We start from the raw sequence: 65,792 nt of genomic DNA, 5'->3' as shown, positions 1-65,792 counted from the left end.
TACACAATACATTAAATACGGAAATCACCTTATTTTTACTATTTAATATTGCTATGAAATGCATTGTTTGTTTTACACAGAAGAGGGTATTGGTCTTAAAAACTTATTTGATAGAATCAAATGTAATCTTTACGTTAGTTGTGTATAATCATATCATTAAAATGAAATTTTGTAAACAAATTAGCTTATTGTACGAAGATAATGCTAATGGTCCCACATATAACATACATGTATAGAAGTGCATTTTCGGTTATCTAATAAAGTTTCGATTGTCATATTAGGATAGGAACAAATACTGATATTAATATTATAAACAGTTCTTATGTCATTATTATATATTGAAAGACAACCAGCAACGAAATCAAAATACTATCCTAGCTACGATTTTCAAAATTAATTAAAAAAAACAACAACAACAAAAAAAAAAACAAAAAAAAAACCACTTGTTATTTTATACATTACCATTTAATACTATGATTGATTTTGAAAGAAACCACTGAAAGACTCAATAAGATCTGCAGTACTTGACTGTGGATGGTTAAAGGTTGTTTCAAAAATGACTACGTTAAACCACGAGGGATCTAAAGAAATAAAACATCCTGATAGAATTTGTGTCATTATGTCATACTATCGCCGACTTTGGCTGAGTTTTATTTTTTGTTGTGCAAAATTATAGACTCTAAGTTATAATGCATCATGCATGAAAAGCCAAACTATCTTTTATAAGGAAATGAGCCTCGTTGTTGCATTCATGGTAAAATAAAATATGAAGTAACCGAAGAAAGTATGTTGTACTTGCATTACGTTTTCTCGTTGTTTTGAACAGTTATGGATTCTGATGGTTACGGGGATCATGCTATTTCTTATTTAAAATAAAGTTCAAAACAATTATGACAAAATGTTAAATTACGTTTTATTTTTGCCTGACCTGAGCCAGGTTGCATCGTTCTGATACATTGTCTGTGTGCTCGCTCTAGCGGTACATGTAGAAGCTGGTTTTCTGTAACGCCGCTCCATAACTCACACCCATATAGGGTTTTTAGGAGGACAACAAGTTGGTACACCTTCCTTTATGTTAATGGATTTAGGCTGTTTGTCAAAGATACCATAAAATGTCTTTTTTTATTTATTGCATTTTTCTTTGATATTACCTTGTAGCGTGATGCCTTCGCACATTTTACACCAAGATGCTTTCCTACCCACCAATTGACCATTTTCTTATATATGAACTGTATTCAAAAAAAAACCGTCTTTTTTTTAATTCTCATGACAGAGTTTATCTAAATCATTTTATAACTGGGGTATATAGTGTCAACGCGTTCCGTCATTCCTTCATTCTCTCATTCCATCATCGTCAGTTTCCGTTCATTCTCTTGACAACAGTTGCACACATTCAAATAAAATTTGCCATGGATTATTCATAGAAAAGATAAGGTCAAGTTTGAATTTAGTCAAGGATTAATGATCTTTGACAGAGTTATTGTCCTTTGAAGTAATTTTCAGTTTCCGTTCATAATATCCACATCAGTTGTAGTTCAGAGACAATGAACACTCTGGAGATGACTTGATTTTAACCAATAATAATGGTGATATTTATACTGATTATATGCTTATAAATAAAACATTGAGAAATATTGACGACATAAATTGCGTATTTTAATTTTCCGTATGTTTCTCTCTAAAATATAATTTTTACTGCAGTGATGCATATTTTCCGTACTTTCATTGGTGCCTTGCCGGATTACTTTCATATAAATTCAGCCAATACACAAAATTTAAAATCAATTCTTTCTACTCATGAGGTAAAAAAAAAGAGAAAAAATAATATAGTTTTTTATTACATGTAATAAACAGAAAATAAAACATACAAGATTACTACTGCCACTCGTGAAATTTTTATTTTCATACCACTCGATGAAAATAAATCCTGTATTGATAGAAAATACTTGAATATCCTCTAATTATTTTACGACGTCAACAACGTTTATTCTGCAATGAAAGCTTGCAGCGGATTAAATACGCCTTGCTGTTTGTAATTTACACGACATTGTAGCTTGTAAACATAAGATATTAAATTTTCTTCACTTCCTTTTTTAATCGGTCGCTTTAAGAAGTGGGAAACGTATACATGAGTCAACAAACGTTAAAACATACCTAAACTAAAAGGCATAGTTTTTTAAAAACTAGGGCAGGTAAATCGTCCCCCAGTTTAACTGAGGGGTTTTAAAATTAATGATGAAAGTTAGTGTAAATATTGATCTAGAAATTATTAAATCGGTCATGTTTCAGGAAAACACGAGAATGCAATTTTGCAAACATTAACTGAAGTTCGGCAACCTAACCGAAATTCGGCAACCTTAAAAGTTATTCATACAGGGGTAATTTCAAAATAGCATAATCAAAATTTGCTCAAAATTAAATTTCCCTAATTTGGGCAGTATAAGCGATTTTAGAGTCATCTTTTTCACTAAATTAAGGAGGACTGTTTTCGAAATAATCAAAATTGCAACAAAATTTTAAAATAAGGACTTGGATTGTTGATGTTATAAAAAGGAAAACACATAAGATCAAGTTTAAATTTTATTACAAATAATTCCAAACTAGTAAAAGGTGGATTAATCCACCCTAAGTTGCAAAACATGTATTTTATCAAAGATCTTATAGCAAAATAAAACAGAGGACGACTTATCCGCCTTTTTCAATGTATTTTAAACCAAAGACTATGTATTTTTTAAGGAGTCTTTAGAAAAAAGTAATTCAAATGACGGACTAATCCACCTTTATACAATAGTCAAAACTAAAATGTTCAATTATAACACATGAAGGAGAACAAGTCTGCCTTATTCAATGTAACCTCAACCAAAGACGTAATATTTTTCAAATAATCTTTAGAAAATGTTAACGCATTTATATATATACAATTATCAAAACTAAAAACTATAAAAACAAAAAGGAGGACTAGTCCGCCTTTTTCAATCTCAGTAAAATCAAATACTTTGCATTTTTCTAGACGTTTTTACAAAACGTAAACTGAAATGACGGAGTAAAATAACCAATAACCAAAACTTAACAACTCAATTATAAAACATGAAGGAGAATAAGTCCGCCTTTTTCGGTGAAACTCAAAATAAAGATCAAGAGTCTTAAGAAATCATTAATTGAAAGGACGGACAAATTCAACTTTATACAATAATCAAACTAAAAAAGTCTAGGAGGATTAGTCCGCCTTCTTCAATTAAACTCAATAACCAAAACTAAACAACTCAATTATAAAACATGAAGGAGGATTAGTCCGCTTTTTTTTCAATTAAACTCAAAATAAAATCAAGGAGTCTTTAGAAATCATTAACTGAAATGGCGGACTAATCCAACCTAATACAATAATCAAACTAAACAAACTCAATTATAAAATTGAAGGAGGATTAGTCCGCCCCATTCAATGTAACTTAAACCAAAGAAATGATATTTATAAAATAATCTTAAGAAAACGTTCACTGAAATGACGGACTAATCCACCTTTATACCATGATCAAAACAAAAAACTCAATAAGGAAACATGAAGGAGGATTAGTCCGCCTTTATCAGTGAAACTCAAAATAAAGATCAAGTGTCTTTAGAAATCAGTGACTGAAATGACGGACTAATCGACTTTAAAAAATAATCAAAGTAAAAAACTCAATTATAAAACACGAAAGAAGATTAGTCCGCCTTCTCCAATTAAACTCAAAATAAAGATCAAGAAGTCATTAGAAATAATTAACTGAAATGACGGACTAATTCACTTTTATACAATAATAATAATAAAAAAACTCAAATGTAAAATATTAAGGAGGATAAGTCCACCTTTTTCAGTGAAACTCAAACTAAAGATCAAAGAGTCTTAAGAAATCATGAACTGAAATGACGGACTAATCCAACTTGAAACAATAATCAAACTAAAACTCTCAAGGAGAACTAGTCCGCCTTCTCCAATTAAACTCAAAATAAAGATCAAGGAGTCTTTAGAAACCATAAACTGAAATGACAGACTAATCCAACTTTATAAAATAATCAACAAAAAAAACTCAATTATAAAACGTGAAGAAGGATTAGTCCGCCTTTTTTCAGTGAAACTCAAAATAAAGATCAAGGAGTCTTTACAAATCATTAACTGAAATGACGGACTAGTTGACTTTTATACAATAATCAAAAGAAACAGAAACTCAATTGTAAAAGACGAAGGAGGATTAGTCCGCCTTTTTCACTGAAACTCAAAATAAAGATTAGAGTCTTTAGAAATCATTAACTGAAATAATGGACTAATCCAACTTTAAACAATAATAAAATTAAAACCATGAAGGGGGATTAGTCCGCCTTTTTCAGTGAAACTCGAAATAAAGATCAAGGAGTCTTTTAAATCATTAACTGAAATGACGGACTAATCCACCTGTATACAACAATAAAAAAAACTCAAGTATAAAACGTGAAGGAGGACTAGTCCGCCTTTTTCAGTGAGCTCAAACTAGAGATTAAGGAGACTTTAGAAAATGTTCAGTGAAATGACGGACTTATCCACCTTTACACAATTATCAAAAATAAACAGTTAAATTATGAAACGAATGGGAGGACTAGTAAGTGAAAAATCTAAAGCAAAACATAAATTGTCATGAACCACATCTTTACATGACGTAACAAACAACAAATCTCTTCAATGCTACCACTAGCATTCTATTATCTTTTATAAAAAAACATTATCCCATAAAAGTGTCACATGTGTACCAACGAATAGCACTTTTTTCAGGTCACATAGCCACGGAAATATATTTCATGCGCATGTTTCTATCCCGCCAACAACGTGTGTCTTTTTCAAGATTAGTTCAACTGTAAAAAATACGTTTGAATTTTTATTGACAAAATATGTTTCATTTTTCCCTCAAAAAGTTTTACTTTTTGGAGGAGTCTTTTCAAATAGATAAAAACATATATACATACGTTTAAAATTAATATTTATAAAAGCACCGTGTTCCGGACGCTTTGATGGCGACGTTTCCGACTACACGAAGCACTATTGTAATATTATCCAGCGGTATGTGACCAGCATTAACCAACTTGTTTCGGTCTGTACTCTTTTACTTCCGTCCCGAAAAACGTTTGTGGAATGAGTTGTAATTTTATTGTTCTCCTTATCTGAAAAACATTACTTGACTTTAATTTGATTATAAAAGGAAAAGACTGGCTATGTTAAGATATGTTGGCAACAATGTGTGCAATGAAGCATGTAATATTTACCTAATAATGTATTTGTACAGAGAAAGAAACATGTAGAACGTCGACACTTATGAGTTAATGTTTATGGATAGCATTTAAGTTGTATAGCCAAAAGCATCTGTCATTCTGGTAAAAACCATATTTTCATACCTTTTAGTTTAAATCTACGATCTGTTTTAATATATAACTCTGCTGCATCAGTCTGATTGACCAAAACTTAAAACTGATAATATTCTCCATCGGAATCTTCGTCAATAGTCAATCTACTGGTAACCTTGACAACCCCTTTTCCTCCACAATGTCCATTTATACAGCCATATTCGTCAGTTGATTCTAATGGTATCATTTCCTCAAATAAAACTGGTATCTGTCCTTCCTAAGCATATGTGAAATGAAAATATAAAAAAAATAATCTAAGTGTTCATATTTATTTTAAAAAATATACGTTGACAGAAATTTGCTGATTCTTTTGAGACAATCCTCTTTAGTTCTGATGTTTCTTGAAAAAAAAGAAGAAAAACATCTGAACATGTTTCAAACAAGACCTATACCTTATTGAGTTGCATCTATAATTAACTGTAAAGGGGTATAGTTCTAAACAATATTTGGAAACAATACAAGAAAACTAACGACTTGTTTATCTAATACCTTATTTAATATCGAAAACATATTTACTTGTATTTACCTTAAAATAGTACCATGTAAAAGAGACACTTGTACTAGGCGAAAGGCAACCTGTCGTTACTTTAATAGAAGTAGTTGACGATGAATCACTTGACGACGTAATTGTTGTAGCGCTAGCTTCTGGTATCACTACCAAATTAGAAATTATAATTAATTAAATAAAATGATACCAATCGTTGTGTTATATCAAATGCTACATACTACATCTGTCAACTTATTTTATAAGTGGAAGTACTGCAGGGTATAATTACACAAGAAATGGTGTATTTGTGGATCGACTCAAGGCAGTAAATACGATACTCTTCAAAATTGTTATCTTAAGATGAGTATTCAGTCCTCTGATGTAGGTTTACCCTTGGTTTTTCTTTTGAAATTGTCCCTCCCTGGCTCGACTGTTTCTTTAATTTCGTTTTTACTTGTATCGACGTCGCGCCCTTACTGTTTCAGTTTGCCCTTTACTTTGTCCTATGTTTTTCTCTGTTCAAAATGGTTTCGATTTTGCTGCATGTCAGGGGCTGCGTTCATGAATTCTGCCGTGATCTTTGTAATCAAGATTCAAAAATTAAAACATTTCTGATTTTTCCTTTTATTAAATTTTCAAGAAATTACAATGAAGAAGAGTTTTATCTACTTTTCATCAACTTATAATGATTACACATGTACAACAAGCAAGAAATTATTAAAATTACTTGTACTTTACCTTTAATTCTTGCAGTAAAAGATGCTGACTCATAGCCATCATCACACTTAAACTGCTTCAAATTGTCAGCATATACTATCTTGTCCATTGATATGTTAAATATGCCATGAGTACTATCAAATGAAAATTTGTAATTTGTCCCAAGTGTGTTGCATATATTGTTGATACATTCAAAAACAATTTGTTTGTTTATTTCCCATGTAAAAGCAAGTGAGTTTGGTTTGATTTTACAGCCGAAAACACATTGCCCGGAACATTTAAGAAGTCCATCTAAAGCAATGTCGCCATATGCTGTTAACGAAACATTCGCTTCTAAAACACCTAAAATAGGAATGTGTGAATAAGCTGAATTTAATAAAAATATCAGTTTAATAATATTTTACAAACCAAAGCGTTTAAAAAGAAATGTATAATTTAAAATACTGAAAAAAAGAAAAGGCACTTTCAAATGGGCTATCCAGATATATAAAATGTTTCAGATGGAGTGTCTATTATTATCTAAATTGTATGCATTATTGCAGCATTTGATTTGTGAATATATTCATTTATCTATGTAAGAGTATATTAACAGGTTTTTGATATCCGTCATTGCTTTTAAGATAAGACACTTATCACATATCTGCCTACGGAAATTAAAGGAATACAAATTCTATACTGAAATTAAGTAACATATTTTGTAAATGATTTAATGTTTTCGATATAGCATAGTTAAGAAACTAAACTTACCTATTAAGTGACACAAACATGGTATTAGAAAAAAGTATATATTTTTCCGCTTTTGTTCACCCCCATCTTGAATCATCTGATTGACTTAACATTTTAATGGTTTAATTTGTTGTCACTTTTATTTAACAATTCATTCACTGTAATCCACCTTTCTCGAAACGTGTTAAAGAAAAACAAAATAATATGCGTTTCTTAATAATCTGTAGCATGTGAATGTTAATTTTTATTTATATAACACATCGTTCGACGGATAATTATGACGCATTTAAATATTTATAGTATAAAAATAGTTGTAAATAATCTATAAGTCATGCCTAATATCGATCTGGAAAAGAAAAACATGCCTTCTATGTTTGTCAAGCAGTGTCAAAACAAAATTTGTGTTAAGGTTTGTTTCTACTAAAACAAATATATTCATTTCATTCAGGCTTTTTAAAACACGTGGATGATTTTTTTATATTTCAGGTAAGGATTTATCCCAACACAAAATGTATTCTACCAGTTGTTTTCATAATGCAGTCTTAAAGCTAGATGCAAATGATATCTGTTACACAACTGTAGTTATTGAAGTTATTTATAATTCAGACCTAAAGGCTTGTTTACTTATTATACTTATTATGTCAAAAAACTTTCATTATCAGAGTATCTCAGAAGACCTATTTTAATCGCCCAGCACATACAACGTTTGAAAGTGATTTATTATCCATATATTGATCTTCTTTTTCGTTTAATCTTTTAAGTATGGATGGTAAAAACATTGTAGTTGATAAAAAATGAATCAATAAATAACACAAATAAACCTGCAAAAGATAAACATTTGCAATATCGGATTGATTTAGCCTGTTTATATGCCTCCGTTGTACCAAAAACGTAATAACTAGGTGTTCATGTCGTGAGTGATTTATTCAGGAAACAATCCGGTCAAAGATAGAGAAACACACACATACACGCACGCACCATCCATATTTATAAGCAACACCTTTTTTTACTCAAAGATATCGTACATTTTCAGAGAATGTAATGTTGATAACTCACTTTCTGAATCACAATATTATTCAATAAAGTACATTTTCATAATAAAGTAATATTGTAAGCTAAATCCCATGCTTTGCTACCTTCATCAAACCATTTTAACAAATAGGGTCATAGTTCATGAGAGTCACAATTCATATTTTACCGACGGTATGAATCATGAATACATTAACCGACACGGATAGGGTTTATAATGTGTATGCGTTTGTATGTAATGCCAATAGCAAATTATCTACACTCTTAATGAAACGTTTATCAATATGAAAGCGTTCATCGTTCCTCCATAAATGAGAACTCGTAAAACGATATCCAAGGCAAGCATTAAACCTTTGTCCATAAAAAAATGAAAATGCAAAGTTTTAATTTATCATCTGCATAGTTAAAGTTTTGTTAAATGGATATGGCATATATTGGTCAACTTGACTGTTATAATATAATTGAACAAACGGTTGCGTATCTGATGTCAAACCTTTTCTTTTTCAAAAAGTTATCAAATTTAAGTTATACTTCTTATCATTACTGTAAGTCTTTCTTGAAACAGAAGAAATTATGATTAGATCCTTATTAATGCATCATTGTTGCCTCGGTTATCAGCTCATAAAATACCAATTAGCAAGAAGACTGTGTTATAAATGAATAAAACTGTAAGTTTAAAAGAATGTGTGTTATAATAATGCAATTATTGATTGGTAAGCCATTGCATATTTAATTTCATATTGACCTCGGCGAAAGCCTCGGTCAATACGACATTTTGCCGGTGAATATCACATCATATTCAATGGATAGCCTCGGTCAATATGACATTTTGTAGGAGAAAAGCACATCTTATTTAATCGGTCATTTGTCTTTGAAATATAATCTGCCTAATACTTAAAAAATAAATCTTAATTATATTAAAAAAAACAAACAAAAACAACAACAACAACAACAACAAAAAAACAACAACAAACAAACAAGCTATCAATGTTCGTATCATTGTGTTAATGATGTTTATTTTACCGTAAATAGATTTTGAACCGATTAATATTCCATAAAAAAACAAAATGCACCAGTTTTAAATAGTTTAAGCTGTATTGTCATTCAATATGAATCTGATTATATTTTAAATAGGTACAATTCAGCCTGTGAGTATGATACTAAATCTTGTCATAACTGAGCATGCGTAAATCATGGCATATTGAGTAGAAATACTTTTTTTGAATCTACAACACGTGTTCGTTAACTTATCTTTATTTTTGTTTTCAATTTAGACGTAAAAATGTTTCATAGTGACTTTAAATAACAAATGATAATTGATTTTACACTATGTTTTATCTTGATTAAATGCATTAAATGCTTAAAATAGACTCTGCTTTTCACAGTCTAAAATATGATAATCTTTTCCAGTAACAAAAACCTGACTTCATATATAGGAAGTCTAGTAAGACTAAAATCATAAACATCCTCATAATTATATTACTCGTCTATACAAGTTTTAAAAAACATAAAAAAACATTTATCAACTAAACTTTTGCTATAACAGTTTGGGTTTTAAACATACGGAATTTCACTTGGCAAGAGAGTTTTTACTTGTTATTACATCAAAATGTATCATTAGATCGAGCTTGATTTCGCAAATGAAGCTAAATCAATATATTAAATTTCCTGTATGTCTTGATCAAAGTGGTAAACCACACTAAGTGAAATTATATATATGTACATAATTATGCAAAATAAAACAATTTTAAAACATCGAAGAAAGTAAAATATGTACTGCAAATATGTGTGCATATTATATGTAATCATTAAAATATGTGAATTCATTTCTTATTGTAAAATTTGACTTAAACTTTATATTAAATAAATTTGTATTATCTCCCTTTATTTACATAAAATGTTAAATTCGGTAATATCTTTATCAAGAATGCTTTTTGGAACATACAATATTTATAAATCCTAATTTGAGCATCATATTTATGATTTAAAACCATAAAAAATTGTGTTACAGGGTCTTTAACGTTTCTGCATTTTAAAACAGTTACTGCATCAAAACCAGTACAATTTTTAAAATAGTGGTCAAATATTAAAAACAAAATTATACAGAGGTGTAAATTATCAATGAAAACAATTCAACACATGTGTCTTTTCAAGTATTTAATATGCCTTCAAAATTAAACGATTCTAACTTTGATAGTATAAATAATGACACAATACATTAAATCCGGAAATCACCTTATTTTTACTATTTAATATACAATTCCATGAAATGCATTGCTTGTTTACTGAGAAGAGCTACATGTCTTATAAAATATTTTTAATAATTAAATTTAATTTTTTATTTTGGTCATATAATCATATCATTGACAAACAAATTAGCAAATTTTAAGAAGATAATGACAATGATCCCACATGTAACATACATGTATAGAATCACATATACATTCTCGGTTATCTTATAAATTCTCGATTGTCCTATACTTAACAAAACAAATACTGATATAAATATTAGAACAGTTCTTATATCATTAATATATCATGAAAATACAACCTAAAACGAAATCAAACTACTTTCTTACCTACGATTTACAAAATTAATGAAAAAAACACTTTTATCACATTACCATTTAATACTATGATTGATTTTGAAAGAAACCACTAAAAGACTCAATAAGATCTTCATGACATGAATGTGAATAGATAAAGGTTGGTTCAAAAATGACTTTACGTTACACCACGAGGGATTTAAAGAAATAAAACATCCTGATAGAATTTGTGTCATTATGTCATACTATCGCCGACTTTGGCTAAGTTCTGATATTTTTTTTTGCAAAATTATAGGCTCCCAATTACAGTACTTATCATAAACTGGTATGTCATTCACCAACCTCGATAATGTAATTACATTTGTTAACTACTGTATAATGTGTAATTATCAAGTGCCGGTAGAACGGTTTTTTAACTCTAGTTTTGATACGCCAGTTGATGACTTTTTGCTACAAATGAGATTAATTTTGTCTATCGTATGTTATCATCTACATATGTTTTTAGCTGGCAATGACATGTTTCATACGTTTACCTCACTGGAATAAAACAAACACCATACACGTATATGTAAATGGATACATAGTTACACATTCACTTTGCTTATCTCGTGTCACCTTGCTACGTGTTTCTTTAATGTCATGCAATGGTAACAATTCAGATATTGATCCAAACACGTATCCGCTATAAATATATGAAAAGAGCTATTAACGTTTACAAAAGTTCGGCAACATTCCTTATGTTGGGGTGCTTTCAAGATATGTAAAACAAGTAAGCAGCTATAGTTTCCAAAGCAAGTAATTTTCTTAGTAATAATAATTTCATTAATTAGAAAAAAGGTAAATCAACAATGTTCTATAAGAAATGGTTAAAAATGATATTGAGAAGTTTTTTTATAAATACTCAGTAATCTTGACAAACCCTATGCGCACTGTGTCGTTAGATAATGTACTCAAGTTAGGTTTTGGCTTTATTGGTAAAGAAATATTTTATATTATTATCACGCTTTCAGTAGTATATAATTTAGGTGGATTAGTTTCACATTCCAAACATTTAATGTATATGAAGGCATGAATTATTTTCATTACTGTTTGCTTTGTAAGTGTTCTTTAAGTACTTAAAAACCGCCTTGAGCAATCAGAAGTGAAGATCACTTTACTGATAAAGGGCTTTAAACTAAAATATCTAAAAACATCTAATATCGGCCATGTCATTAAAAGATGAAAAAAAGCATTTATAACAACTAAAATAGAATGTAAAGCATTTATGTTAAAATAGCGGTCGTTCAATATCGTGGTAAAATAGAGCAAGGAAGTTAAACCTTTATTTTTTTAAATATGGATTGTAAAACACACACCTGCGGAGGTCATCGTGAAACTAATATTTCTGTTCTGTAATAATAAAGCGGCATGATAATGTGACACACGGGTAAAAGAATTTCCTACAAAACACTCCAAACTAGCAAAACTGAAGATGTTGCAGGCTCAGTTTGATAGAGCCTGTTCATAGACAGTACTAGAAAGTACAAACTGATGTCTACGTCCCCTTTTTAGAATTCAACATTTAACATGTTAATGCTGAGATTTTATTTTTTTAAAAATCCCCAGATGTGTCCATACGACGGTTATCATGGAACCTTTAGTGTGACTGGAGATTGAAAGCTATTATATATGCCTAAGCAGACATTTGAACAAGCAAAAATGCTTGTGACCTAAATGAGAAAACATTTGGCGGAACTAAACAAAATGGAGTTTGAAAAGATGTCACTTTAAACAAGAGCCATGTGAACATGGCCATCCCCCGCCGAATGTGTATGCTCATTGGAAGAATATATATGTAGTAGAGCAGAATAATAACAGATTTGAAACCTATGTGAATACTGATGGCTGAAAATAACACTGAAAAATTATGCAGGGTAGGTTATTGTTCTTGTGTGCTGCACTCCTTCTAAATGAGATATATCCACCTATGAAGTTTCAAGTTGATTCCTATAACACTTTTTGAGATAAACTCCGGACAAAAAGTATGAAAAATAACAAAGGACAATAACTCAATAAAGGGCAGAGTTATCTTTATTGTGTACTGCCCACCCCAGATCTATCAACCTATGAAGTTCCATGTTGATATCTCAAAGGCTTTTTGAGTTATGCTCTGAACAAAAATTATGTTTGAAAAATAACAAAGGGCAATAACTGAACCGTTATGCAGTGTAGAGTTTTTCATTCTTGTGCATTGCACTTCTCCTGAATATGATCTATCCACTTATAAAGTTTCAAGTTGATACCTCAAATACTTTTTGAGATAAGCTCCGGACAAAAAGTATGAAAAATAACAAAGGTCAATATCTCAAAAAATATGCAGGGTAGAGTTATCAATATTTTGGACAGCATTCCTCCTCAATAATATCTATCCACCTATGAAGTTTCATGTTGACATCTCAAAGACTTTTTGAGTTATGCTCCACTCAGGTGAAATATTAAGTACGGAAAATAACAAAGGGCAATAACAAAAAATTTATGAAGGATAGAGTTATTATTCTTGTGCACACCTCCTGAGTGAGATCTATCCACCTATGAAGTTTCATGTTGATATCTCAAAGGCTTTTTGAGTTATGCTCTGAACAAAAATTAAGTTTGAAAAATAACAAAGGGCAATTACTGAAAAATTATGCAGGGTAGAGTTATCATTTTTGTGCACTGCACTCTTCAATATGATCTATCCACCTATGAAGTTTCAAGTTGATACCTCAAATACTTTTTGAGATATGCTCCAGACAAAAATGTCTGACGGAAGGACGGACGCACGGATGGACGGACGGACGGAGACTATTTGTATATCCCCCGCCGAAAAAAATCAAGGGGGTCATACGATGCGAGCACATCCTTGAAATTCTGATACCGCGAACACTTTATCAACCGGTTATTTGAACAAGTGCGAGTCATGTAAAATAATCAGAATAGATTTGAATTTTGTTTGCGAAGAAGATTCCCTTACTTCTAGTTTTAGTATTCAAAATGACTTGACACAACTCTTCCCTTTCTCGTCAGTATTTCGCATTGAATGCGTTTTTGATTCTGAATTCTGCGTACATCTGGCGCTAAAATGTTACAGAAATTGAGAAATTGTCGATTAAACTGAAAGTTTCAGACAACTGAAAGTAAGTTGATGGCAGAATCTATTCCAAAAGTATATTTTCAATCTTGTTTCTTTTTCCTTCGTGAGACAACTGTCTTAAAACACACTTTTAACAGAAAATAGAGTTTCTGATACTGCGTACACTCTAAAAAATCAAGATACTGCGTACACAGTAATGTGTTATTTATTTGGTCCTATCAAATGTGACTTTTGTAAACATGTGGCTTTTTCCGAGTAATTTTATTTACCATAAACGAAACGTCTAACATCTGAACGGACATTTGAGCGTTATTGTGGAAAATGAAAATAGAAAGTGAATTTTGCTCATAACTTTCGTTTTCAGGACCTCTAATTTAGGAGTTCAGTGCTTATAAATTGCACTAACGGACATTCGTGCACCAATAATAATTATTTATCAAAGTAAACTATCTTCAAATTATGATTAATCTTTTACATCACATAAAGTTGTATATGAAGTTGTTCAATACTGATATAATTATTTCCTTTTGCCCTGCGCAGAATGCACATGCATGTTATACAACATCCGTTTCTATGGAAAATTCTTATCGCAAAAAGGCCTTTATAGTCTTAGGCAAACAAGTTGTTAAAACTCGTATTTAATGTAAGGTGGGAAAACACATTTCAGGGTGGATAATGAGGAAAAAGATTATAATTTTGAGTAATCTGAACTATAACATGGCACGGTATGGCTTTAGATGCACCGTTATATAATCACGAAAGCCGTAAACCTACAAACATCTGAACGACACACGGAACACCCACAATCAAGATGTATTTCCATTCTAAAACGTTCAGAACAAAACTAAAGTTAGACTATAATGTTGGTGGTTAAATGTGTTCTTTCCTCAGAGTTTCTAATATACATTTGCGGTTTAATAAGAGGAACAGGGACTGAGGACCGAGTACAAGTTATATATGAGGAGAATCTCGAAATCATCTAACATTTTATAATGAATGGAGATGTGTGGTATTCAGTTTATTAACCAGTCTACTATATACTCGTTTATTGAAATTCATGTCAATAGCATTCAAATTTTTAATCCTTTAACCTTTCTTCGACATACTAGACCACCACAAATTTGCACAACAGAAGGTAAAACATTACGCTTGTGTCTCCACACACCATCCACTAACTTATATATTTTAAGCTCAGCTATCGAATGTTGTACAATAACCCTGTATTTTGTGATGTACCTGTTAAGTTTTCGGGACTTAAACTTAGTTTGCATGTCCATCCTGTATAGTTGTACACTGGTGTAGGGAGTCATTACAGGGTATCCGTTTCGAAAGCACACAGTTTTCTGGAAATTCTAAATCTACACCCACTTGTCGCATCATTCGAAATTGTTGCGCGTCATTTTTGTGTCCTAATAACCCCAGTTTCTAATTCACGGATGATACCAGTACTGTCAACGATAATTTGAGTATGTATTGAATTATATTGTCTATGTCCTTAATAATATTGTTCCTGTGGCTCTCCTGTAGGTCGGTTTATTCTGTGAGATGTACCATCAATAGCCCCTACCACCATAAGTATTTTGTTCCATAAGAACATCATATCAGACCACTCTTGGACTGAAGGCCATTTTATATATATTTTTAGTTTCAAATAGAAACATGAAAGTTGAGCCCGGATCTCAACTTTCTCTGTCGATACACTTATATCAAATAATGTTGATAATACCATAAAAGTCGGATAAGATAGTGGGCTTAAAAGAGTCAATAAAACACGGTTTCTGAACGAGTATTCTGGGCCTTTAGAATGTTATATTCAAAGTATTTAGTAATCTTAGAAATGTTTCAGGTGTCTCATCAACTGTTTGTTTGCGGGTTTGTTACTTAAACTGTTAAAGCAGTTTATTGATAATTATAATTACTGTTCTTAAATGTGTTGATGTAAAAACAATTTTTAGGTGCAATTTTGTTACAGAAACGTAAAAAGCAGATAAAAATATAGAAAGAAGCAACTTTATTGATACTGCGGGCCTATTTGTCACACCGCACTTACTGGTTAGACATTCTTGAAAGCATTAGACACAATATTGATCAGTCGTCAGAAGATGCTAGAGAACGCTACAGAACTGCAGGAGAGAAACAGCTCAGAACCACAATGTCCAGCAAACTTGTTGTGATTATAAAAAAATCCTGCCGATATAGATAATCCTACCGATATAGATGATCCAGATATTTGGTCAGTATAATAAATAAAATCGTTTAAAATTACATTAGAATTTACAGCGTGCAATAAACTAGCATTTAAAGCATAAATATAACCTTAATGTCTATCTAACCGACGAATTATGCTGTAGCATGTTAATTTTGATGTTTACTTATCATTTCTTTTAATATGTTTAGCTGCTCGATAATGTGTTTGGTCGAGTGCGGCAGGTTACGAGCTCACTGCGTACCAAAGACGTGAAAAATTTCAATTTAAAAGGTAGAAGAAAATATCCAGTTCAGACACGGACAACCACGATCTGGCAAAAAAAATAAAACAAGAATAAAGATCAACAAGGTAAAGGCAACGTTCACAGGATGCCCCCGACACACCCAAGTAGGGCACCCATGAGGCACAAAACAAAAACCAGGAGTGGACATAACGGCAGCGAAAGAAGAGGGGCATGTAATGTGTGAAACTTGAGTTACACTTCCAAATCAGTCACTAACTCCATATTAATTTGACTATTCAAATCATATATTAAAATCATTCCAGAGAGTGGCTGTAGGCCGTAAAGCGTCTTAAAGTCCTAATTGACGTCTTTTTACAGTTGACGATATTGCAGAATCACAGTTGGGTGCAGCTTCGAGTGACAGGACCAGGCGCCTTAACCAAGGGCAAGCTGCAGCTGCTAACACTAAGCAGCCAATGCTAGGGCTTCCTCTGAGATACCTGAACAGAGGTATAAATCCAGGTCAACATGACCAAGCTGACCAACATCTTCGAACCGCCCTGTGTCTAGAATGCCCGAACCTGGTTCAGCCCCTAGGCAACTTCACAATCTAGGAGCTGAACTAGTCAAGACGTCCGTGCTCAAGCAGCAAGAGCTTTATCATCCGAGGACAACATTACAGATGCACCTCAGCGCACTAGCCGAAACAACATACAATGTAAGCGACCACAGGTTTCTAAGTGCCAAATTTTATTAGGGAACTTGGCATCAATACGTCTGATAGTGACTGATAGTGAAAATATAATTATGATGTAGGTAAGGAAACAAAAATACAAAGTTTTCATATTATGTGTTGAGATTATCCTTCAATATTAGCGTAACTGTTCTTCGATAATCGTTCCCCACTTTGTCGCAAATGTCTAATATTCACGCTCTTCTAATGCCTTTCAGGTCGGTCGAAAAGAAAAAAATCTACCGTTTACACAAACATTTTGAAAACAACAAATATTGAAAATGTTGATAAAGTTGTTTGTGTTAGTTATTTTTTCTACAGAGAAATACAGAGAATTTATAGTGAAATAAAAGCAACGTTGAAAGTTAAGATAACTTTCGTTTTGACGGTTTTTGCACGCTCCGTTTGGGGTTGAATTTTTACATCACGTAAACAACACTCCAAACGTCTGTACACCGTTTATGACTGAATAATAGATGTCTATCTGCTTTATGTATGAGAACAGCACGCTTACCAAAAATGAGTAATCTATCACATGCAGGGTTGTTTTCACAATGAGAATAACTTCATACATCTATAGTTTCTAAAGCATGTAAATACCATTGTTTTAATGATATTATTCTAAAAAGTAAATCAACGGATGGAGTTCTTTTCTAAAAGGTCGAAAAGATTGACATGAATCAAATGTGTAAATTCTTGACGATTTTGGACAAAAGACTGGTTAACTGTTAAATTATATACTCCAAGTAAAAACTTGCAAACAAATAATTTGCTACTTCTGTGATGTGTCATGTAGCTGTGTAAGTTTCACATTCCAAATATTAAATGTCTATGATGACATGATTATTTTTCCCAGTTGCTTTGCTTTGTAAGTTTGCTAGACTTAAAATCAGCTGTATAAGAATGTGTGATTATGTCATTACTGGTACAAAAAACCTCGCAAGATCTATAAACCAAAATATTTATAACAGTCTAGTGTCCGTTGAGCCATAAAAGTCTTCCAAAAATAAAAGTCATGCTATTTAATTAATGTGCTGGTTTTATTTTTAAGATTTTAAAATCTGTTCAAGCTTTCTTTTTAACGTATTTTACAACTTAATTTTCTATAATCACACCACTTTTAACATGGCAAGTATCATAACGAAATGGTGAAATAATTATTTTTATTCAGTTTAACATCTTAATCAATCCGAATTATATTGAAAATAGCACTTATGTTGGTTGACTAAGCGCTGTATACGAGTTTAAAAATGATGAATTAATTTTTCCTTTAATATAAACAGTCACACAAAAGGATATTATTGCCAGGAGTCCTCTGTTGGTTCCTTTCAATATAATATAAGTTTCAGGATATATAGCCTTATGTATAATACCCGGTTGTTATTGCATGCGGTCATGGTCAAAGTCACTGTTTAGTTTATTAAAAACATAAATAGGTTTCTAGAGAATAACAAGAGTTAAAAATGAAGTATTGTTATCAAACTTTGTGTATAAAACAATTTAATGTGGACATCGTTGTTGGGATTGTTTTTTGGGTCAAGGTCACCGTTACTAAAATAGAAAAAAAAGGTTTTCGAATGATAACTAGAGTAAGCAATGATATATTATTTTTACATTGGTATTTAGTGAAAAATTGGAGACATTGTTTGAACTACTTTTAAATTAAGGTTGCTAGGGGGAGGGGTATTGATACAATTTAAAAAAGAGTTCTAGTAATAAGTGGTAACTATTATGTAAAAAAGAAAAACAAAAAACGAAGCAATCTTAGTGCAGTATATTTCAACCCGTTTTGACATTTATTCTTTGAGTTATATTGGTCAGGTAAGGATATGTTAAGCAAACTGTGAGAAGTAAGGCAACAATTTCCTAAACTGGGGATAGTATCGATTAATTATTTCCTTTACGGCGATTGAAGTATATTTTTGATACATTTTTAAAAGGAACGACGTGTTCTGATTTCATGTTTTTGATGGTGTTTTTATTGTTTCGTCCAGATTTACTATGCTACGTAAATCCTATACCCCAGACTTAAAAGACAAATCGTTTTACAGTATTATTGTTTCAGTAAAATTTGTCATATTTGTAATTTTTTCTTGCCGACCTGTAATTCAAGTTTTGTTGGAATGAAGTGAAATAGATATAAATTTTAAGTATTATTACGACCGCTCATATAGAATTTGAAAATATGTTGCATTATGTCAATGTTGATTTGTATAGTAAAAAGTAATTCTGAACCAAAAATAGCTGGGCAATATATGTTATATAAGACATCTTTAAAAGTAATGAGCCATTTAAATAAGTCATTGCAAACATGATCTTCCTTATTATTCTTTACGTTTAAAAATTAAGTTCAATTTCATTATATATCTATTAATGAGCAATTGTCCTTCTTAAAGCTTTCAGTTGTTTAAAGCAGCTGACCTCCAGAAGATAGCAGAAAAATGGCTAATATTTCAAAATCCCCCACTCAAAATCACTATATAGTTGAAAGAAATCGAAATGACACTTCAAAAAGTTAATAAATGTTTTTTTGTATTTTAACATTATTGCTCTGGAAAAAAACTGTTCGCTTTTCCACCAACGGGAAATACCTTCTTTTATTTTACCACGGAATCCTTTCATCCGGGTTTTTTTCTAGTATCACGTGATCGTACAGGACAATATCGCGACCTGTGCTCCGGAAGGCACGGAATCCGGGATTTTATCAAACATATAGGGATACGAATAACTGCTTTTGTATTTATATTTTTTGTAATTCATGGCACTAAAAATGTAATTGATTAATTATTTCATATATTTGACAACAAATTCACCGATTTTACAGTTAGCTTGAAATATGATACGGGCCTACTCAATGACGAACATTGATAAACGATCCCGGGCATACCGGAAACCGGGATTTTTCCGCACCACTGTTGTGACACATGACCGTGTTAAATGAATTATCTTTTCCTATTTATATATTGGCTACTGTGTTAGTAACGTAGTAGAGTATGGAAAATAAAAACCCGATATATTAACGCTTTTGTTAACATTCGTTCTTGAATTAAGGTGACAATAATGATGTAATTATACAATAAACCTAACTAGATCAGTATTTACTGTTTATTTGAAATTTTATTTCATTTTTTTTTTCATTTTACCATCTGTAGGTCAGTGGCTTTAACATATCTATCGCTTGCATAGACACAAAAGTATTATTGCGCATTTTTCCTGCAATTGTATCTGCTCATTTACATTCCAAGCCCGCAGATTTCTTATCTATTTCTCGTACATTTTATCATGGTCTTCTTCTTTACTGAGTACACCGTTTTGTATAAGAGAATGTATGTTGTAAGTTATATGAAATAACTATAAAAAATAAAAATTTACATTTTTCTCTCGATACCTTGTTTTAGCGGCCCATTCGTTTAATACGGAGAAATGTTAACCTATGACATGTTTACTGGACGGCTGTATGCTTTAACCTATGACATGTTTACTTGACGGTTGTGTGCTTTAACCTATGACATGTTTACTTGACGGTTGTATGTTTTAGCCTATGGCATGTTTATTTGACGGTCGTATGCTTTAACCTATGGTATGTTTACTTGACGGTTGTATGCTTTAACCTATGACATGTTTACTTGACGGTTTTATGTTTTAACCTATGACATGTTTACTTGACGGTTGTATGTTTTAACATATGGCATGTTTACTTGACGGATGTATGATCTTGGTTCAATGATCAAGGAAGTTAAACCTAATTCTTATGTGTCTCAATACCAATAAATGACGAAATGTTTAACATGCTGAAGATAAAAAATAAACATACTTAAAACGAAAAAAATTCACTTTGTTTTTTTTGTCTTCATCACCGCTACTTTATTCGGTACTACGTATACGAGATATGTCCGAAAAAAAAATGCGTAGACTTTTCTCAAAGAATTGAGAATTAAAAAAAATTATCTTCTGTTTTTAATGTATACCTCATCGATATATACCATAAAGATATTAATAGGATTGAAGATCGCCGTGTCACACGGCTTAGTTTTGCCATGATAGTAAAAGCAAACCGGGGCAATCCAAAACATATCCATGTCTATTCATCAATAAATGCTTCAGATTATATTTTTGGTTGGCAGATTCTTTTAATTTTTGCCAAAATATGAATCGACATTCTATTGACGTCACTGTTAATAACACAAATGATATTACTGAATGTTATATAACTGAATGTAAGTTGATGAAATTCCATTAGTCTTTTAAATTTGTGAATTTTTTAACATTTAAAAAATAGCAATACTGGACCAATGCTAACATAAAATCCATTTCTGTTTAACAAACCAGTTAGCTTTTGAGCGAAAACGATATTTATATGCACAAACATTGTCAAATAAAAAAGAGGCCATTTAAATATATATATATTGTACATCAATAATAATATGTATATAATGGAGTTGATTTAATTGCACAACATTATGAGGGTAATATTTCTTGTAAAAAGGGAGTCTGTGGCCGAAATGTTAAGGTGTTGTCTGCGAACCACCTGCCCGTCTGCGTTGTTGACTCGAATACCAACAAAGACAGTGGATTATTCCATATGATAAAGCTATCAAGCTACCTGACGGGACGCCGGCGATTTTACTCTGGTGCGTGTCCGCATATCACGTAAGTTCACTCGCAGTTTGAAATAGGTCAAATATAGCTGAGAAGTCGCTCTAGGTCTTTCACACTTACGTAGTTAAATAATTTTGCAATAAATAATTGTCGTGCATCTTATGCTTATCGCTGTATACAATTATGTATTATTCCAGTCGAACCAGTCAAACTAGTAACAGACGTTCTGTTTATACAAAGGCCAACATAGCAAAATATATTTCTTTCTAAATAAATACCGCAAAACTATATATAACACGTTTTAAACACAAGTAAATAAAGGTTTAAAAAAACAGATTTAAAAGATAAAGGATTACATGAATTATTTGTGTAGCGTTTAATTGTTAGTAAGAACTTGTCAATCATGTTATCGGGTTTAAGTGATACAACTTTTCCTTAACTATTTATTCAAAAATTGGATGCACTCTCATCTGTTTTATTTTCATTTTTTTTCAGGATTACGATTTTTGATAACATCTTGACTTACGTGATATTATCGAAAAATATAATAAAGATCGAACATGTCAACTACAATAAAATCATGAGAAATATATAAGGCACTCTCAGAATTTACTTTTAACTATTTTCTTGTTATCTTTAAACGTTTTATTAGACGCCGCGTGGACGCGGCGGCTGGTAAATACGCATTCGGTCATTCAGAAATGGGGGACATTTTAGTTTTGCTTTTTATCATAAAAAAAAATGATTAATGTATTTATTTTACATTGTTTTCGAATTCTCTAATAAAAGAAGCTTTTCTGATGTTCAACATGGCTTCGAGCTTTAATAAGGAATCAAAATATCAAAATAAACTTTGAACTTAAGTGATATTGTCATGTTTGAATGTAATATTTTCTTTTATTTTCATATTTTTTATGAACCCTACAAATAAGGTGTCAAAGGGCTAGTCTACATTCTAATGACAGGAACCAAAGTTGGACAGAGAACCCGAGATCAATATATAATTCATCGAAGTTCCTATACTAACCGTAATGCGATTTCCAATCAATTGTAACCTCCTTTATATTTAAGAGTAATTTTAGATGGAACATCTGCAATTCACAACAAACACGAATAAGTTTAAACTTACATTTTAATGTAAAAAAGGACTGATTTAAAGATTTTAAATTCAGTGTACAAACGTCTTATAATGCCTCAGTCGGAGAACGTTTCTGTACTAGGCTAGGTGGAATTTGGTTTGTTTACGCGATTAATACAAATATTAATTTTGCTTCGAGCAGACCTTTTAATCCTTGTAGCAACAGACAAACATTGGTTTATTCAGAATTTCAGACATGGCATAACAGAGAATTTATGCACTAGGCTCTCTTTTTTCACAAAAAAAAATGCAACTTAATTATTAAACAACCAGCATATACCAAGAACATGAAGAAAAAATGATTAGTGCTTCGGATATTCAACTGCAAATAGAACAATAATCAAGGTTAATTTTGTACATTGCTTGTGACTCTTCACATCATTATACTTGTTTGTCCTGATAGATTAGGAGAACTTCATGCTCATTCCGTTTATCTAACCCTCACCCGCACCCACCCCCCCCCCCAAAAAAAAAAAAAAAAAAAAAAAAAGAAAGAAAGGAAAATATAAAAAACACAACAACAACAACAAAAATGTATAATTTTTAATGCAAATAAAACTTCCATAAAACTTGAAGTCCGCATAAAAATAAAATATCTTGCAAATATAATAGCTAGATCATAAAGAAATGTATTTGTCACACATATATGTTGATTTAAATGTCTTATGTTTTACTGTTTTGTAATCCATCAGGAAATAAAAGTGACAGACACATTTATAATTATATCTGCTTGTTTTACTATATTCCGATATTCTCTCTTTTCATAGCCTTGTTGTCGTCTATTATTCCCTATTTGAACGTGTCTTTATTGTCTCATTGCATCATAGATATAGTATGATATATTTCACTCAAAACACTTTCCTTAAACAACATGAACAATTAAATTGTTTGAAACGCCAATTAAGTATTCGTATTTAGACCTTTTTACAATACATTTTTTCCATAATAACGAATGTTGCATTTCGTGCATGCGCATTCTGCGTAGGGCAAAAACGCAATAATGATGACTACCGTACGTAACTTTAAGGCATTAATAGACGTGATTCCATATTATGTCGACCAAAGAAAAGTAATTTTGGGGTAAGTACTCTTAAAACGTGAATTGATATTTATAACAGATTTAAGACAATATTCGGGATTAATAAGTTAATGGTCAAAAAGCGCATACGAAAGTCGTACTGGTTACGGTATCATTAGACGACTTTTTAATCAGTAATTCAAATTGCTAAAATTTTATTTCCCCTGTATTACATAATATTTCACAATTTGTATTGTACACTTCCTTGGCCAGGCGGTATATGTCAAACAGAATGACACGCAACCGTGTGTTTGTTTCCAACTTGTTAACCGGGACATTTTAGTGCCATGACATAGTTGGGCACGTACAATTATGAAAATCATTATTTAAGTAATGTTTACATATACCAATCTCATCAATGTCTATTGATTTTGTGAAGTGACAAATAGTGTGATGTGCATTAAAAAGTAGCATGTATTACGAGGAACCGGATAAAATGTATGTTATTTCAATTCCCACTATCCATCTTAACTTCTCAAGATTTTGAAGAAAACTATATTTATGATAATTATATTAATGTGACTTAAATAAATTGAACCCCAAAAATGTATTATCACCTGTTCTGACTTTTTTCAGAATGATAATCGAATTCGATATTATAATATGTATTGAAATTTCTTAGTTTTTGTATTAATTATTTCAGCAACAATAAGTTGACTTTTATTTGCTAATAGATATATTTCCACACTTTCTTAAAATAATTATCTCAATTTCAGGTCCGTGATCGTAAGGGGAAAATCTTAAACACTTATCTTGTTCATGCCTTTTTTATGGCAATCTTGGCCACAAAGCCATAAAGGTATCTTTTCTTTTTTTATTAAAAGCTTTTTATATAATTTTCTACCCTTTACCTTAAACTTAGCCGATATTGTCTTTGAACTTCTACTATATTTTTATGTAGTGTGATGCTCTTTTTTCCCTACCCAGATTGCGAGTGCGCGAGAAAGTACAACGTCCGATCGATTTTTCATGGCACCGGACAGCGTCGTAAAAAGGTCTATGATATGATTTATCAAAAGGTGTATAGGAGGATAGTGTGTTTTGTTTCATTTTGTAAACCAAGTAAATGTACGTATATTTTATTATTATTTGGAATCATTCATGACAAGATGAAAAAAATACAATATTCCTATCGAAATATTTGTATTTTGATTAATTGAGTTACATTAATTGACATGTGATATGTTTGTCTCTTTGATACTATTATTTATTTACTATTTTTAAGTGTGTGTCTTTGGAGTATCTTTTGTGGTCGTACCTAAATCTCTGCATTCAGGATTTAGACTATCGTCATTCTTTTCTGATATGTTGATCACGCTGAAATAATATCAACATTTATATGTTAAACAACATGGTTATTTAAATTTAACATGCTTGAATTATTATAACGGGTCAATGCTGTATGGTCATATCATCATTTTTCTAAATCACGTGTCTAAAATAATGTGCAGAAATAAAATGACAGACGAGTGATTGTTTTGATAGGCGTTGTTGATTGCTTTTAATTTACCAGAAGGATTGGAGTTTCGGTGGCACAAAAATCAATAATCGGCACCAACTTTTCCTTCCTCTTCCATTATGAATAACGGTTATTCATTACAAAACGGGACAATTCTAGACGAACTCTTATAATAATGATGATGGTTGAATGTCAAAACTATTTCCCCGATGTATCACCACTCATCATTTGGAACTATTGCAGAAGGCAGATTAGCTATATTATACATTTCATAACAAGACAATTTTAAACTCTTTCATAAAATCACCATTAGACATGTGTTTTATAGAGATAAAGCTAGTTATGGTTATATTTATAAAGAAAGGTCTTATAATGTTTAGTTTGTTTTTGTCTAATAGTTTCCATTCATAGAGAATATAAAATTGTAAGAAAGAAGAAAGAGATAAATTGTATACTACCTTTTTAACTAAAGGTTCTTTTACGTTGTCTTGTGTTTTGTCCTCTCCTGCTACCGCTTGATTGTCTATGAATAAACAAAAATAAGTAAACCAGTATGCAAATCTAATAATTTTCCATATGATCCATAAGATATATGTCTACAAATTTTATTGTAACGCTTCTTGTATTGTCAATCGTATTAGATTGGTACTTTTATGTTTAGAGTAATAACGTTTACTTTGAGCTTCAACTATATTTTCCTTTTAAAATTCAGATATAAGTGACCAGACGATTCATTTGATGCCCCCTTTAATTAATTGCTGTAAGAAACTTGATCATGTATTGCATTGTCTTATCATGTGTGTTTTCTACATATATGACATTATGTTGTAACCAATATTTGCATGTACACTGATATTTTATGAAATAAATTGATTTACAAATTATCTTCATAGCATTGTTTCGTTTGGTGTCTTTTATCTTGAATTTCTTACCTTTTGTATTTAACGTGTCTGATGTGGTAGAACCTGCATTAATGACTTCAGGATTTTGATTATCGCCCGTCTGCTCTAACGGATTTGAATTGCTTAAATTACACAAACAAAAATATGTGAGATATACTGTTTTAATGAGTTGGCTTGCTGTAAAAATGAGGTTGATCACCTCCGAATCAAATATTTCGACCTCAAGCCTTTGATAAAACACATACCTTGAATGATAGCCTTAAGTTAATGTATAAATTATGTTTGTTATATTACTTTCTGTCATGCGAGAGCGGTGGATTTTGGTTGCTTTATAATTATTGCAGGTTCGTCGAAACAGAATTTTATTTTTTGCAATATCAATTTGTTGGAATACATTCTGCAACATTAGCTACCTTATACATTTCATAACATGATAATTTTTAACGTTTTCATGAAATCACCATTAGACTTGTGTTTATAGAGATAAGGATAGTGATGGTTTTATTGATTAAGAAAGGTCTTATAATGTTTAGTTTGTTTTTGTCTAATGATTTCCATTCAAAGAGCATAGAAAAAAGTAAAACAGAAGAAAGAGTTTAATTGTATACTACCTATAAACTAAAGGTTCTTTTACGTTGTCTTGTGCTTTGTCCTCGTCTGCTACCGGTGGCTTTTCTATCAATAAACAAGAATTAGTACACCAGTTTTCCAATCTAATAATTTTCAATTTTCATCCATAAGATATGTGTCTACAAGCTCTATAGTTATGCTTCTTGTATTGTCAATCATATTTAATTGGAACTTTTATGTTTAGAGTAATAACGTTTACTTTGATCTTCAAATATATTTTCCTTTTAAAACTCAGATATATGGGACTAAAACGATTCATTTGATGTCCCCATTTATTAATTGCTTTAAGAAACTTGATCATGTATTGCATTTGCTTATCATGATTGTGTGATTTCTTCATGACATGATGTAGAAACATATATTCTCATGTACACTAATATCTATGAAATAAATTGATTTACAAATTATCTTCATAGAATTGTTTCGTTTGATGTCTTTTATCTTGAATTTCTTACCTTTTGTATCTAACGTGTCTGATATGGTAGAAACTGCATTCTTGACTTCAGGATTTTGATTATCGTCCGTCTGCTCTAACGGATTTGAATTGCTTAAATTACACAATCAAAAATATGTGAGATAGACTGTTTTTAATTAGTTGACTTGCTGTAAAAATGCGGTTGATCACCTCCGAATCAAATATTTGGAAATAATGCCTTTTATAAAACACATACCTTGAATGATAGCCCTAAGTTAATGTTTGTTATATTACTTTCTGTCACGCGAGAAAGTTTGATTTTGGTTGCTTTAAAATCATTGCAGGTTTGTCAAAACAGAATTTTATTTTTTGCAATATCAATTCGGTGGAATAAAGTCTGCAACATTAGCTACCTTATACATTTCATAACATGATAATTCTACACGTTTTCATGAAATCACACCTAGACTTGTGTCTATAGAGATTAAGATAGTTATGGTTATATTGATAAAAAATATCTTATAATATTTAGTTTGTTTTTGTCTGATGATTTCCATTCAAAGAGCATATAAAATTGTTGAAAACAGAAGAAAGAGCTTAATTGTATACTACCTATTAACTAAAGGATTTTTTACGTTGTCATGTGTTTTGTCCTCTCCTGCTACCGCTGGATTTTCTATGAATAAACAAAAATTAGAACACCAGTTTGCAAATCTAGTAATTTTCCATTTTGATCTATAAGATATGGGTCTACAAACTTATATAGTAACGCTTTTTGATTTGTCAACCGTATTAATTTGGTCCTTTTTTGTTTAGAGTAATAACGTTTACTTTGAGCTTCAAATATATTTTCCTTTTAAAACTCAGATATAAGGGACCAGAACAATTCATTTGATGTCTCCTTTAATTAGGTTGTTTTACGAAACTTGATCATGTGTTGCATTGGCTTATAATGTGTGATTTCTACATGACATATGATGTGGAAACCAATATTTTCATGAACACTAATATCTATGAAATAAATTGATTTACAAATAATCTTCATAGCATTGTTTCGTTTGGTGTCTATTATCTTGAATTTCTTACCTTTTGTATTTAACTTGTCTGATGTGGTAGAACCTGCATTAATGTCTTCATGATTTTGATTATCGCCCGTCTGCTCTAACGGATTTGAATTGCTTAAATAACACAAACAAAAATATGTGAGATATACTGTTTTTAATGAGTTGGCTTGCTGTAAAAATGCGGTTGATCACTTCCGAATCAAATATTTGGACCTCATGCGTTTTATAAAACACATACATTGAATGATAGCCTTCAGTTAATGTATTTGTTTGTTATATTACTTTCTGTCATGCGAGAGTGTTTGATTTTAGTTGCTTTATAATTATTGCAGGTTCGTCGAAACAGAATTTTTTTTTTTGCAATATCAATTCGTTGGAATACATTCTGCAACATTAGCTATCTTATATACATTTCATAACATGATAATTTTTTAACGTTTTCATGAAATCACCATTAGACTTGTGTTTATAGAGATAAGGATAGTGATGGTTATATTGATAAAAAGGTCTTACAATGTTTAGTTTGTTTTTGTCTAATGATTTCAATTCAAAGAGCATATAAAATTGTAAAAAAGAAGAAAGAGTTTAATTGTATACTACCTGTTAACTAAAGGTTCTTTTACGTTGTCTTGTGCTTTGTCCTCGTCTGCTACCGGTGGCTTTTCTATCAATAAACAAGAATTAGTACACCAGTTTTCCAATCTAATAATTTTCAATTTTCATCCATAAGATATGTGTCTACAAGCTCTATAGTTATGCTTCTTGTATTGTCAATCATATTTAATTGGAACTTTTATGTTTAGAGTAATAACGTTTACTTTGATCTTCAAATATATTTTCCTTTTAAAACTCAGATATATGGGACTAAAACGATTCATTTGATGTCCCAATTTATTATTTGCTTTAAGAAACTTGATCATGTATTGCATTTGCTTATCATGTGTGATTTCTTCATGACATGATGTAGAAACATATATTCTCATGTACACTAATATCAATGAAATAAATTGATTTACAAATTATCTTCATAGCATTGTTTCGTTTGATGTCTTTTATCTTGAATTTCTTACCTTTTGTATTTAACTTGTCTGATGTGGTAGAACCTGCATTCTTGACTTCAGGATTTTGATTATCGTCCGTCTGCTCTAACGGATTTGAATTGCTTAAATTACACAATCAAAAATATGTGAGATAGACTGTTTTTAATTAGTTGGCTTGCTGTAAAAATGCGGTTGATCACCTCCGAATCAAATATTTGGAACTAATGCCTTTTATAAAACACATACCTTGAATGATAGCCTTAAGTTAATGTATATGTTTGTTATATTCCTTTCTGTTATGCGAGAGTGTTTGATTTTGGTTGCTTTATAATTATTGCAGGTTCGTCGAAACAGAATTTTATTTTTTGCAATATCAATTTGTTGGAATACATTCTGCAACATTAGCTATCTTATATACATTTCATAACATGATTGATAATTTTTTAACGTTTTCATGAAATCACCATTAGACTTGTGTTTATAGAGATAAGGATAGTGATAGTTATATTGATAAAGAAAGGTCTTATAATGTTTAGTTAGTTTTTGCCTAATGATTTCCATTCAAAGCGCATATAAAATTGTAAAAAAGAAGAAAGAGTTTAATTGTATACTACCTATAAACTAAAGGTTCTTTTACGTTGTCTTGTGCTTTGTCCTCGTCTGCTACCGGTGGCTTTTCTATCAATAAACAAGAATTAGTACACCAGTTTTCAAATCTAATAATTTTCAATTTTCATCCATAAGATATGTGTCTACAAGCTCTATAGTTATGCTTCTTGTATTGTCAATCATATTTAATTGGAACTTTTATGTTTAGAGTAATAACGTTTACTTTGATCTTCAAATATATTTTCCTTTTAAAACTCAGATATATGGGACTAAAACGATTCATTTGATGTTCCCATTTATTATTTGCTTTAAGAAACTTGATCATGTATTGCATTTGCTTATCATGTGTGATTTCTTTTTGACATGATGTAGAAACATATATTTTCATGTACACTTATATCTATGGAATAAATTGATTGACAAATAATCTTCATAGCATTGTTTCGTTTGATGTCTTTTATCATGAATTTCTTACCTTTTGTATTTAACGTGTCTGATGTGGTAGAACCTGCATTAATGACTTCAGGATTTTGATTATCGCCCGCCTGCTCTAACGGATTTGAATTTCTAAAATTACACACACGAATATATGTAATCTAAAATTACACACACAAATATATGTAAGATATGCTGTTTTTTAATTAATTAACTTGCTGTAACAATTCGGATGATCACACCTGGATCAAAAATTTAGAACTTACGCTTTTTATAAAACATATACCTTAAAGGGTAGTTTGAAGTAAAAGTATTTGTTTGTTATATTACTTTCTCATGTCCGTGGTTGTTTTACTTTTGTTGTATTATAAAAACTAAAGGTTCGTTGGAACAGTATTTAACTGCTGGCAATATCAGTCCATGTGGATTGATTTTGCTCCACCTATACATTTTATAACAAAATAATTCTGAAGGTTTTCTTAAAGTGACCAGTAGCCTTATGTTTATAGGGATAAATATAGTATAAAGAAACGTCTTACAATGTAAAGTTTATTTTATCTAGTGAATTGTATTTAAATTCATATAAACTTGCAAAAAGAAGAAAGAGGTTGATTGTATAATACCCATAATTTGAAGGTCCTTTCACTTTGCCTGGGTTCTTCCTTTCATCTGCCACGACTTGCTTTTCTGTCAGTAAACAATCTTAAGTACACCAGTATTTCAATCTTAAAATTTTACATTTTCGTCATACTTTTTCTGATGTTTTTCTCTTGCTTTAATTATATGAGACAACATGTTTTTTTATTATTTTTTTTAACTCATACACTTGATGTACTACTGCAGATGATCTCCTTTGAAATAAAGTAAAGAAGTTGTACCCTTTTTTTTAAAAGAAAACGCATTCATTAACTTGTGCATAAAATAATGCAAACATTATGTGGCGAGATTGTTCGACATCATTTGAACACAATGTATCTGAAGGCAATAGCAATTCATACAAATCTCTTAATGTTAATGTTGCAATATCATTCGTCTAAATCTATTTATGGAAATCATTCTAAAACTAATCGGGGTGGGGGGGGGAAAAGTCAGCTCGTGTATCAGCAACTAAAAAGATTAACCAGTAACGCGCTAAACGACTGACACTCATTTAGCATTCTAATTACCAGTTTTCTATTAGAATTATATGTATTAATAACAAAATTTAATAGTATTCCTTAATTAATATGTTATCTATTTTTTGAAGCAAAGTTAGAATAATATTAAATAATACAAGCTTTATTTTAAGGCACTTCTAAAGACAATAAAGACAATTTTTAACATACAATGCAAGCAGTCAAATTTGAAAAGGGTCAATACCTACGAAAGATGAAAGAAATTCCCTATGCAAATCTGCACTGCTTAAATATTTTTGGAAGTTCAAATCCACACGAGTTGTGCACATAATACACATTTGTACATGTAAGCTTGTAAAGTAAGTGTATCAAGGCCGGTGACATATTCATCACATCTTAAAAGTGTTTAATCATTAAAATAATTCGACTCGTTATTGTTTAGACTAATGTTTCTTGAAACCGAATGTTTTTGTTTCATGTACATATTGTAAAGTATTCATTGATTGATTGATTGGATGATTGATTTACTGACTGACTGACCGACCGACTTATTGATTTATTGTTTTTATATGTATTGATACATTCAATACATGGATGCTATTATTATTTAATTATCAATCGATATTTTAGCATGTGTCGTGTTTTTTTTCTTTATCAATTATGATTTAATCTAATACAATAATATTTAAAACAAAATGATATTTTTTATACACTATAATTGACAATACACATAAAATTTATGTGACCTGGTCTACATGTGAAAGGCTCTTTAATTAGTTTTGTTTGATTTTGACGCGTTGTTGCGTATACCGTGTGTCACTTTAGGTGTATAAATTATCATCTTACGATCATAAACGATTGAATAATAGGTAAAAATAAAGTTAATCTGGCGAAAAACCCGTTAAGCAAAGAAGTTATAGTCATTTAGTGTATCTGGTTATGATATTAATTGATAGTGCAAGTCTTGCGTTGACATTTTTCAAGCAATGAAAACCAAAACTGTTTTGAACAATGTTATATCTGTTTGTAAATTATTGTGAAATCACACATTAAATAGAAAGCAAATATTGAGAGGAAAATAAGATATTGTTATGTATTAAATTAGACAAGAATAAAATATTTACATAGAACTCATCAATGCCAATGATACAAACATGGCAGAGGTCTACTTGTATCTACGTTATTGGTCTTGTGATTTCGGAAACTAATGTTTAAACGATTTTATGATTTAGTATATTTTCAGGTCATTTGAACACAAGATATATGATTGAAGATACTTAATGCGAAAGCAAATGAAATCCTATATTGAATAAAAAAAAATCCGACAATAGATTAGGTATATTAAAAAGAATACTACTATGGACAATTATATCATAGGATGTAAGCAAATCTTAAACAAGTATTGAATTTACTCATGGGTATGATCATATTTTTAAAGAATGCTTGGTGTTTTTTTTGTGTTTTTTTTTGTTGTTGTTCTTTTCTTTTCGGTGTGTTTTCCCCACTCAGATCATTCAAATCATTTTCACAATATATATTTTAATGTAAGTATATTTTTCATGCTTTAAGTATACCATAAAATTAAATTATATTCTAATATTTCACAGTGAAATTATCAAATTTTAATTCCAATATATTTCAATGCAGCAGACAGGAGTAAATAATATATGAGTACAAAATTTGTCTCAATACTAGCATTTGCAAGAAAAATGAACATGATTACATATTTGCATATATCATTTTAAATTGTGAATTAATTAGAAATTGAAAAAAAATATACAAAACTGATTTTATATACTAAACATTGCCAAACAGTGAAAATGATTTGGAACTATTAAACGCGCATACAATACATTGGCAGGTGCTTTAACGTATACTTGTACGATATTACACTTCACCTCGTCACCCATTCAAATATTGCAGCTGAAGTTTACTATATACTGTAGATAATATCCTCTATATATTATAATACCTGTATATTTCCCGTTGTCTAGTAATAATGTATCCAAGTGTTGGTTATCATTCTTATTTTTTCTTTTACCTGAAACAAAAGTTCTTAATAAGATGTGTGCATAAATTATGCGAATTACTTTCTATTTGTTACACTTTCGCCTGTTTGGTTCGCCCTTAACAAAACTATATATTCAAGACTGTTTCATGAATAAAGCTAAGAAGAATGTTTAAACAGAAGTTTTAATTTTAGGAGCTAGATGTCTGACAATATAAATCTCTTTTTAAAACTGTAGTCCAATTTAAAGAAATCAATGTACAAACTTACGAATAAAAAAAATAAATGAAAATAAAAGTCCCGTTATCGTCACTATTGAAATGATTGGTACTAAAATTGCAACCAAAATGACAATATCTACACTGTTGCTTTTTCCAGATGAGTGCTCTCCATTTTCCATATCTAAAATATAAATCGATAACTGCACGTTGTATAAGAGGTAATACATGATTGCATGTCTTGAATACTTTTTTATTACAAAACGGCGTATCTAGTACAGAAACATTCAAAAGGTACATTAAAATACAGTGTATTTTGTGTATTCTGAACGAACAATTATGAATATATAGATACTACGCAATCCATGGTCGGCAAAATAATGTTATAGTGTAATTGTATGCAACTGATCAGCTGAGAACAAATAATAATTAATGTTGTTGTTATTGTCATACAGAAAAAGAAGGCCAACTGTACTAATGTGCTAGCTATTATCAAATGAATTCTACATCTGATATACAATATATATATAAAATTATTATATGTATAACAATTTTGGAAAACCATTATTTTCTAACAAACGGTAGCATCTTGAAATCATATTTTTCAGATATTAAAGAAAAAAAATACAGCAACCGTCCTATCATAATGAATTGTCATAATCTTGTTTTATACCGTTTACATTGTTTAGAATCTTTGTTCGTGAAAAAAAAAACGAACATCATCATCATCATAAACTCGTTGAAGCGCTTGAAGATTGCATAGACGAGTTTATGATGATGATCGTAATGTTTTTTTTTCATGAACAAAGATTATATACAATGTTTATCGTACCGGATAATAATTAAAAATTCTGGGACATATTAAACTAATGTCCTAGGAATAATTTAGGTTTATTTCTTTATTCAAGTCTCAAATATACATATACTTTTATGTAAAACATAGATATAACATATAGAGACCATAACTAACTTTTCTGATATTGTTGTAAAAAAGTAAGTCTAAACTTAAAGTCTTATTATATATTCTGGCACAAAAACTGTACATGCAGGAAAACACGCATTAGCCAATCAAAGCACGCGTTAATATGTTGAATATGCGTGTATCTGAGCTTCATGTAAAAATAGCTTATTTAAATGATGGCCCCGATAGTTTCCTCATCATCAAAAAAAAAAAAATAAATGCAATCCCATTTGCACATGAAAAACATTAGGCACAGGTCATTATATCACCAAATCTGACGTATATTGTAAGTGAACGAATACCGATAAAGTACCTAATTTTCCGTCGGACTCTCAAACAAATGTCCTACAGGCTCAGGCTAAAATGCTTCTTTCTGTTCCTCTTAATGCAAATGCACGAAAAAGGTGATACACCATTCTAAAGAATCACTCTTTACATTTAAAGATAAACTTTTGGTGGCTAGATTTTCCTTTTATCCATATCAAAAATGTCTTACAAAAATGTATCATAAATACCTTCAATATGACGACTTGGTATTCTTCTTAACGTTTCAGACAAGTGTATGAGAAATGCCAATTACTATGTTTCTTACAAAGCGATACGCAAGACCACCAACTTTATTTTAGAACACCTCAAGTTTTATCCGATTTAAAGAAAGCTGCACATTCTCTGAATAAATGAAGTAATATTTAATAGTTAGTTGACAATGCGAATGCGTATGATGCAAGTGATTTTAGCCTATGACCTATACTTCATATACCGGAAGACTAGTTAATTTCTTAGCATTGTTAGCAAAAAGAAAATTAAGGCAATGGAAAAATAATTCCTTGAAGAAGTTTCAAAAAGCTGAGGTTTTCCACAGGGTAAGTGTCGGGGTAACGCTTAATTAAATGACAATCCAGGTTGGGAATAGTCAGTACAGAGTGGTAATGGTTATTTTGCGGTCCATAGGTTGTATATGGGGTATTTTTCGAATTTTGTTATAGACCCTTCCATGGGTTGTCAAGGAGTACCAGATTTGATAGGGGGAGGTTGTCAAACAGGAGTTTTTTTTAAAGAGCCTTTCATAGGTTGATGATACTGATGATACTGATAATACTGATGATATATAGGATGATTAGGCGGAGTATGTTGAATGCAATCAGAAAATGATTGTGATATGAAGCGCGGAATGATGTTGATTGCAATGATGATGATGATGTTTATAACAGAAAACATGTTGCGCCTGTTCCTCAAAATAGTGACGTTTATGTCTAAGAAGTTGAAATAAATATGTTGTTGATGATAATGATGATGAGCAAATGTTTGTTGTTCTCAATGAAAATGAAACTGTTGATGGTGGTGATGATGAGCAGAAGTAATTTGATAATGATGATTAAGCTGATGATGGTGATGATGAACGGAATTATGTTGATTATGATGATGATTATGGTGATTTTGATGATTACATGGAGGATTTTATGATGAGGAGAAGTGTGTTGATTGTAATAATAGTAATTATGTTCATGATGGTAAAAATGAGCATTTGTAAGTATTTGGATGATGATGATGATGATAGTTCTGATGATTGAAGATATGCTGCTGTTCACTACAATGATGATGGTCATCTTGATAGTTAAAATTGTTAAAGTTGCTGATGATGATAATCATGGTGATGAGCGATAAGTATGTAAATAGTGTCATGGTATAGAACATTCAATTAAATTAAATGTAGCTATCATAATTAGCTAGGTCAGTAGGGCTGCTAAATTCTATTCCAAGGGTCCTTGGTTCGAGTACAGGTCAGGCACATTTTTACCCTGACACATTTGGCACCCAGAGGGGGGCGGTCATGACTGTATCGTTTATGCTGTTCAAAAGTCACTGAGAAGTGTTATGTCTCTGTTTACGTAGGGAAGGACAACGTGAAAGCAGCCCGATAAGTAAGTTAGTGGAGTTGCAGAACAGTATCCCTGTGATTCCTAGTTTGAGTACAGGTCAGGCTGTATGTTTTCTAATTGCAGAGATTTTGATGATGACATCCTGCTGCTGCTTCCTATAATGGTGACAGTGGTCCCTATAATTGTAAAATATTAAGCTGATCACTGAAGTAATGATGTGTAACTACACGTATTGTGATGATGATGATGATGACGACGACGACGATGATGATGATGATGATGATGTTGATGATAAATTAGAAAATGATGATCGCGCTGACAGACCTAGGGAAGATTTTATTGTTACAGTAATTGATTATTATTGATTATTCAGACTTGCCTCGGTAATCAATTAAGTTACAATTACTTTAAGAGAGTAATTGATTGATAATTGATTACATGAATCCCTACTTTAGACCATCCCTGAATTAAGACCAACCCATTAATAAGACTATTTTTACAAGGTTTTTTATGTCAATGATTACATGATCCAGAATTAAGAACAACCGCTTATCCATTTTAAGACCACCTGATTTAGTCCAAATTCTTTGCTTTATTCTTAATTTGACCCAACTATTGAGACCACTGATATTAAAGTCAACACCTATCTAGATCTTAAATTTGTTGTTATGATCTGCTCGAATGCTTTGCATGACACTGAATTTCACAAGGTGTGAAAAATTGTTATTATTTGTTAATTGCATGAAATAAGGTGAGAAGGTAATTTTTAGAGTGGTTTAATGTTGCTTTCAGCACATTTATTTTGTGAAGAATTAATTTTTATTTGATAGGTAATTTATGTACATCATATAATAATTGATATTTGAATCTGGCCAAAAAGAATTTAATGTTAAATTTCTTCAGAAATATGTTTTCCTCTCATCAGATACTACTTTTGATAGTGTATTTTATATTGTATTTGTAGCTTAAGATACATATAGTTTTTTTTCTCATACAAAATGACTAAAACAGACCATGGTCTAAAGTGTGTAAGCAATGATAAGAATATTCACAATAAAGACCACCCCACAGTTAAGCCCAGATGATGCTCTTAATTAAGGGCTTTTACTGTATAAATGTAAAACAAAAGTTAAACTGTATCGTGTGAAGTAAAGGCATCCTTTGAATTAAAATTGTTTTCTGGTAAATCTGAAAGTAATCAATGTCAATCAAATTGTAATCATAATTACTGACTGAATGTTAGCTGTAATTGATAAATTACAATTAAATTAATCAGTTTTGGGCAAGGTAATCAATTGCATAATGATAACAGTGTAATCATGTAATCAATTTAAAATCAATGATTACAATTAATGATTACCCCAGGTCTGCACGCTGTTTAAGATACTTCTATACCTCATACTAATGAACATGCTGCTATTCGTCATCTTAATATTTGACAAAACAATGCTGTTGGTGATGATGATTCATTGATTTTGATGATGATAATGATAATATTGATGATGGTTGTCATACTATTGCTTCTCATAATGATGAATGTCCGCTTTATAATTTAAATTGTCAGGCTGCTGAAGATTCTGATAAAAAGCACGATATACGTTGATTGCATTGGTGATGCAAAGGATGATTATAGTGATGATTGTCAGAGTCAGAAAGGCATGTTGATTTTTTAATAATGCTGATGGCATTACCAATATGATGATATATTTTGCTTTATTTTTAAATAAAAATGCTTTTGAAATATAGGGACAATAATATTAGTGCAGTAGAGTGAGCTGAAAACAAATTCTAAATATAGTGAAATATAATGATTGCTGCGCTCGGTGAGTATTGTATGCTTCACCTACATTTGTAATTGTATAAAAAATTAATCTACAAATATGTTCTTTTGGCCCAACCCTTTTGTATATTTACATTAATGTAAATATGTTCAAACTAATAAGGAGAATCTCGCGAATAGTGGTTTTCGAAAATGTGATCTCTAGATTAGGTTTCTTATGCTCTGCCCTAGCTTTTAAACCAATCATGTCATCAATTTAATCATATGTTCCTTTATATATAGAAAACAACTATTGAATTATAGAAATTTTTATTGTTCCAGGAATGGGGCTTGTAAAATTACAACAAGGGGTATAATACATATTCCAGTGATTGTTTGTTATTTTACTAGTTTTCCAAAGCAATTATGAGTTAATTTGTTCACCCACAAGACAAGTCCTTACTGTAATATCATTGGCGTCCACGCCGAAGCACGGCGCCTCTAATGGAATGAAATCAGATTTTGTGAAAGGGCAATTGCAACTTCTCGGGCCTTTTAGTCGGTCATAATAGCCGATCATTCCGATTGGAGGGTGTTTGATTATTAAAAATGAAATCTCGCGATAGTACAATGAAAAGCGAACTGGAGAATTTCACAATACAAGCATATTCAGATGAAATAATCTTCCGTCAATTAATCGCGCTCTATGGGTTTTTTAATTAATCATTTTGTAGTACATGGTATGTTATTGTACATGTATCCGAAAGCTGTAAATAGAGTGATGACCTTAGTATTTATATATTATCATATTTACAAGATCTGGGTCTGTAGATGTTTGATTTTGATCGTTAAGCATTTTTTCAACTGAGAAAGTTATTAGAAACTACAACGTACTATGGAACAAAACTGTTTTCTTATTTAGGTTCTATTATTAGATCATTAAAGTCACTACAACTATACTTAAATGATCTTAAAATTTCTTATTTGAACAAATTAATTATTTACAAAGTTTTCCAGTTTCAAATAAGTATTTTTTGATCAGGCAGTAATGTTTTATTTATTAATAACTACTCTTTTTGAAATTTGATTTTGTATGGTGGCTGATTTCTGCCGTTTCGTTATTTTTATAGCAGTTGAGAGGGACGACCACAAAAAAATAAAGCGACAGAACAAAAAAGAATGCAAAGAAAAAAAAAACAAAAAAAAAAACAAAACAAAAAAAAAACCTGTTTTTTTTTGTCTTGTCACTCTCTTTATTTTTTGTTCTCGTTATGCTAACAAAATTTGATTTTCTTTTGTTTTTCGAGGTTTATTATTGTACTATGTAAAACCAAAGTGCATAAAGTGCATAAATTAAAATATGAATGAAACGTAAATATAGACTTAAATGGCATAATACATCTTCCATTTATCTTACCTCGCACTGTGTATTCATTTCCAAAGTTTAGCATCATGAAATCTGATGGATAATCTTCGTGATAGATTTTCACTTTAAATGACACTTTTTTAGAGTTACTTTCGTTTGTTTCGGTGTGGATAAAACCGATCGTAAATGATGCAAGTGGGTCGTCGTCACAGGGATTACACGAAGAGTTGTCAGCATTGAAAATTGGTGCATGACGATCAAACGAATATTCTGTGTCAGAATCTACCTAAAATAGTTTTGCAAGAAATACTTCTTTGAACCATATTTTCACGATAATCAATAAACTTAAAAGAATGATGAGAAAAAGAAAATGAATGAATGAAAACTTTCGGATAAAACAAGTCACACATTTACCCTTGAAAACTTATTATTATTTTCTTCGAGTATACTAAGTTAAATGTGAAGATTTCAAAGTCTTGATAATTAGTTTTGTTGACAGTCGCAGAAGTTATTTCTCAAATAATTAACAAGCTAGGTTACAATTGCTGTAAATGAATGGTCTGCTGTGTATTGCATACCTTTAATTACCGAATAGAATGCTACGTATACCTAGACGAATATCTGTTCAGATCTGCGCAGTTTTTAAAATTGAAGAGGAAGCGTTACGACACGACAATTCTGCGGACGGCTACTCTTAAGTCATTGTATTGTTTCAAGAATTTGACACCATGTGTATAATCTTTATATATAGACAGTAATGAGACGCTCGTTATGGTTTATGCCTTGAACTTTAATTATTTATAATAAAAAATCAACTTGAATAAGCAAAATTAATGAACAACAATAAAACATCAAATGTGAGCATAAACATAGGATATAATAAGACCTTAAAGGCATCAAATCGCCAGAATAAAAAAGCACACGTGTGACCTCGCTTTACTATAGAAAAACGGCTATTAAAGTTTTGGAAGCCACACAGCACTATCCAAATTCTCTCAAAAGAAAGAAAAAGAAAACAAGATAAATACAAATAAATTTCTTCAAAACGAAATTGTATCCTAGTTTCTAAAAGTATTAAACAAGAAAACCAGATTTGTGTTACAGTGCCATTGAACAGCTCCTAAAAGCGATGCGCTTTGTTCAAATGAAAAACAATTCCCCTTTAGCACCGTTTATATCCAGTAACGCCGGAATGTGAAAATAACGCAATATTCGTGCAATTAGTAACGCAGAATTGTGCAATAAATGGCGGATACCTGACAGGATTTCCAACGCGGTAGGTAAACTGGCCAATATATTTTTTATTTAACCGAACTGAAAAAAATACGCGAATGATCTTGAAAAGTAAACAATTTCGTGGAAATAATCTTAAGGGATAAAGAGAGTTATGTCTTCGCAGCCGTATGCAGCGGTATGCGGCTATTGATTTATTTCAGTTCGGTTGATTAAAAATATATTGCCCAGCTTTCTAACCGCGTTGGAAATCCTGTCAGGTATCCGCCATTTATTTTCACATTCCGGCGTTACTGGATATACACGGTGTTTAGGTGCAGACAACGTGCTTGCGCATGATTTGAATTAAGCCTTGTTCCGCGATATAAACTCTTGGTAAACAAAAGCAGTTGCACAGTCCACTCTCGGTAAACTAAGACAGTTGCACATTACATTATTTGTATACGGAGATACGAAAACATTTGAAAAATATGTAAAAATGTAAAGAAATGATTTGCAACAAAGCAAGAAATTCAAAATTGGTTTCGAAGTGTGAAGCAGATGTATATAAATGTTTTAAGTACTTGTATTTATTGACGAGTCACAAAAAAAATCGTATTAATCCGCAGTAAATTATGTGTCTTATTCAATATCATAAAAGGCTCGGCCGCTTTCGGTGTTACGTGTGTCACTGAGTACACCAAAAAATTCATATAACGCAATGGCATTGCTTCAAGCATTGTTCACTCTCGACATACGTTCCGAGTGACAATTTGGACAACACAATGAATTAATGATTCGTGCGATTGTTGTTTTTTTTTAAATCTCAAGGTGTTTTCATGAAAGATGCTACTCCGATGCATAGTTTATGCAATTCTGGGCAACCCATGCGTTGGACGATATATATAGAAGCTTATTTTGTCTATTTTACAACTTTTCTGCTATGTAAGACAGTTCCTCACAAGATAAAAGGTAGCTGCTTGTTGAAAAAAGGATATACTTGTCAATGAGCATTTGAAAAAAATAGAACAAAACTCAAACCGATTAAGATCAACTAAATGCATAGATAACTGTTTCCTTAGTGTTTCCATTATATTTACTTGAACCTTAACGTGACTACCTCTTGTAACACCTTACTATCACCACTCAATTAATTAATTATAGCTTATTGTGCATACTATCAAAACAGGAACTAAATACATAAATGAATTATCATTTATTTCCATAACAACATGCATACAGTCATCAGTTCCGATTTTCTTTGATACTTTAGCTACGTGCTGCTTATATAGATGAACGTAACTCTAAGATAATAATAACTCACATTGACAATGAACCATTTGGTTTTCAATTTCCAATACTTATAAACACAGCCGATGGTAATTGAAATGTTACCACTTGAGTAGTTAGAACTTGGTTCATTGAGTGACACCTGAGTTGTTAAATCAAATTCTGGAAGACAAAATGTATAAGAAGTAAAGTGTTTCCAAACAGTAATTTACTATTGGCAATTAAAACCTACGAAAATGGCCGCAAAGTGGGCCAAATATAAGTAAAAATAGCGCTTACTACATTAGTCATGCAGTAGAAATATGGTTCTAAATACCGCAAAATCAGTCATTACTTGCATACAAAATGATTTATTTTTAATTGTAAATAATTTTGTTTTGTTTTAATGTAATAGTACATTTTACAGTTAAGTACATCTTTGAAATATTTTGGCTCATCGAGAGGCATGCAGCTCTCAAATGAAATGCGAAGTACAAATAGACTTTTGGGATATCAGTGTTACATTTATACTCCTTCATTGCAACAGTACGGTTTAATGCTTGAAAGTACCATCACGTTTTGAAAAGTATGACCATATTGCTTTACTTATTTTACCATATTCTTGCATTGTTTGCTTGTTGAATAAAATATTATTTTACATAGTTTTGTGTGTGATTTCAGGTTTAGGTCATTACCATTTTAACAGTACAATGTGTTACACATTGTGTCTAGTCCAATTAAGTTGGTTCCAAACATAGCAAAGTACGACATTTTATAAATATCCAATACAAAACAACGATTCAAAATTGTTGTTCTAATTCAACAGACAATAGTGGAAATCCTCAAAGAACGTCAAAAACTTTTTTTTTGTTGAAATTGAAGTTTTCGTCTCAGATTGAGCTTCTTCATGGACAATACTGCCCTTAAACTGGCTCTTAAAATCAAAATGCGACATTTAATTGAGTAGGACTATGCAAAATACAAAATAACGTTTCTTAAATTTCTAGGAGCAAAATTTCAGACATCAACATGCTACTGGTAGTAATTTTCAGAGATATAATAGTGATATTGACTGGCTAGTGTTGCAACTTGCAAGTATGTACATTTCAGGCAAAATTAAGCAAATTAAGAATTGATAGGTTGCAATAAAAACTTACCTGCAGCTTGTGGTCTTGCAGATTTCTTAACACTGCTGTCAATTATGTTATTGCATGTAAAATATATGCAATCGCTATAACTGTAGTTTATTACTGTCATCTTATATATTGATGCTGACACGTTCATAGAAAATACGAAGCCATTTATCATTGGTACACATCCGACAGATGGTAGGCAGTTCACAAGATGGGTACCATTTGGGTAAAACCAAGAAATACCATCCCCCGAGAATGTACATATACACGTTACATTTGCAGGTACTTGTGTGTTAATAGTGTCACATGATAGCTTGATATCACCTAAAACGTCAGAAAGGGACATAATAAATTACCATTTATCCTAAAACAAATGTACCTTGATAATAAACATCTTTCTAAACAAGTTTTAGTTATGAAACGCATGGTTTATGATTATATGTGACGTGAATATCATGCCTAGTATGCGCTTTGTATTTTTATTATCATTGCATGTATTTGTTTTCTTTTTGTTTATTTGTTTTATTTAATTAATTGTTTATTTTTTTATTTGATTATTTTTGCAGGAATAATTCCCACGATATCGTACGTTATGTAAATTATTGCAATTCTAATTTTAATTCATAACAATGGTATCAATAGCTTACATGTACAGGTTACATTATAACAATTTAAATGTTTACATACCGTAAAATTCTTTTATCAACTGTAAAAAGCAAAATACTTTCAGGACATAATTCATCGTTAACCTAAAATGAAAGACGTTTAAAACGTTATAAATAAAAGTCAGCACGATGAAGATACCAAATTCATGTGTCAATTGACATGAACGCAAATATTCAGTGCAGTAAATGTCAATAAGCTATGAGATTGTAATAATACTTGTAGGAGAATCCCTTGATATCTTAGCAAATACATGTAGTTTGTTACTTTAAGATACATGTATAGTTGCGGTATTATCAAAGTTTCGTTGATTCAACTTGCATGGCCTTGGACAGTGACTTGCAATAAATACTACCATTCATAGAGAGACTCATTTTATCCGAGTCTGCAATTTTTTTCAATTTTGCCGTTTCGGACGTTTCTAATGAATACCGATTTTCTCTATTTTTCGCAATATGTAGGACAAAAATTGAGTAAAACAGTTTCCCTTGTTGCGATTGATTGTTCGAGACATGGACATAATGAGGATGGTCAATAACGATGACTCTTGATGATATTTATGCAAACAAAGACCGTATTTAGTCCGGCGCTCAAATGGACCTACACCAATTAAAACACAATATTTAACACAGGCAGTCGGTGCGTGGCTCGGATATTATACATACATGGCCACGCCTATGTTTTTATAACTAAGATGTTTTGTTTTTTTATTCAAAATGTTTTTAAAACATATTATTTTTAATGAAATAAATCGAAAGATATGTATTATTGATAAAGAAAATGCAGAAAGGTTTATCAGCGGAACTATCAATTGACCTTATTTATAATCCAATATTTTGTTAATGTTCAACCTATTTTCACTAAATGGAGTACAATCTGAACAGAAATGATTACTGTTTCCAACCTTATTTATGTACCAGTTTATACACGTATGGAAAAAAAGATTGAGTTTTAAAGCGAAAATTTACTTTTTTCTAAGTCGGACATCGCTTGACCGAGCCGTAAAAAACGGTTTTGAACATAAATTGATTTATTTCTTAACGATTAACAAACGCAAATTATCAAGTACTGTTCAAAATATAATTGAAAAAGTCGAAAAGCATTTGCACTTATGTTCATGTACCCGGATGTACTTTATGCATATAAGCAGACCTGAATAACAGCGGTGAAACGTGTTTCTAATTTTAGAAATTGACTCATCACCATTTAAAATATCGTGACACAATTTTATATATGAAATATCGATGTTTTATATAAATATTGATACAATTTATCTAATCAGCTAGACATGATCACTTGTTTTATTTTTCTTTTAAACATAGATCAAGATAATAGTAGACAATTTTTTATCAGGGTAGTGATATCATATTTGGATACACCAGTTTTGACAATAAACACATCAGGTCAAACCAACACGAAAACAGACGAGTACTGAGCAGTTTTTACGTAGCTTTTCTGACCGTGTGTGTGCCAGTTCGTGCTTTAATAATGAACGAAAGGGCACCTGAGGTCTTCCTCCACCAGTAAAGCTGGAGCGTCGCCATATGATCTATACTTTGTTGGTGTGACGTAAAACCCAATCAAACAAACAAATCAGACCGTGTGTTTTCAAGTTTAAAGCTGCATAATTCATAAAGAATGAATATTTAACTATATTCATATCTTACCATTATTAGTTAATTTAAGCACGCAGACGGGCCGCAGTGATCGCAAAGGCAACTACCTGTCATCATAATCTAAAAACACCTGTATTTAGAGGAAGAAGTTATTCAGTCTAATGCGGTGCCCGATATGAACAAAAATTATCTTATTACCTATCGTATTGTGTTGTGCAATAATAAATACACTATGAATGTCAACTACATATTCATTATGCTTTTGATCAATAATGTGAGGCATACTAGTGGTACCTAATTCAACTAACGTCTAAAGATTCTCAATACATCACATAGTCCCATTAGTCGTGTAAAATATAAAAGTATCAATTCAGTCTACTGTTTACACGGCTAACTTTTACTGTTTCAGTTTTCTGTTATAACAGTTATACTTTGAATTATGTTAAAGTTATTGCAGACGAATCCGCATTCACCGTGTTTTTTACTATGATTTCTTACGTTCTGTCATTTTGTGAACAACTTTTAAATGTTTTTCTATCTATCTATCTATCTATCTCTGAATACTGCCAACCCCTCTCGCGAGTGTTATAGGCAGGAAATTGTGCGCGTCGGTGTGTTTGTAAAAGGTGTGAGAGAAAGTAAAAACCTGAAAATGAACATGATCAGGACAGTGAGAGACATTGAAAACTTCTAGTCATTGTTAAAATATTTTTGTTAGTAAGGGTGAAAGAAAGATTTAAAAGTAAAAACACAACAAGTCAACTAATACTGTATCTTAACCACTGCCTGTTTGTATTGATCTAGATCAGGCAGGGTGACAATGTTCCTTGGGAGCTGGTTCCAAAGTGTGATACAGTGGGGGAAGAAGGAGAACTTATGGTAGTCTGATGTAACCTGTATTTTCCTAAGAGAGAGGGGATGCATATGTCTAGTAAGCCTAGATGGAGTTTTAATGTAGGTGGGAAGGCTAATGGCTACTAGGTTATGGTAAATTTTAAAAAACATAATAAGTCTAAAGTCTAGTCTGCGATGCTCGAGAGAACGCCAGCCAAGATCTTTCTGCATGGCTGTAACTGATGACAAAGGGGAGTAATCCTGTTTTACCCAGCGTATCGCTCGTCTTTGGACTTTCTCTATTTTTTGGATGTTTGATTGTGTGTAGGGGCTCCAAACAGTTGATGCGTATTCTAACTGGGGTCTTACTAGGGATTTATAAGCTAGTTGTTTTACTTTTTCATTTTTTGTATTGATATTTCGTTTTATGAATCCTAGGGTTTTGTTTGCATTTGATGTAATTCTTGAGATATGTGTGTTGTAGTTCAGGTCTGTGGACAAGTCAAGGCCAAGGTATTTTGAGCTAGGAACTGATGTTAAAGCTTGGCCATGAAGGAAGTACTTGTTGTTGATGACTTTTTTGTTTTTAGTGATGTGAAGGACTTGACATTTTGAGGGGTTGAATTCCATGTCCCACTCCCTTTCCCATATTTGCATCTTATCAAGATCCTCCTGGAGGGATTGTGAGTCTGAAGACGAGTTTATAGTAATGTAAACCACAGTGTCATCAGCAAAGAGGCGAATTTGGGACTTGGAGACAGAAGATGGAAGTTCATTAATGTAGATCAGGAAGCAGAGTGGGCCGAGGACGGAGCCTTGGGGGACACCAGAGTTTACAGGGACTTCTGTAGAGTGTTCATCTTCCAGTACAACAGTTTGGCTCCGACCTATCAGGAAGGAACGTGTCCAATTGAGAATTTGTAGGAGACACCGTTTTCTTGGAGGGTAAGGATAAGTTTACGATGATTTACTTTATCAAAGGCTTTACTAAAGTCAAGGAGAATAAGATCTGTTTGTTTCCCTGCTGAAATGTTGTTGACAAGGGAGTCTGTTAGTTCAATAAGCTGTGTTTCACAGGAGCGTTTCTCCCCTAAGCCATTTCTTATAGTAAGATAATGGTATTTTTTAAAACTTCTTGTTACGTTATTGATATGATAAACATAAACAGACTTACTTGATCATTAGTGAACAAAACTGTTATATATTCAAATTTTATCCATTATAAAGCACTAGATGTTTCCATATCTAAATTTGAACCCGGTAAACATCTTAATGTCAACTTCAACACAAATATACAATCAATACAAAACATAAACTATACATACTCTTTATATGACAGACACTGATAAGACATATCTAAAGTGGACATTACTTATAGAACAGTGTAAATATCATCAGTCATTTTTGTTTGTTTTCGTTTTAATGCATTTACTTCGTGTTGTACTTCTTCACTGTTGTATAATAAAAACGTATATTAAAGCGACAGTATGCCCATCCCTAGGTAGGTATCATCATTGAACAGGTTAAAGTTAAAATACGTTTATATTGTGTAATTATTACTTACAATTTTATAATTTACTAATTAAACTTAATAATAACTCGTGTGACCTGAGGAAATTGCTGTAAATATCCGCCGTAATTTAACTACTACTGAGTCTGCATTTTTATGTTATTTTGTTGTGATTATTGCTTCCAAGGGATTTTTTTTTTTTATATATTTTGGACCGATTTATAACATTTTCTACTATCAACTGTTGGTCGATTACCTGTATAGCACTCCATCAATAGAAATATAGAGTCAATACAGCTTAATTGCACAATGAAAAAATCAGCATAATGTTAATTTAATAAAGCGTTCAAATCACCCGAAACTTTATTCATAAACGGGAAAATATAATCAAGGAAGTATTTAGCGAGTGAGCGCTACCTTATGTTTCATAAGATGTGTGCTAAGGTGTCGAATCGACTTTGAAGTGTAACAATAATTGTTCTAAATTCAAAACCATTACAATAAACTATGATGGATATATTGTTAAAGGTTTTTTCCTTTCTTGTGTTGTGCATTGTATTCTTAGTTGAAGGTAAAAAGTAAAGATGTTTTTGAAATTATTTTAAAATGCTGCATCTATCGTACCATGTAGTATTATTGGTCGCAGAGTGTTTTTTAATAGTTCATAACATTATCTTTGAGTGCCATAATTTTAATGAACAAATACAGTGGTGTCTTTATCCTAAACAGTTTCTGTAACAAATGCTTAAATACATGTATGTTATGATAACGCTTGATATGTAGCCGTTGTTTTTAGTTTCTTTGTTAACATGTTAAATATAAGGAATATTTTGCGACTAAGTATTAATATTCAATAACAGTATTTAGTTTTTAAATTATTTGATATTAAAACTATTCATTTCAAATATATGCCATTAAAGATGTATAATAAATAATAAAGCCATATTTGCTCAAGTGTGCATGTATCAAAATCCATATTTCATAATTATTTCTGGTTTGTGCTCATACATGTATGTTAAACTCCTTAACTGAAAATTGTGACACTAAAATTAAATATTTAGATGATAGATGATGAAATGTATTTCAATCACTTTTCAAAGGAATGCAAGGTATTTGCTTTCAGACTGCATAAGACAATTCTTTGTATCGGAAAATTGGTTCTGATTTGTTAATTGATCCCCATTTTGACATATTGTTTATATGTTACCGTCAACATTCCTTAATTGAATCAAATGTATTACAATTTGGAATAACTAAGTTTTATGGTTGGTAAGCTTTGTTAGTTATAACTGATTTTTTTCTTTGCGATCATATATTTTACGTAAGCATTTATTTTATTATTAAGATGGATGAAAAATAAAAACATTTATAATGTTATTGTTAAAAACAAAAATTCAGTTATACAGCGTGCATATTTATCAAGGATTTCGCGTTCTATTCTATAACGGTTTACTATCACTACCACTTATTTTTCCCAAATCGCCTTCGTATATTATTGAAAGCATGTAACAAATGATCTTTTTCTATATTGATAGGTGAAACTTCAATCGAACATTTTATACAACCAGAAATAAACGACAAGGTAGAAAACAGCTCTGTCTCTTTCAAATGCATGCTCAAAAGCTCAATGTTTTCCATAATTTCATGGATGCAAGAAAATTTGGGTTATAGCTGTATTTATAATCAGACATGTGATATGTTGTCATTAAATCCGGAAAATGGGAGATACAGTTGTACATGTAACTGCCAAAAAACTGAAGAGGATGGAATCATTGTCGAACTTCAGATTTACAATATAACCAGAGAAGACCATGACTCGACGTGGATCTGTGAGGTTTTGTCATTATCAACACGTCTAAAAAAGAAAGCATTTTTGTTTGTAAAAGGTATAATTAAGTACAATTATCCCCTCCAACCACCAAAGAAAGAAAGGAAAAAAAAAGAACAAGAAAACATGTAATTTATATATTCGTGCATTTTATTATAGTTTTATTTAGTTATTCATCATGATGTAATTTTCTGTTTTAAAAAATCATTTCAAATTGTAGGCTTGTGCCTTTATTTCAAACATGTATCAGTAGGCTTTAATGAGTGTATTTATACGTTTATGTCGCAATACTATACATTTTATAATAATTACGACAAAACAATATGTCGACAACGATCATGAAAATAAGTATTATTGCCATTACCTCAAATGTACACATTATGATTTAAATAAATAGGAACAAAAATCGATACCACTTTCGTTCGTAAAGTTGTATGCATATGATATAATATTTTCTGCACAGTGCATTTCTATAGTAGTCCGCAACATTGGATAAAGCTATTGATATAAAGGGTTTCTGGTATATGATCCCGTCAGATCGGTTAATCGTGCTGTTACAAATTTCTGCAACTCAAGAACACATGACGTAATCTAAATCTTAATTTTCTACTTTATTTTTTAGAACCGAATATCTTTACAATATTCTGTATATGTGTACGTGTAAGTGTTTTTAATATGCAACACATATATTAACATTATACAAATTTAAGTAAAAATACATTTCATGTTAGCAAAGAACTTCTTTGATGATATTTAATCGATGTTTATGTATAACACAATTGACTTCTGAATATGATAGAAATACGCTGACATGTATTGCCTGATACTTTGTAAACATGGAAAAGCATCACAGCAACACGTGTCTTGTCTTAAACATGTCAGTGTCAGTAACTTCATCATATTTTTAATTAATTATGTGTCTTTTCTCAAAAGTAAATATATTGTATTGTATTATATAAGTAATGTATCAAATTGATTACTAAAACATGACTGTTGACATGATTTTATTGCAATTTGATTTCAACCGGTTTTGCACTAAAAACGAGTTTTGCAATAAAATATTTTTTCTATCGGATTTTATTGAGATTATACAAAAGGCTTTATAAAATTTATCTATGTATATTAGGATTGACATGCAGGAATTATATTCGGGGATAATGAATATATGTGCATATGATCAAACATTGATTTACATCCTCAATTTCATTCATCTTTTTTCTTTTAATATATATGATGAAAGGATGATCATCATGAAATATCAGGACATGTACATTTACAGCAACAACTGTATTTGCTTAAATTTCGGTGATATACATACATGAACTTTTAATAAGGTCTTTGTTTATCAGTTCTTTGATGAAAGAAAAAAAAAACACGAGTTTTGCAATAATTTTATTGCAAAACTGGTAGCGGTGACATGATTTTATTGCAATTTGATCACAACCGATTTTGCAATAAAAACGAGTTTTGCAATAAAATATTTTTTCGATCGGATTTTATTGAGATTATACAAAAGGCATTATAAAATTTTTCTATGTATATTAGGATTGACATGCAGGAATTAATTCTGGATAATGAGTGTATATGCATATGATCAAACATTAATTTACATTCTCAATTTCATTAGTCGTTTTCCTTTTAATATATATGATGAAAGGATGATCATCATGAAATATCAGGACATGTACATTTACAGCAACAACTGTATTTGCTCAAATTTCGGTGATATACATACAAGAACTTTTAGGAAGGTCTTAACTTACCAGTTCTTTGATGAAAGAAATAAAAACGAGTTTTACAATAATTTTATTGCAAAACTGGTTGCGTTGAAATGATTTTATTGCAATTTGATTACAAACCGGTTTTGCAATAAAAACGAGTTTTGCAAATAAAATATTTTTTCTATCGGATTTTATTGACATTATACAAAAGACATTATAAAATTTATCTATGTATATAAGGATTGACATGCAGGAATTAATTCTGGGATAATGAGTGTATATGCATATGATCAAACATTAATTTACATTCTCAGTTTCATTAGTCGTTTTTCTTTTAATATATATGTTGAAAGAATGATCATCATGAACTATCAGGACATGTACATTTACAGCAACAACTGTATTTGCTCAAATTTCGGTGATATACATACAAGAACTTTTAGTAAGGTCTTAACTTACCAATTCTTTGGTGAAAGAAAAAAAACGAGTTTTGCAATAATTTTATTGCAAAACTGGTTGCGTTGACATGATTTTATTGCAATTTGATTACAACCGGTTTTTCAATAAAAACGAGTTTTGCAATAAAATATTTTTTCTATCGGATTTCATTGACATTATACAAAAGACATTATAAAATTTATATATGTATATTAGGATTGACATGCATGAATTAATTCTGGGATAATGAGTGTATATGCATATGATCAAACATTAATTTACATTCTCAATTTCATTAGTCGTTTTCCTTTTAATATATATGATGAAAGGATGATCATCATGAAATATCAGGACATGTACATTTACAGCAACAGCTGTATTTGCTCAAATTTCGGTCGTATACATACAAGAACTGTAAGGTCTTAACTTACCAGTTCTTTGATGAAAGAAAAAAAACGAGTTTTACAATAATTTTATTGCAAAACTGGTTGCGTTGACATGATTTTATTGCAATTTGATTACAACCGGTTTTTCAATAAAAACGAGTTTTGCAATAAAATATTTTTTCTATCGGATTTTATTGACATTATACAAAAGACATTATAAAATTTATCTATGTATATTAGGATTGACATGCAGGAATTAATTCTGGGATAATGAGTGTATATGCATATGATCAACATTAAATTACATTCTCAATTTCATTAGTCTTTTTCCTTTTAATATATATGATGAAAGGATGATCATCATGAAATATCAGGACATGTACATTTACAGCAACAACTGTATTTGCTCAAATTTCGGTGATATACATACCAGAACTTTTAGTAAGGTCTTAACTTACCAGTTCTTTGCTGAAAGAAAAAAAAAAGAATTTTGATTTTATTGCAAAACTGGTTGCGTTGACATGATTTTATTGCAATTTGATTACAACCGGTTTTGCAATAAAAACGAGTTTTGCAATAAAATATTTTTTCTATCGGATTTTATTGACATTATACAAAAGACATTATAAAATTTATCTATGTATATTAGGATTGACATGCAGGAATTAATTCTGGGATAATGAGTGTATATGCATATGATCAAACATTAATTTACATTCTCAATTTCATTAGTCGTTTTCCTTTTAATATATATGATGAAAGGATGATCATCATGAAATATCAGGACATGTACATTTACAGCAACAACTGTATTTGCTCAAATTTCGGTGATATACATACAAGAACTTTTAGGAAGGTCTTAACTTACCAGTTCTTTGATGAAAGAAATAAAAACGAGTTTTACAATAATTTTATTGCAAAACTGGTTGCGTTGACATGATTTTATTGCAATTTGATTACAACCGGTTTTGCAATAAAAACGAGTTTTGCAATAAAATATTTTTTCTATCGGATTTTATTGACATTATACAAAAGACATTATAAAATTTATCTATGTATATAAGGATTGACATGCAGGAATTAATTCTGGGATAATGAGTGTATATGCATATGATCAAACATTAATTTACATTCTCAGTTTCATTAGTCGTTTTTCTTTTAATATATATGTTGAAAGAATGATCATCATGAACTATCAGGACATGTACATTTACAGCAACAACTGTATTTGCTCAAATTTCGGTGATATACATACAAGAACTTTTAGTAAGGTCTTAACTTACCAATTCTTTGGTGAAAGAAAAAAAACGAGTTTTGCAATAATTTTATTGCAAAACTGGTTGCGTTGACATGATTTTATTGCAATTTGATTACAACCGGTTTTGCAATAAAAACGAGTTTTGCAATAAAATATTTTTCTATCGGATTTTATTGACATTATATAATAGACATTATAAAATTTATCTATGTATATTAGGATTGACATGCAGGAATTAATTCTGGGATAATGAGTGTATATGCATAATAATGATCAAACATTAATTTTCATTCTCAATTTCATTAGTCGTTTTCCTTTTAATATATATGATGAAAGGATGATCATCATGAAATATCAGGACATGTACATTTACAGCAACAACTGTATTTGCTCAAATTTCGGTGATATACATACAAGAACTTTTAGTTAGGTCTTAACTTACCAGTTCTTTGATGAAAGAAAAAAAACGAGTTTTGCAATAATTTTATTGCAAAACTGGTTGCGTTGACATGATTTTATTGCAATTTGATTACAACCGGTTTTGCAATAAAAACGAGTTTTGCAATAAAATATTTTTCTATCGGATTTCATTGACATTATACAAAAGACATTATGAAATTTATATATGTATATTAGGATTGACATGCAGGAATTAATTCTGGGATAATGAGTGTAGATGCATATCATCAAACATTAATTTACATTCTCAATTTCATTAGTCTTTTTCCTTTTTATATATATGATGTAAAGATGATCATCATGAAATATCAGGACATGTACATTTACAGCAACAACTGTATTTGCTCAAATTTCGGTGATATACATACAAGAACTTTTAGTAAGGTCTTAACTTACCAATTCTTTGGTGAAAGAAAAAAAACGAGTTTTGCAATAATTTTATTGCAACACTGGTTGCGTTGACATGATTTTATTGCAATTTGATTACAACCGGTTTTGCAATAAAAACGAGTTTTGCAATAAAATATTTTTTTCTATCGGATTTGATTGAGATTATACCGTTGACATTATAAATTTCTTATGTGTAAATAAGAACTTGCATGCAGGGCTTATATTCGGGAGTATTGTATACATGTATATGATTATAACATTCTAAAAGTTGCTTTATTTTCTTTTAGTATTTTTGATGGAATAATGATCATCTTGAAATATCAGGGCATTACATGTTCAACAACAACTGTTGATGATATTCTTACATGACCTTGTTACAAGGTCGAAACTTACCAGTGTTTTTCAGAATTTAATGATAACATTGTTGCAAAACGCCTTGCGATGACATCATTTTGTTGCAATTTTTTCACAACCAGTTTTCAATAGAAACTAGTTTGGCAATAAAATACTCGCTATAATATCAGATTTTTTGAGATTATACTCATAGACATTATAATGTTTATCTTTGTCTATATGGATTCACATGCAGGGATTCAATTCAGAAATATGCATATAAAATCTATGGTTAAAAATATTGTTATTGCAAATATGATAATGGAATGATGTTTATTGAAAACCAGCGCATTTACATTATCTGAAACAACTGTGCTTTTGCAAATTTTTGGAGCAAAACTCTGTGATATACATTCATGATATTCAGGCAATATAATGTCAAAAATATTAAAATGATCTAATGCACTCAAATCAAGCTAAAATGAGTTTTTCTTGAAGTTTCAGCATGAATTTCTGTTTAAATTCTATATATGTTTGGTTTGATGCATAAATATATCTATATATGTTGAACAAAATTTAGACGCCGATAGAATTACCAAATAGTTTTAACCCATTTGTGCCGGAATTTTATTTTTATATAAGAAATGTATAAAACATATAGTAACCATATAGTTATAACATATATCCGTTTATTTTTCAAATATAAGTACTGTATTTTTTATTTTAGTGTTTTAATATTTTGTCTACAAAAGTAGACAACAGGCGCAAATGGGTATATGTAAAACACATATAGAATATATGTCCAGATAACCTATTGTTGGTTTATTTGATAACTTTTACTTGAAAAAATCCTTAAAGTTTATACAGGCAATTTTTCTATTACCTTTCCTACAAAAGTAGACATTAGGCACAGAAGTGTTCACTCTGAAATTCATTCTGAATATGAATTATTATTGTTCATGTCTTTTGGCTTTGATCGTATGAATACCTAAACACTGTGAAACATTTCAAAGCATTTCCTGCGCACTCCAACATTACATTTGAAACATTGTGTCCTGCATTTTTTTCCACACAATGAACAGCGCACTTCTTTTGCTGGCTTTGCGTAATGATTTTTACCATCAAGTCGGATATGGTCTGGAATTCTTCTTGACAATGGCCTCATCCTACCTCTTGGTCTGCCAGGGCTGACAGCAGGTGTACGCCCCTGAGCAAGCAGCACAGTAACCAGAGCTCGTCTGACACCTAACAGATCTAATGGTTGCCTCAATCCTGCATCAGTAGCACGGTAAATGTGCCAGGTCTGCTGCACCGCAAGGTCAATGCAATACATAAACACTGGCCACCACCACTTCTTGGATCTGATAGAGATACGATACTTCTCAACATTTTGATCCATCCTGTCCACACCTCCCATTGTCTGGTTGTAATGCTTTATAAGGTATGGCTGCGGAAGGCGCACCCTAGCTTTTGCCTGCTTTGACCACCGTGTTGCTTGTTGCAATGGTTCAACTCCATGGCAATTTGACACCACATTTACTATATTGTTGTCATTCCACCTCACCACTATCAGACCTTTGTGTGCGTCATACCTTTTATCATAGTTTCCTCGTTGCGTTTTCCAATGTCTTTTACATTTTTGACAGGACAATCTTCTATTCGGTTGGCACGGATGGTTCCTGTGCAAGATATTCCCATATCTGTAAGCCGGTCCACGAGCCTCAGGGAAGTAAATAGATTATCAAAAGTCAGATGGTATGCATCATCTTTCTGCAGCTCTGAAAGCAGGTCCATAACTACTGCTCCGCCCATTCCAAGGAAGCCAGGATCATGGGTTTGGTGGCCTTTTGCCCCTTGATAGGGCTCAAATTGTAAAACATATCCAAGTGCTGTCGTTAACGCCCACATCTTATAACCGAACCTAATTGGTTTCCCACGAATAAACTGTTTCGCTCCGTGTCGCCCATAGTACGGGATCATGCTTTCGTCGATTGAAAGGTTTTTCTCTTTCAAGAAGTATAACAAGAAGCGCTCATTCAGCAGACATAGCAGTGGTCTTACTTTGCTAAACTTGTCCTCCCTGTCAAGATTGTTGTTATCGCACCAATATGTCGTATCTGTCTCGCGGCATTGTACGAGCTATTGCCTCATTCCTTACGTCATCATCCCGGCTCCAGAACTGTCTCCGTCTTGGCACAGTGTTATAGCCTGATATAAGCAGAATTGCTAGGAAGATCCTAATTTCTTGGGGTGAAGTTGAAAACGAATGGTTGCCTTTTGAACCAGCATATCTTATACTCTGTTCAACAATCATGTTGATCACGTCATCATCAAAAAATAAGTTGAAGATGCCATCTGGTGTTTGCGGCCATCGACTTTTGTCTATATTTGAGCCATGCCAAGTGAATCTGTCTTTATCTTGCTCAGGTAGATCTTTATTTTCCCACTTCCTCTTTACTGGTGCAGGTCGTTTGGGACGCGGAGCTGGATCCCGTAGTGAAATTCTTACTTGAGGTCTTTTTGCAATATTTGCAGGCACTTCTTATTCATCTGTATCAGAAGAATCTGAAGAATGGTCAGTTTCCTGAAAAATAAAATATGATAAATATAAAAAATCTTATTCTCAACTGGATTTACTGTACATTATTTACTTACTTGCTTCGTATTTATTTATTTATCTATTTATTATTTATTTATTTCATTTATTTATTTTATTTATTTATTACTAACTAGATCGGAGTCTGGTGCTGAATCAACAACATGACGTCCATCTAGGCGAATAACTGTCGCTGTTGCTTGTTGGTCTAACTGACGTCCACTGAGGTTGTTGTAACCTACTTCTTCATCTTCACTTGCACTATCTTCATCTGTCAGTTCATCTACAGGAGGTGGTTGAACATGTATATCTGCCCTTTCAAAGTTACCTTCATCCTCAAGCATTAATATGATTTCATTTACTGTGTATCTTCTGTAAACAACAAAATATTTTCATAATGATAAAACGTACCCATTTGATCCTATTGTCTACTTTTGTAGACAAAATCTAAATTGACTGTCATAACACATTTTATACATATTTCTGAATTATAAAACAGGAATTGAGCAGAAATATAATTATACAATATAAAACAATCATACTTTATGATATAAAATAAAAACAATATAAAGTTTTACATACCTGTTTCTGCTAGCCATTTTCAATAATATTTTCAAGGCAATTTTTATTACATTCTTGTTGAAAACACACTGCAAATAACGTAGTGGTCTGCATTTTGTCTAGCAAAATAGTCCAATTAACGCTTATCATGACAACAAGTATAGAATAATAATGATAAACAAATGTGCGCTCATAATTAGGTCCTAGTGTACTGATAACTGCTAGTGTCTACAAAAGTAGACAACAGGCGCTAATGGGTTAAACAAGTCAGGTGACTTGAACAAACCCTTGAAGTTACAATAACAGACAGTGTCGATATTGTGTGATTGAAACAAGCCTTTTAGTAAGTCATTCATTTGACATGTTCTTTAAAGAGTTCACTTTGATAACTATTGTGAAATGCTAGCGCTCCAACCTGACCAACGTGGGTCAAGTTAGGAAACCACCATTTTATTCTTTAGAGATAAGTTTTGTTCCGTTGACTGTCTAATATATTTATTATGAGGGCATTTACAGAATAATGAATGAAAAATTCAAAACTAAGAAATGAAAATTTTGCCTGTGTCTCCCTATAAATTGTCGAAATTTACAAGTACTTTTGAAAAGTGTTCAAGCATCAGGATTTATATGTGGCGAAAAAGGTAAGGAACATAATGTCAAGGTTTGCCGCTAACTATTCGAAGTACAAACATGTCTGCGTTTTGATTTAGAAACTTACAACATTTTTCTCAAAAAGGTGTTAACTTTTGCAAAACTCGATACAATGAAATAATGTGTAACAAACTACTTTATATTTAGATATTTAAGTTATGATATTTTTTTTTAATTAGCTCTTATATGTAGTTTAATTTTGCAATTAGGATTGATATGTGTTAAATCAATTCGGAAAACGAACACGATTGAAATATATCTGTCGTATTAAACAAAAATATGTTTTATTACCAAATATTTGATAAAAAAATGATATTGTTGCATAATAAGGTCATATTCTTTATGAACAACTGCCTTTTAATGAATTTATCTTGCGATGACAAAATTTTGTTGAAACTTCCTCTCTATGCTAAAAATGACTAAATTAGGCTTTGAGGTATGATTACAGTTTCTTATGTCCATAGATTTAAATGTGTGTTCATCAAAGCATGAACATTACACGAAATTGCACGAATTTTGCAATTAAAATATAAGACAAATCTGTCTTATATTTTTACAATACAAGAGCGATCAGTGACCACATTTGTCGCCTCATGATGGACAATTTCATGTTGGGACAAGTTTCGTGACAGACGGACAGACAGACGGACAATGCACAACTAGACTTGGTACTGATCATTCCTGTAAAGTTTGGATAAAATTGCACCAGTAGTTTTTGAGGAGTAGTCCGGACAAGCTTTTGTGTATGTGGCAACGCACAGAAAAAAACACCTTTTTATCAAAGGGCCATAACTCGGCCAAAAATCATTCAACCGGAAAACCCGTGCAATACGCGCAAGGACTTGAACTACAGATCAATCCTGTAAAGTTTCATTGAAATTGCATTAGTGGTATAAGAGAAGTAGTCCGGATAAACTTCAAAAATAAAAATTATTAAAGGGCCATAACTCTGACAAAAATCATTGAACCGGAAAATGCTGACAATGTGCACTGTGCACAACAAGACTTGGTAATGATCATTCCTGTAAAGTTTGGACGAAATTGCACCAGCAGTTTATTTGGAGTAGTCCGGACAAGTTTTGTGACGGACGGACAGACAGACAGACGGACAGACAGACGACGGAGAAGTGATCCCTATATGTCGCCACTACTCCGTTTAGGCGACACAAAATCAGAAAAGATGAAACGAGTTATAACACAGATGCAAAATAAAGAGAGAAAAAAATTAGAAAAAAAGAAAAAAAGAATAAAAAACAAAAGAATTAAACAAAAAGAAAAAAAGATAAATAAAATATAAAAAGAGAGAAAAAAAAAAGAAAAAAATCCTGCCAGATGGTGTTCAAATTTGTCGTCGTTGGCAGGCTTTTGTCCAATAGAAAACCATTAAACAAGTATTTAGTAACACATTTTTGCATAGTCGTCTTTGAAAAATTATTTTAGGTGCTTGTAGTATCAAAAAAGAAAGCAAAAAAGACATTAATTTTATTGTAAAAATATAAGACATAGTTTGTCAAAATTTGTGCAATTTCGTGTAATTTTCATGCTTTGCTGAACACACATAAATAATTATATAATGAAGAAAAGATAAAAAGAATTATAACAAAAATGCAAAATAAAAAGAAAATGAAAGAAAATAAAGAATTTAAAAAAAAAAAGAAAAAAAAAGGAAAAAAAAACGAAAAAAAAAAAAAAAAAAAAAAATATATAAAAAAAAGAAAAGAAAAATAAATATAAAAAAAAAAACAGAAAAAAAGAAGAAAAAAAGAAAAAAAGAAGAAAAAAATAATGCCAGATGGTTTTCAACCTTGTCGTGGTTGGCAGGCTTTTGACAAACAGAAAACCATTAAACAAGTTTCAAGTAACACATTTTTGCATAGTCGTCTTTGAAAAATGATTTTAGGTGTTTTTAGTGTCAAAGAGAAAGCAAATAAAACACTGATTTTATTGTAAAAATATAAGACAGAGTTTTTTCTTATATTTTAATTGCGAAATTCGTGCAATTTCGTGTAATTTTAATGCTTTGCTGAACACACATTTATAATCAAATAATGAAGACGAGATGAAAAGAGTTTGCTGAACACACATTTATAATTAAATAATGAAGACGAGATGAAAAGAGTTATAACAGAAATGCAAAAAAAATGAAAAAAATGAGAAAAAAAAGAAAAAAATGAAAGATTTAAAAAATGAAAAAAAAGAGAAAAAAAAAAGAAAAAAAATCCTGCCAGATGGTTTTCGACCTTGTCATGGTTGGCAGGCTTTTGACAAAAAGAAAACCATTAAACAAGTTTCAAGTAACACATTTTTGCATAGTCGTCTTTGAAAAATGATTTTAGGTGTTTTTAGTGTCAAAGAGAAAGCAAATAAAACACTGATTTTATTGTAAAAATATAAGACAGAGTTTTTTCTTTTATTTTAATTGCGAAATTCGTGCAATTTCGTGTAATTTTAATGCTTTGCTGAACACACATTTATAATCAAATAATGAAGACGAGATGAAAAGAGTTTGCTGAACACACATTTATAATTAAATAATGAAGACGAGATGAAAAGAGTTATAACAGAAATGCAAAAAAAATGAAAAAATTGAGAAATAAAAGAAAAAAATGAAAGATTTAAAAAATGAAAAAAAAAAAAAGAGAAAAAAAAAAGAAAAAAAATCCTGCCAGATGGTTTTCGACCTTGTCATGGTTGGCAGGCTTTTGACAAAAAGAAAACCATTAAACAAGTTTTTAGTGTTCATAACCTCTGATCCCCTTTCAAAATTCCATTTTATTTAGTTCCGCCCATTGTTTTCTCGTTTAGGGCACACGCTTTTTATTACTTGGGGACCATACGCCGCTTTTCATGGAATGGCACTGAAGTGTCACATTGAGGGGTCCATGATAACCGCCGTATGAACACATCTGCGGATGTTTCTAAATTCAAAATTTTACTATTTCACGTATTAATGTTGAATTCTGCTTAAGCTGGTGCTAGGGGGCATGGATGGTAACTTGCACTTTCAAGTACCGTCCATGAACAGGCTCAATCAAACCGAGCCTGCAACATTTTCAATTTTGCCGTGTTGGGCTTTCTTTAGGGATTCTGTATTTATCTATATTTTAGTAACACATTTTTGCATAGTCGTCTTTGAAAAATGATTTTAGGTGCTTTTAGTGTCAAAAAAGAAAGCAAAGAAAACACTGACTTGTTTCGCCTCTACGGAGTAGTGGCGACATATAGGGATCACTTCTCCGTCGTCTGTCTGTCTATCCGTCTGTCTATCTGTCCGTCCGTCACAAAACTTGTCGGGACTACTCCTCATAATCTACTGGTGCAATTTCGTCCAAACTTTACAGGAATGATCAGTACCAAGTCTAGTTGTGCACTGCCCGTTTGTCTGTCCGTCTGTCACAAAACTTGTCCAAACATGAAATTGGCCATCTTGAGGCGACACATGTGATCACTGATCGCTCTTGTATTGTAAAAATATAAGACAGATTTGTCTAATATTTTAATTGCTAAAACCGTGCAATTTCGTGTAATTTTCATGCTTTGCTGAACACACATTTAAATCTATGGACATAAGAAACTGTAATCATATCTCAAAGCCGCAATTTAGTCATTTTAGCATTAACACATATCAATCCTAATTGCAAAATTAAACTACATATAAGAGCTAATTTAAAAAATATCATCACTTAAATATCTCCAAAGGAGTTTGGTACACATATTAATTCATTGTATCGAGTTTTTCAAAAATTAACACATTCTTGAGAAAAATGTTTTATGTTTCTAAATCATAACGCGGACATGTTTGTACTTCGAATAATTAACGGCAAAATTTGACATTATGTTCCTTACCTTTTTCGCTACATATAAATCCTGATGTACAAATATATGTATATACTATAATATCTTCAGTACGGTGTAGACATAAAACATATAATTCTATTTCATTGCCAAACTTCATCGTTAATAGTTTTGCAATAATGTTGTCAACACTTTTCAAAAGTACTTGTAAATTTCGACAATTTATAGAGAGACACAGGCAAAATTTTCATTTCTTAGTTTTGAATTTTTCATTCATTATTCTGTAAATGCCCTCAAAATAAATTTATTAGACAGTCAACGAATAAACCACAGTTAAAGAATAAAATTGTGGTTCCCTAACTTGACCCACGTGGGTCAGGTTAGAGCGCTAGCATTTCACAATAGTTGTCAAAGTGAACTCTGGAAACGTTTAAAGAACATGTCAAATGATTGACTTAGGCTTGTTTCAATCACACAATATCCAGAATATCTGTAATTGTAACTTCAAGGGTTTGTTCAAGTCACCAGACTTGTTTAAAACTATTTGGTGATTCTATTGACGTCTAAATTTTGTTCAACCTATATAGATATATTTATGCTTCTAACCCAAAACATATAGAATTTAAAAAGAAATTCATGCTGAAACTTCATGAAAAGTAACTTTAGCTTGATTTCAGTACATTAGATCATTTTAATATTTTTGATATTATGTTGCCTGAATATCCCTTTAACAATATCATGAATGTATATCACAGAGTTTTGCTCCAAAGAGTTTGCAAAAGCACAGTTGTTTCAGATAATGTAAATGCGCTCGTTTTCAATAAAAATCATTCCATTATCATATTTGCAATAAAAATATTTTTAACCATAGATTTTATGTGCATATTTCTGAATTGAATCCCTGCATGTGAATCCATATAGACAAAGATGAACATTATATTGTCTAGAGTATAATCTCAAAAAATCTGATATAGCGAATATTTTATTGCCAAATTAGTTTCTATTGAAAACTGGTTGTGAAAAATTGCAACATAATGATGTCATCGCAAGGCGTTTTGCAATAATGTTATCATTAAATTCTGAAAAACACTGGTAAGTTTCGACCTTATAACAAGGTCATGTAAGAATATCATCAACAGTTGTTGTTGAACATGTAATGCCCTGATATTTCATGATGATCATTATTCCATCAAAAATACTAAAAGAAAAAAAAAGCAACTTTTAGAATGTTTTAATCATATACATGTATACAATACTCCCGAAGATAAGCCCTGCATGCAAGTTCTTATTTACGCATAAGAAATTTATAATGTCAACGTTATAATCTCAATCAAATCCGATATAAAAATATTTTATTGCAAAACTCGTTTTTTTTGCGCTAAATTGCTTGGGATACATGGCAATAAAATTATGTCAACGCAACGGGTTATTATTGCAAATATCGTTTTTATTGTACAAGTTGGTGTGAAAATATGATACAAAAATATGTCATCGCAACGAGTTTGTTTTGTAATAATATTGTAAACACTTTTGTATTATAACTTGTAAGCTTTGAAGTAATAAAAAGTCGTATATGTCTATTTCTTCAATGTACTGGTAAGTAAGACCTTATTTTAACGTCATGTATGTATATCACTTTCATCATATATATTAAAAGAAACGAGACTATATTTATTTCCGAATATAATCCCTGCCTTTTAATCCTAATATACATAGATAAATTTTATAATGTCTTTTGTTTATTGTCAATAAAATCTGATAGAAAAAATATTTATTGCAAAATTCGTCTTTATTGCAAAACCGGTTGTAATCAAATTGCAATAAAATCATGTCAACGCAACCAGTTTTGCAATAAAATTATTGCAAAACTCGTTTTTTTTTCTTTCATGAAAGAACTGGTAAGTTGAGACCTTACTAAAAGTTCTTGTATGTATATCACCGTAATTTGAGCAGATACAGTTGTTGCTGTAAATGTACATGTCCTGATATTTCATGATGATCATCCTTTCATCATATATATTAAAAGGAAAACGACTAATGAAATTGAGAATGTAAATTAATGTTTGATCATATGCATATACACTCATTATCCCAGAAAATAATTCCTGCATCAATCCTAATATACATAGATAAATTTGATAATGTCTTTTGCATTATGTCAATAAAATCCGATAGAAAAAATATTTTATTGCAAAACTCGTTTTTTATTGCAAAACCGGTTGTAATCAAATTGCAATAAAATCATGTCAACGCAACCAGTTTTGCAATAAATTTATTGCAAAAATCGTTTTTTTTTTCTTTCACCAAAGAATTGGTAAGTTAAGGCCTTACTAAAAGTTCTTGTATGTATATGACCGAAATTTGAGCAAATACAGTTGTTGCTGTAAATGTACATGTCCTGATATTTCATGATGATCATCCTTTCATCATATATATTAAAAGAAAAACGACTAATGAAATTGAGAATGTAAATTAATGTTTGATCATATGCATATACACTCATTATCCCAGAAAATAATTCCTGCATCAATCCTAATATACATAGATAAATTTTATAATGTCTTTTGCATAATGTCAATAAAATCCGATAGAAAAAATATTTTATTGCAAAACTCGTTTTTTATTGCAAAACCGGTTGTAATCAAATTGCAATGAAATCATGTCAACGCAACCAGTTTTGCAATAAAATTATTGCAAAACTCGTTTTTATTGCAAAACTGGTTGTAACAGTGCGGTAACATCTTCAAGTATTCTATCTTGAAGTGAGTCTTCTTATTATCATTTTCTACTTGACCAATACTTTGTTATTGTACAAATGTGGTCAGAACGACAATAATTTATCTAATTTTCTTTTCAGATGCAGAATGATATCAAATTAAATTTGTGAATATACGGGACGCTATTAATGGAATTTCAGTTTGCTTGTGAATGGCCGTGACATACACAGGTATTTTTTTACCGAACTTAACACTTTAAATAGCCGGTTAAGTACATATCTGAGTTTTAATCATTTATCTTTATTCTCATCTATGTATGTCATCATTGATGAAGTCTCTTTTCCACATATCAGCCACCAACATGAAATAAAATATGTCGTGAACATATATGAAAAGTAAACATAGAGAAAAAAACTATTATAGAAAAAGTTATGATTAAATGGTCGGCATTTCAACAATATCAACGATTACATAGATTAAAAAGTTCATATATGTTAATCAATAATGTGTCGTTTATGAAATTAACATTGTAGCGATATAACTAAGGTTAAAGTTTAT

General features: G+C 31.0%; 3 protein-coding genes and 3 long non-coding RNA genes across 6 annotated transcripts; all 6 read right to left on the bottom strand.

The window, feature by feature from the left end:
* Positions 1-3,060: 3,060 nt before the first annotated feature.
* On the bottom strand, positions 3,061-7,679 carry LOC132751989 (uncharacterized). The gene is made up of 4 exons (XR_009628749.1): positions 7,358-7,679; positions 5,933-6,952; positions 5,398-5,623; positions 3,061-5,166 (listed from the first exon to the last, which is right to left on the bottom strand). It is a non-coding gene; the product is annotated as an uncharacterized LOC132751989 (long non-coding RNA).
* A 19,296-nt stretch (positions 7,680-26,975) lies between these two features.
* LOC132751988 (uncharacterized) lies at positions 26,976-29,147 on the bottom strand. The gene is made up of 5 exons (XR_009628748.1): positions 29,074-29,147; positions 28,496-28,587; positions 28,022-28,085; positions 27,450-27,541; positions 26,976-27,039 (listed from the first exon to the last, which is right to left on the bottom strand). It is a non-coding gene; the product is annotated as an uncharacterized LOC132751988 (long non-coding RNA).
* A 322-nt stretch (positions 29,148-29,469) lies between these two features.
* On the bottom strand, positions 29,470-33,767 carry LOC132751987 (uncharacterized). Its single transcript, XR_009628747.1, has 5 exons — positions 33,645-33,767; positions 31,181-31,244; positions 30,598-30,689; positions 30,128-30,191; positions 29,470-29,635 (listed from the first exon to the last, which is right to left on the bottom strand). It is a non-coding gene; the product is annotated as an uncharacterized LOC132751987 (long non-coding RNA).
* Positions 33,768-35,491: 1,724 nt separating this feature from the next.
* On the bottom strand, positions 35,492-47,881 carry LOC132751984 (uncharacterized). Its single transcript, XM_060742217.1, has 6 exons — positions 47,766-47,881; positions 44,166-44,227; positions 43,503-43,802; positions 42,401-42,528; positions 39,870-40,150; positions 35,492-35,528 (listed from the first exon to the last, which is right to left on the bottom strand). The coding sequence occupies exons 1-6, from the start codon at positions 47,771-47,773 to the stop codon at positions 35,492-35,494; spliced, it is 816 nt and encodes a 271-aa protein (XP_060598200.1). The 5' UTR covers positions 47,774-47,881.
* Positions 47,882-55,902: 8,021 nt separating this feature from the next.
* LOC132751983 (piggyBac transposable element-derived protein 3-like) lies at positions 55,903-56,331 on the bottom strand. The gene has a single exon (XM_060742216.1). It carries the CDS (start codon positions 56,329-56,331, stop codon positions 55,903-55,905), a length of 429 nt encoding a protein of 142 aa, XP_060598199.1.
* A 678-nt stretch (positions 56,332-57,009) lies between these two features.
* Positions 57,010-58,109, bottom strand: LOC132751985 (piggyBac transposable element-derived protein 3-like). The gene is made up of 3 exons (XM_060742218.1): positions 58,093-58,109; positions 57,641-57,882; positions 57,010-57,398 (listed from the first exon to the last, which is right to left on the bottom strand). The coding sequence occupies exons 1-3, from the start codon at positions 58,107-58,109 to the stop codon at positions 57,010-57,012; spliced, it is 648 nt and encodes a 215-aa protein (XP_060598201.1).
* Between the last annotated feature and the right edge of the window lie 7,683 nt (positions 58,110-65,792).

The sequence above is a fragment of the Ruditapes philippinarum genome, unplaced genomic scaffold (assembly GCF_026571515.1).
Source record: "Ruditapes philippinarum isolate M1 unplaced genomic scaffold, ASM2657151v2 ctg5802_1_1_1_1, whole genome shotgun sequence".
Taxonomy (NCBI): domain Eukaryota; kingdom Metazoa; phylum Mollusca; class Bivalvia; order Venerida; family Veneridae; genus Ruditapes; species Ruditapes philippinarum.
This window is presented reverse-complemented; position numbering and strand designations above follow the sequence as displayed.

Excerpts from the sequence above, each read along its gene's own strand:
- LOC132751983 (XM_060742216.1), bottom strand. The coding sequence starts at position 56,331 with ATGGGAGGTGTGGACAGGATGGATCAAAATGTTGAGAAGTATCGTATC.
- LOC132751985 (XM_060742218.1), bottom strand. Across the intron at positions 57,399-57,640 it reads ACCAGACTCCGATCTAGTTA|CTCCGCGTCCCAAACGACCT; the intron begins GTAATAAATAAA and ends TACGGGATCCAG.
- LOC132751984 (XM_060742217.1), bottom strand. Across the intron at positions 42,529-43,502 it reads TGCAAGACCACAAGCTGCAG|AATTTGATTTAACAACTCAG; the intron begins GTAAGTTTTTAT and ends TTTGTCTTCCAG. Across the intron at positions 35,529-39,869 it reads CCATTTAAGTCTATATTTAC|AGAATGTGCAGCTTTCTTTA; the intron begins GTTTCATTCATA and ends TCATTTATTCAG.